This window comes from Coregonus lavaretus, assembly GCF_964263955.1.
Source record: "Coregonus lavaretus genome assembly, chromosome: 21".
Classification (NCBI taxonomy): domain Eukaryota; kingdom Metazoa; phylum Chordata; class Actinopteri; order Salmoniformes; family Salmonidae; genus Coregonus; species Coregonus lavaretus.
The window spans coordinates 38,888,418-38,960,506 of record NC_140008.1 but is presented as its reverse complement, the minus strand read 5'-3'; the positions used below and the strand labels follow the sequence as shown (position 1 = coordinate 38,960,506).

Below are 72,089 nucleotides of genomic sequence, written 5' to 3'. Positions count from 1 at the left end.
TCAGCCTGGCTGGATCCAGCCTACCGGGCCCCGTGCTCAACTACACCACCCGTAAGTAGAAGATTTAGCTCCACAGTCTTGTGGTGTACAGGTTTGAACCCAATCATTCACATAACCACACACTCTGCCCAGAGACCCAGCACAGATAATGTACCTCTGAAATCACACATTTTAAAAACAGCTCACACAAGCCTGATTCAGCTCATTGAATGGGGGATCTTAATGAATACTGAAGGCTGACAGATATTCTTCAAATAGCCCAATAATCAATTCATATTGACAATTATTTAAATACTGAAATAAATATATTCCATGTCTCTCTCTCTCTCTCTCTCTCCTCTCTCTCTCTCTCTCTCTCTCCTCTCTCTCTCTCTCTCTCTCTCTCTCTCTCTCTCTCTCTCTCTCTCTCTCTCTCTCTCTCTCTCTCTCTCTCTCTCTCTCTCTCTCTCTCTCTCTCTCTCTCTCTCTCTCTCTCTCTCTCTCTCTCTCTCTCTCTCTCTCTTTCTTTCTTTCTTTCTTTCTTTCTTTCTCTTTCTTTCTCTTTCTTTCTCTTTCTTACTATCTTCCGCTCTCTCTCTGTCTGTCCCCAGTACCCTGTTGTCCCGAGGATGTGTTAATCTCCCTGGCCTCCACCGACACCCTGGAGATCATGTGGTCAGCGGTGCGAGGGGCGGAGGTGTACGAGACGCGGGCAGTGGAAGGGTCAGAGGTCATCCTGTGTAACGACACGGCACCAGTGTGCGCTCTCTCCGACCTCACCTGTAACAGCCCCTACAGTGTGGTGGTGATCCCCTGTAATGAGATTAGAGGGTGCAACCACACCTGCAGAGCACACACGAAGGAGACAGGTAACACACACACATCTTTTAAAAAATTGCCACATAGAAAAAGTGTCTGATAACTAATCGTGTCATCGATTTATTTGGATGAATGGGAAAACATGATTTGTGTGTCATTACACCCACAGGTAAAAGATCACTGTGACCCTAACCCTCCCCCACCTCCTCTCTCCTTCACGTTCTCTCTCTCAGCTCCCTGTATGCCAGAGATCTTGAGTGTGGCCCAGATCAACACCACCGGTGTCAACGTCAGCTTTAGTGCGCCCAACAGAGCAGGAACCAACTACAAAGTGAGCGTAGTGGCCCAGGATGACACACAAACCTGCACTTCCAGAGGAACTTCCTGTGAGATACTTGACTTGCCCTGTGGCGAGGTCTATGAGGTCAGCGCCATTGCAACCACCACCGTGGGCGACAGTTTACCCAGTTACACTATTCCACTGGAAACAGGTAGGGAACCATGGAAACCATATAGGGAGAGGGAAATGTTTTGGTTAATTCGTTTGGACTACTGGTATCACTTGTTACTGTTGATGTTGTGGTGAAAAAATTATGAACTTTTTCATTCAGCTATGTACAGTTAAAAAATAAAAATGTCAATATTTCTCACAATTGTGCTTTTCATTCGTCCCCTAGCGCCCTGTTGCCCGGCAACCCTTAACGTTGACCAGGTGACTCAGGCCATGACCAATGTCACCTGGTCGATGGCGAGAGGCACACACACCTACGTGACCTCCCTGACCTCACCGAAAGGCAACGCCCGCTGCCACACCCTGGACACCAACTGCCTGATGGGATGCATCACCTGTGGAACAAACTACACCGTCAGCATGGAGGCCATCAGCCGCACTGGACACAAGTCTGAGTGCACCTATCACGGCTTCTCATCCAGTGAGTGACAGATAGATTAATCTATCACAGCTTCTCATCCAATGAGTGAAAGACACAAGCACCTATCATAGCGAAAAAGGGACCACTGAGTCAGTGAGTGAGCAAATGGAAAAAGTACTAGGTGAATTACTGACTCCGGAACATTCACCACAAACACACAAGGAATTTCTATAGCAGTAAGTTACAGAAGAGTGTCCGAGTTTGATCATAGCTAAGTACATTGTAACATCCACATACCATTGCACCCTGCACTGTTGCCACTATAGTGCCTTACTGAACTAGCTTTCCCTCCCAGGTGCCTGTTGTCCATCGGGCGTGAAGCTGTACAGGATGGCCAACAACACACTGCGTGTATACTGGCGTTCCACTGGCGGTCTCCATAACTACACGGCCGAGATGGTTGGTAGCCAGTCCAACTACACCTGCACCCCTCCCATCGGGGGTAACACCTGTAAAGTGCCGGAGATCATGTGTGGGGACGTCTACAATGTAGTGGTGGCCCCTCTCACCCAGGACGGAGCCATGGTCCAGTTCTGCCCCCAGAGGATGTACTCAGGTAGGCTACTCAATACCACAAAACCACTGGAAAGGTCTACATAGATAATCTAAAAGGAAATGACATTTCAGTCAAGTTCATTTTGCTTTGTTAGTATAGCATGGTTTTACAAAGTCATTGGCATATACCAGATTATTAACATCTTCTTGTCGGATTTCAGTTTCCTGCTCGGGAAGCAATGTTGGAATGGGTACGTTTTTGAATACTTTTTCATAAATGATCTGTAGTCTACTATTGGTTTTCATACTCAAGCCTATGGTATTTTGTGGGATATAATGGAGGGGAAATTATGCTTCAGTGCAAAATGTGTTCACTTCTCTAACATGTCTCAAATGTATTCTTTCCCACAGTAATCTATCGAGGAAAGAGAAGTCTGGACTAGCAGATGGTATGTATCATGCAATTTCTCATCAGTTTGAATCAGAGCAACTCAAGTACACAATCCAAACATACACTCATAATACTATACCTACTGCATTTACCATTATGTCCCAAAGTAGCTCCCTGTGTCATCCCAACTGAACACACTCTAGAAATAAATAGCCTTTGAGTGGCGGATCGAACCACAGCAGAGCACAACAGGAAGCATTAAACTGAATTCATGGGTCAATAAAAAACGTCCCCACCCTGTCAGAGTGATTATGGTTTTCAACCATAGACCTTTATATACAGTATATATATGTTTTATTGTCACATACACTGGATAGGTGTGCAGTGAAATGTGTTGTTTTACAGGGTCAGCCAAAGTACAGTTGAAGTAACAGGGAAAATGAAACTTCTATAAAATAGATGGTTGATATAAAACACTATTATGAGAATTACAAAAACTGACTCAGATAGCCACCTCCCTACTATAGTCTACACCTTACAACAGGGGCAGACTGGCCTGTCTAACTTGGGGTTTTAGCATTAAATTATAATTATTTGGCTAATAACAGAGGCCTCAAGGGGAAAAAATGGTCCGAGTGGGGGCCTCAAGGGAAAAATGGGCTGGTATGTTAGAAATGCCATGGCCAATTTCTGGTCCCAGTCCGCTCCTGCCTATGACTACTGTGGGTGTGGAGGATGGGGACCCATCAAATATACTCATACCCTGAGGATGTAGATGTGAGTCTTATGGAATGCATTGCTGTAATGGTTCTCTATGAATTAAGAATAGCAGTCTCCTTCTGCTGGTCACAAATAGACATTGCAAGGATGGCCACATTTTCACATTACATTTGAGTTCACAGTGACATTTTCACTTGAATCTTTAAAAGTCAACTGCCCCTTAGAACAGCTCTGTGAAATCAGCCACATCATGCAAAAAGCTTCTAAATAAAAGTCCTCCCTCTACTTGAACACAAGTTCACAAATCGTAGTATGTTTTCTGCCTGTTTTAAAGGGCTAATCAGCAGCTGCTACATCCATTTTTTGACTTTAATTAATAATTGTATGTATCTATTGATTCTTGAAGAATATAACTTAGAAATGCCTCATGATCTTAGTTCAACTGTCATACCCCATCAGAACCCATTAGAACCCAAAACATAAGCTTTTTTTACTCCAATGTTAGTAAACAAAAAAAATGTCAACAAACACAATGCCTCAAAACATGGTTAAAACTATAATGTTGATATCATTGATGGTCAATCCTTGCATCCATAGCTCTGTCTATGAATTTTAGTGATACCATTTCTCCAGCCCCATCCCTCAGCTTTTTATCGAACCAGGGGTGGGGAGGCCGCTTTGCTATTGTTTCTACTGCTGATTGCTGCTTAAAGATGCGGTATTGAGGTTAATTGTTGAGTTCTAGTGGTTATTTGTAAATAGGTACTCTGCCTAGGTGGGTAAATGAAATAACATGCAATCAGTACATGTTCAAAAACGTAATTAACATTATTTTAATAAGGGGACAACAAAATGTGTATTAAACAACAATGTTAAATATTAATGAGTTGAAAAGGAGTTAATGATTGAAAGTTCAATATTCTTCATTAAATAATATCTGAATAATAGCTTAATTTCCATTCCACTAGATGGCACTGTCCACCATGCTGCTCCCAGTCAGGAGTGCAAGGATTCAGAAACAAAATAGTTTATGCTCTTGAAACACATCTGGGCATTGGTAGATGTGCTGTACATTTGTTATAAACAGTTCGGTTACACTGCTATATACTTATTATTACTGTTACTGAATGTTATATACACATAACATTATGAATTGTTATTACATTGTTGAAACAACAGATCTACACTGTGAAGGTCTTTAGCTTTTTCAAATGAATATTTGTGTGGAAAGTTTACATCAATTGGAAAGACAGCACATATACAGTGGGGAAAAAAAGTATTTAGTCATCCACCAATTGTGCAAGTTCTCCCACTTAAAAAGATGAGATATGCCTGTAATTTTCATCATAGGTACACCTCAACTGTGACAGATAAATTGAGAAATTTTTTCTCCAGAAAATCACATTGTAGGATTTTTAATGAATTTATTTGCAAATTATGGTGGAAAATAAGTATTTGGTCAATAAGACCAAATCCTCCACTTGTTACCTGTATTAATGGCACCTGTTTGAACTTGTTATCAGTATAAAAGACACCTGTCCACAACCTCAAACAGTCACACTCCAAACTCCACTATGGCCAAGACCAAAGAGCTGTCAAAGGACACCAGAAACAAAATTGTAGACCTGCACCAGGCTGGGAAGACTGAATCTGCAATAGGTAAGCAGCTTGGTTTGAAGAAATCAACTGTGGGAGCAATTATTAGGAAATGGAAGACATACAAGACCACTGATAATCTCCCTCGATCTGGGGCTCCACGCAAGATCTTACCCCGTGGGGTCAAAATGATCACAAGAACGGTGAGCAAAAATCCCAGAACCATACGGGGGGACCTAGTGAATGACCTGCAGAGAGCTGGGACCAAAGTAACAAAGCCTACCATCAGTAACACACTACGCCACCAGGGACTCGAATCCTGCAGTGCCAGACGAGTTTTAGGAACTTCATGGCAGACGCGGTGAATTGGTTCCTAGATCTCGTTGGTGTGATAATAAGGACAGTACTCGGACAGTAGGGCGAGTTCAAGTGCTTTGTACAAGACTCTTTAGAGGACAGCCGTTTTAGCAACCCCTGGTGGAGTTTTCTGTCTGTTCTTGTTTCGTCGGATTTGGCTCACTCAGTGGTCAAGCCTCCGATCGATGGGTCTTTGCACACACGCCTACAGTTCATCATTCGTGCCACCACCATAGAGAAAGAATATAGGGAAGGAACCACCATTTACAACCTGGTCTCAGAGCATTTCGTATTATTCTGTACATACATTTGAGATGCTCCATTTAGTATATGTTATGTTTAATATGGTATGTCCATCACTCATTTCGTATGATACTGTATGTTACGAATTTGCAAAATGTGTAATGTTACGAATTAGCAAAACGTAGTATACGTTACGAATTTGCAAAATATATGATATCTTATAAATTCTAGCTAGGTTGCTAATGTTAGCTAGTTGGCTAATGTTAGCTAGGCTAGGGGTTAGGGGTTAGGGTTAAGGTTAAGGTTAAGTTTGGGAGTTATGTTAAAGGGTTAAGGTTAGGGGAAGGGTTATCTAACATGCTAAGTAGTAGAAAAGTTGCTAATTAGCTAAAATACTAAAGTTATCCATGATAAGATTCAAACTCGTAACCTTTTGGTTGCGAGACGTTCGTGTTATACAACCACCCTTCCACCCCGAGCAGCCACCCTACTTTCGTTTTTGCCTTAAGTAACCATCTGTCTTATGTAATCATACCAAACAATTTATGTTTACTATGTTACGTCCAGTCTATGAGACCAGGCTGCCATTTAGGCTACCTACCTATAGGCTGCTATAGCCTACATATTTATTTAGTTTGGCATTCTATTATTTTCATTGCATTTTAGTGGAAATTAGGCCTAAATATAATTTATTTAGAATTTATCCGAATTAATTTTCCAGAAATTATTTTACCATGCAGCTCTGTGTATTCTCAAACTGAAAAAAACTGACGGGTCCCTCATGCTATGGCAGCACTACATCCCTGCTTATGACAGTATGTGATAACAGGCTGTAGTCTACTAGGCTTACTAGTGATTTAATCCACCACTTGCATTAGCCCAGATCCATAGGCCACATTATATCCACATCAATCCACCACTTGCATTCATAGCCGCAGGAAGTAGGGGTGCTGAGGGTAGGGGTGCTGACCCTCAGACCCCCCGGCTAGGAGTGGAGCATTGACATTCAAGATAGGAAATCTCACTCCAAGCTATCTTCAAAAGATGGCAGCCCTGTAATAGATAGTGTGAAAGTTTTTTTTTTTTTTTTTAAACAGCACTGAAGCACACACATCACCACTCGCCAGTGACTTGATAAGTTGATTGTGGCCTGGCTGCTCAATGTGCCTGCTAGCTACTACTTGCTAGCTTCATTGACAAACAGTTGGAACTTAGCTAGCTAGCAAGTGATTTTGGGCACTAATAAAAAGTGTGTAGCTTGTGATTTATTTACGATAGTTTGACAGCTTGCCGATGATGAAGTTGTAGTCATGTTATTGTTCTCATTTTAAAAATAATATAATAATAATATGCCATTTAGCAGACGCTTTTATCCAAAGCGACTTACAGTCATGTGTGCAGACATTTGCATAAATTTTTACGTGTGCATACATTTTTAAGGAACTGGTTATGTTGTTGCTATGGTGACTCAGGAGGGACAAACAGAACCTGCCAGGCTACAATATCGAAACATAACACACCCACATCAAACCACACCCCCAAGACGACTCTCGTTTGGCTTCAGTCATGGCCGCTAATATTACTTAATGATCGATCTTCAAAACTGGGCCAAATTAGGTAGTGCAGACGCCCTTTAATGCATAATTAATTAGATCTTTTGTATGTTATTCTTCTCTGCTTTCACAGTTTCCAGTCCCGTAGATATCAGGAGGAGCAGAGACAAGATTCTCATCCACATTCCCCCAACATGTCTACCTAATCCCCATGAGGAAGTGAACCTCTCTACAAAATATCCCAGCCTAAATTATATTTTTTGGAAGACCTGTTTTTGGGATGTGCAAAACATCTACAGTTACTGATCTGACCAAATATACTGAATTTAAAAACAAATTCATCCTGAATAAGTCGATTATTTTTCATGTAACACTTTTTTGATTAAGTGTTTTCATAATTGTTTTTAATAAGAATGACAAATTCAATACATTAATTTACATATGTGTCAGCAAAATGCAATAAAAAGTACCTACTACTACTGCTACTTAAAAGATAAGTAGTTACCAGACTAAATGTGGATTAAATGTATTAAAGTACAATCATGATATGTAGTGGGAAATAAGGAAGTGAAATGTTCCACATTTAAATCTATATAATGATTGTACAAAGGTTTACTGAAATGTACATCATGCAGAGTAATTGAAATGTTTGTTATTGAAACTGAAACTCAAATGCCAACTATCGATCATTAACTGGAAATTTAAAAAACAAAGATGAACAACAATTAATCATTGAGGTAGAGTAGCCTTTCCTGCAGTCAAATGACCAAATTGCCCTCTAGTGGCCTCATGAGTGGAATGTTATTAATATTTCCAATAAAAAATAGAAGCCGAAAATCCTGTGTTTCTATGTCAAAAGGTTTCGTTATATTTCAGTCTTCTGTCATGTGCATTCGGAAAGTATTCAGACACCTTGACTTTTTCCACATTTTGTTACATTACAGCCTTATTCTAAAATTGATTAAATTAATTTTTCTTCATCAATCTCCACACTATACCCCATAATGACAAAGCGAAAACAGGTTTTTAGAAATGTTTGCAAATGTATTAAAAATAAAAAAGTATTCAGACCCTTTGCTGTGAGACATTTTGCTATTCAGACCCTCAGACCATGAGAAACAAGATTCTCTGGTCTGATGAAACCAAGATTGAACTCTTTGGCCTGAATGCCAAGTGTCACGTCTGGAGGAAACCTGGCACCATCCCTATGGTGAAGCATGGTGGTGGCAGCATCATGCTGTGGGGATGTTTTTCAGTGGCAGGGACTGGGCGACTAGTCAGGATCGAGGGAAAGATGAATGGAGCAAAGTACGGAGAGATCCTTGATGAAAACCTGCTCCAGAGTGCTCAGGACCTCAGACTGGGGCGACTGTTCACCTTCCAACAGGACAACGACCCTTAGCACACAGCCAAGACAACGCAGGAGTGGCTTTGGGACAAGTCTCTGAATGTCCTTGAGTGCCCAGCCAGAGCCCGGACTTGAACCCGATCGAGCATCTCTGGAGAGACCTGAAAATAGCATCCAACCTGACAGAGCTTGAGAGGATCTACGGAGAAGAATGAAAGAAACTCCCCACATATAGGTGTGTCAAGCTTGTAGCGTCATACCCAAGAAGACTCTAGGCTGTAATCGCTGCCAAAGGCGCTTCAACAAAGTACTGACTAAAGGGTCTGAATACTTATGCAAATGTTATATTTCAGTTTATTTATTTTTAAAAATTTGCAAAAATTTATAAAAAGCAGTTTTTTGCTTTGTCATTATGGGGTATTGTGTGTAGCTTGATGAGGGGGAAAAGCAATTTAATCAATTTTAGAATAAGGCTGTAACGTAACAAAATGTGGAAAAAGGCAAGGGGTCTGAATACGTTCCGATTGAAAATGTAATATTGGGATGCAAACTCAAAATTGAATACATTCCAACTCTATATCTGACATGGTACAGGTGTTTTCTTTCTTTCTTTATCCCATAACCATGTGTGTGATGTGCATACTTTTGTTTCAAAGTAGATTTGTTTAAGACGACCAAGGAACACTCTGTGTGATTCTGATTTAGCCCACTGCAGTAAAAGGTTACTCCCAAGTATTCTGCCTCCTGGGTGTGATGGGTGTTCAATTGTGCTAACTAGACAAGAGAAGCAACCCAGCAAACAAACAACCACCACACAATGTTGCCACAACATTGCCTGAACATTGTGTGGTGGTTGTACAGTATTGCATCTTGCACCTGTCTGAATGTAAGCCATCTCTGAGTTCTGTCATTTATTCCCAGGATGAACCTTAAGAATAAAACTGTTTGGAGTATGTATTTGTTTGGTTGTGTAAAACTGTTGCATATTCCTTTCAATAAAACACATTCCTTACATTAATTATTTGTTGATTGGATATCATTTGAGAGATTGATAAAAAGAGGTCAGACTCAAGCTGACTCAAATTACCTTCCAAACACAACCACATCACGCTTCACTTCCAGCACCACACTCCTTGATGGACTTGCAAACAATCCAATCACCACTCATTTCCCTTACACTCCCAATCAACCATGGCTGGACTTGCTCTGACACTTCCTGCAATAAATGGACACATTTCTGAAGGTCCTATGGGTACTCATTTACATTTACATTTACGTCATTTAGCAGACGCTCTTATCCAGAGCAACTTACAAATTGGTGCATTCACCTTATAGCCAGTGGGATAACCACGTTACAATATGTTTATTTTTATTTTTGGGGTGGGGTAAGGGGGGGGGGGGTGTAGAAGGATTACTTTATCCTATCCCAGGTATTCCTTAAAGTGGTGGGGTTTCAAGTGTCTCCGGAAGGTGGTGAGTGACTCCGCTGTCCTGGCGTCGTGAGGGAGCTTGTTCCACCATTGGGGTGCCAGAGCAGCGAACAGTTTTGACTGGGCTGAGCGGGAACTGTGCTTCTGCAGAGGTAGGGGGGCCAGCAGGCCAGAGGTGGATGAACGCATTGCCCTCGTTTGGGTGTAGGGACTGATCAGAGCCTGAAGGTACGGAGGTGCCGTTCCCCTCACAGCTCTGTAGGCAAGCACCATGGTCTTGTAGCAGATGCGAGCTTCAACTGGAAGCCAGTGGAGTGTGCAGAGGAGCGGGGTCACGTGAGAGAACTTGGGAAGGTTGAACACCAGACGGGCTGCGGCATTCTGGATGAGTTGTAGGGGTTTAAGGGCACAGGCAGGGAGCCCAGCCAACAGCGAGTTGCAGTAATCCAAACAGGAGATGACAAGTGCCTGGATTAGGACCTGTGCCACTTCCTGTGTAAGGCAGGGTCGTACTCTCCGAATGTTGTAGACCATGAACCTACAGGATCGGGTCACCGCCTTGATGTTAGTGGAGAACGACAGGGTGTTGTCCAGGGTCACGCCAAGGCTCTTTGCACTCTGGGAGGAGGACACAACGGAGTTGTCAACCGTGATAGCGAGATCATGGAACGGGCAGTCCTTCCCCGGGAGGAAGAGCAGCTCCGTCTTGCCGAGGTTCAGCTTGAGGTGGTGATCCGTCATCCACACTGATATGTCTGCCAGACATGCAGAGATGCGATTCGCCACCTGGTTATCAGAAGGGAGAAAGGAGAAGATTAGTTGTGTGTCGTCTGTGTAGCAATGATAGGAGAGGCCATGTGAGAATATGACAGAGCCAAGTGACTTGGTGTATAGCGAGAATAGGAGAGGGCCTAGAACTAAGCCCTGGGGGACACCAGTGGTGAGAGCACGTGATGCGGAGACAGATTCGCGCAACGCCACTTGGTAGGAGCGACCTGTCCGGTAGGACGCAATCCAAGAGTGAGCCGCGCCGGAGATGCCCAACTCGGAGAGGGTGGAGAGGAGGATCTGATGGTTCACAGTATCAAAGGCAGCAGACAGGTCTAGAAGGACAAGAGCAGAGGAGAGAGAGTTAGCTTTAGCAGTGCGGAGAGCCTCCGTGACACAGAGAAGAGCAGTCTCAGTTGAATGACCAGTCTTGAAACCTGACTGGTTTGGAACAAGAAGATCATTCTGAGAGAGATAGCAAGAGTTGGCTAAAGACGGCACGCTCAAGAGTTTTGGAGAGAAAAGAAAGAAGGGATACTGGTCTGTAGTTGATGACATCGGAGGGATCGAGTGTAGGCTTTTTAAGAAGGGGTGCAACTCTCGCTCTCTTGAAGACGGAAGGGACATAGCCAGCGGTCAAGGATGAGTTGATGAGCGAGGTGAGGTAAGGGAGAAGGTCTCCGGAAATGGTCTGGAGAAGAGAGGAGGGGATAGGGTCAAGCGGGCAGGTTGTTGGGCGGCCGGCCGTCACAAGTCGCAAGATTTCATCTGGAGAGAGAAGGGAGAAAGAAGTCAAAGCATAGGGTAGGGCAGTGTGAGCAGGACCAGCAGTGTCATTTGACTTAACAAACGAGGATCGGATGTCGTCAACCTTCTTTTCAAAATGGTTGACAAAGTCATCCACAGAGAGAGAGGAGGGGGGGAGGGGGAGCAGGATTCAGCAGGGAGGAGAAGGTGGCAAAGAGCTTCCTAGGGTTAGAGGCAGATGCTTGGAATTTAGAGTGGTAGAAAGTGGCTTTAGCAGCAGAAACAGAGGAATAAAATGTAGAGAGGAGGGAGTGAAAAGATGCCAGGTCCGCAGGGAGTCTAGTTTTCCTCCATTACTGCTCGGCTGCCCGGAGCCCTGTTCTGTGAGCTCGCAATGAGTCGTCAAGCCACGGAGCAGGAGGGGAGGACCGAGCAGGCCGGGAGGATAGGGGACATAGAGAGTCAAATGATGCAGAAAGGGAGGAGAGGAGGGTTGAGGAGGCAGAATCAGGAGATTGGAGGGAGAAGGATTGAGCAGAGGGAAGAGATGATAGGATGGAAGAGGAGAGAGTAGCGGGAAAGAGAGAGCGAAGGTTGCGACAGCGCATTAGCATCTGAGTAGAGGCAGAGTGAGTAGTGTTGGAGGAGAGCGAGAGAGAAAAGGATACAAAGTAGTGGTCGGAGACATGGAGGGGAGTTGCAGTGAGATTAGTAGAAGAACAGCATCTAGTAAAGATGAGGTCAAGCGTATTGCCTGCCTTGTGAGTAGGGGGGGACGGTGAGAGGGTGAGGTCAAAAGCGGAGAGGAGTGGAAAGAAGGAGGCAGAGAGAAATGAGTCAAAGGTAGACGTAGGGAGGTTAAAGTCACCCAGAACTGTGAGGGGTGAGCCATCCTCAGGAAAGGAACTTATCAAGGCGTCAAGCTCATTGATGAACTCTCCAAGGGAACCTGGAGGGCGATAAATGATAAGGATGTTAAGCTTGAATGGGCTAGTGACTGTGACAGCATGGAATTCAAATGAGGAGATAGACAGATGGGTCAGGGGAAAAAGAGAGAATGTCAATTTAGGAGAGATGAGGATTCCTGTGCCACCACCCCGCTGACCAGATGCTCTCGGGGTATGCGAGAACACATGGTCAGACGAGGAGAGTAGCAGTGGGAGTACCAGTGTTTTCAGTGGTAATCCATGTTTCCGTCAGCACCAAGAGGTCGAGGGACTGGAGGGTAGCATAGGCTGAGATGAATTCTGCCTTGTTGGCCGCAGAACGGCAGTTCCAGAGGCTGCCGGAGACCTGGAACTCCACGTGGGTCGTGCGTGCAGGGACCACCAGGTTAGAGAGGCAGCAGCCACGCGGTGTGAGGCGTTTGTATAGCCTGTGCGGAGAGGAGAGAACAGGGATAGACAGACGCATAGTTGGCAGGCTACAGAAAATGGCTACAATAATGCAAAGGAGATCGGAACGAAATGAACTAAACATCTGGGAAAGCGAGAGAGCGGGGCCTCACTCACTTACGTTTCACTGAAACACCCAAATATAACTCTCCCAACTTCCACCTCAGAAACTATAATTGTTATAAACTACAGCGGTTCAATGTTTTCTAGGAATAGACTAACTTAGTTTATTCAGCTAGCTAACTTATTCAGCTAGTACAGTATTCTTCCGTGAAAACCGTCCAGGGCTCCTAGTCCTATGACGCCATAGCCAACTAGCATGCCAGCCTCCAACAATACGGTTTAGCACCAATACTCGGCCACAACAAACCACCAGTGTGTCAACACGCCAAGCAGATCATTCGTGTCCGTGTCTAACGTTGTGGGTTAGTCCCGACAGCTTGAGCGAGTCCGTCGTCAACTTATTCAGCCAGTTAGTTAGCTAGAATAGTTAGCATACTAGCTAGCCATTACTTTCAGCCAACGAAAAAAACCCTCCTCCCACGGCACGAACACACAGAGAGAGCCAAGCTAACTTTAACTAGTCACCCATATCCCGAATTCCCTTGAACGACTCTGGTTACCAGTATGTAAAAACAAAACACAAATGTAGGTTATAACTTACCCCTAGCAGCTACTGTTCGCTAGCCAAGTGCAAAGCTAGCCACTGAATCGACTCAGCCAGTTCGCGTCTGTTCGCTAGGTCGTTCCAGCTATTGTTTAGTAGCTATCCAGGTAGCAACAAGCTAGCTACATTTCGAGCACAGTTTTTGAGCACAGTAGCTACTTACTACCTAACGTTAACACTTCAGACAATGAGGTAGCTCCACTTTGAAGCTCTCAAAACCACAACCTGGCTGCAGCCAATTCCAATATGTTCTTGCTGTGTTGTTCTTCACACAGCTTGAAATCTATTGCATTTACATAATCGAATGCCAATGAGCATTTTGTACAAACATTAATGCAATAACTCCTGAGAAAGAGTATTCTGAAGTGACAAAACATTTTAATCAAATGAATAATGTAATGTATTCATCACCTCTAGGGCCAGTAACCGGAGGGTTGCCGGTTCAAATCCCAGGGCTGATGTGGAAATTTGGTGGGAGTGAGCTGGCAACCAGAGTGTTTCTGACACCAGAATCTCAGGTGCCACCTGCTGCCGTTATGCCCTTGAGCAAGGCACTTAACCCCTAAACTGCTGCTCTGCCGCTGATTTTGTGCTACCTCCAGGTCTGTTAAATTATGGTCCTGGAGGGCCGAAAACACTTTTGTTTTTTGTTTCTACCTGGTAGTTAATTGCACTCACCTTGTGTCCCAGGTCTGAATTAGTCCCTTATTAGAAGGAGAGGATGAAAACCAGAAGTGTGTCGGCCATCCAGGACCGACATTGAACAGCCGTATAGCCTCTCGTGTGTGTATGTGTGGTGCCAGGGTGTTGAGAATAGCATACATTTCCAATTCACATTGGACAATGAAGTTGCATTCTAAATCAAACACTGAAGTACGCTGGTCACAGAGGAACAGTCCTTTTGTCTACCATCCTGCATGTGCTACCTATTATCTTTTCAGGGAGTAAGTTTCAATTGGCGGTTCCTGTTATGAAACCCATAACTAGCCCACAGATAGTGTTATACTTGCTTTGTCTAGGGGTCCTAGGCCTAGTGACATGGTCTGTAACCTGAATGAATGTGTGCTTTTATAGTGCCATGAAAAAGTATTTGCCACCTTTCTGATTTTCTCTATTTTTGCATATTTTTGATACTGAATGTTATCAGATCTTCAACCAAAACCTTATATTAGATAAAGGGAACCTACAAATAACAAAAACAAATTATGCTTATTTTATTTCATTAACAAAGTTATGCAACACCCAATTCCCATCTGTGAAAAAGTAATTGCCCCCTTACACTCAATAATTGGTTGTGCCACCTTTAGCTGCAATGACTGCAACCAAATGCTTCCTGTAGTTGTTAATCAGTCTCTCACATCGCTGTGGAGGAATTTTGGCACACTTTTGTATGCAGAACTGCTTTAACCTCTTAACGATCAAACTATTTTTTTCTATTTTCGTCTAAAATGACATACCCAAATCTAACTGCCTTTAGCTCAGGACCTGAAGCAAGGATATGCATATTCTTGATACCATTTCAAAGGAAACACTTTGAAGTTTGTGGAAATTTGAAATTAATGTAGGAGAATATAACACATTAGATCTGGTAAAAGATAATACAAACAAAAAAACATGTGTTTTCTATATATTTTTGAAATGCAAGAGAAAGGCCACAATATAATATTGCAGTTTAGGCGCAATTTAGATTTTGGCCACTAGATGGAAGCAGTGTGTGTGCAAAGTTTCAGATTGATCCAGTGAAGCATTGCAATACTGGAAAATGTTGTATCAAGTCTGCCCAAATGTGCCGAATTGGTCAATTGATACATTTTCAAGTACACAACTATAGAGAACACACAAACATGATATGGTAATACAAAATGTCAATTTACACACTCCCAGGAATATCATACATGATGGATCATTAGCTTATACACTAACTTTCACTCCTCTAGATGGCCTGGCGGGGTGGGTGTGGAGCCAGAGACAACAGGGGTTCAAACTGTAGAACCCAGTTCCTACATTTGAATATTACAATTTATTTTATCAAACAAAACTATGCTAAATTATATCTCTGCGACCCTTAAGATGACAAATCAGAGCAAGATTACTGAATGTAAGTACATTATCATTTACATCATTTACATTCAGAGGTGAATATATCAAACCAGTTGCCGTGATACGTTTTGTTGTTGTTGTGCACTCTCCTCAAACAATAGCATGGTATCTGTTTTCACTGTAATAGCTACTGTAAAATGGACAGTGAAGTTAGATTAACAAGAATTTAAGCTTTCTGCCCATATAAGACATGTCTATGTCCTGGAAAGTTTGCTGTTACTTACAACAGTCATGCTAATCACATTAGCGCACATTAGCTCAACCGTCCCATATACGCGACACCGATCCCTTAGAGGTTAACTCAGTGACATTTTTGTGTTTTCAAGCATGAACTGCTTGTTTCAAGTCCTGCCACAACATCTAAATTGGGATTAGGTCTGGACTTTGACTAGGCCATTCCAAAACTTAAAATGTGATACTTTTTAGCCATTTTCATGTAGACTTGATTATGTGTTTTGGATCATTGTCTTGCTGCAGGCCCAGCTGCGCTTCAGCTTCAGCTCACAGACGGATGGCCTGAAATTCTTCTGTAGAATTCTCTGATACAGAGCAGAATTCATGGTTCCTTCTATTAAGGCAAGTCATCCAGGTCCTGAGGCAGCAAAGCATCCCCAAACCATCACACTACCACCACCATACTTGACCGTTGGTATGAGGTTCATACTGTGGAATGCAGTGTTTGGTTTTCGCCAGACATAATGGCACCCATCTCTTCCAAAAAGTTGCCTGAAGTTTGACAAAAAGCACCTGGATGATAAATCAAGACTCTTGGAAGAAGTTTCTATGGACAGATGAGTCAAAAGTATACGTTTTTGGCGTGTTGATACAAATGTAAATATATTGACATACACAGCCCTGATTGGCAGATAGGATTGTCTAGACTCTACCCTGATAGAGCCTACCCTGCTTACCCCTTCAAAGTAGGAGGAAACATGTGCAAATAAAAGATGACTCGCCATTGGTCAGAATAATCAGATCAGATTGTGATGTCATGCTGTGGGCCCAAAATTCCATTCCACCTGAACAGACTGAAATACCAGGCATTATTTAATATATATTAATAATAAAAAATGTCACAACATGCCTGATGGAAACAGCAAATTTGTCTGTTAACTTTCCAAATGTCTACTTAACAAAATACGCTAGAAAAGGTGGTATTTTTTTGTATCGTTAAAATGTATTATGTGAGAAACGCTTTTATGCACAAATATTGATATAATAACCATCATATTGAAGTAAATTGGAGTCACACTATGATATTGTGTGGTCCTCCCACTACGACTCAGGAAAGCATGCAATTTATTATGGTTACAGATTAAATAAATTATGATAAACTTCACAGGGTGGTGAAAGTGCACGGTGATGAGCTTGATACTCCTTTCAAATAAAAATCAAGAGTCTTATACAGGTGACATGATGATTGATGCTTGGCTGCCGTTTTACTAATAAAACAATCTTGCTCTTTTGTCCAAAATAATCTAATCATGTAGGCTACACCCGCACTGTATCTGCGAGTGCGAGCTGTTGGCTTCATTTCTCCTTTGCAAGTGCCAAGACCAGAGTGACCACATGGGAATTTAACCGCAAAAGTTATTTTTATGTGCACTACGTCATCAAGCACAGGCTTTTATCAATTTGATGGAAACATCTCTGGTGGGAAAATTTGCATATTGTTTTTGTGTAGATTTTTGAATATTCACATGAAAATCTGTCGCCAATTGGATGGAAACCTAGCTATTGTGTGGAAATATAATTTAAAAAAACAGGAAAATAACTTTTTTTTACTGCACTGCTCGATTAAAAAGGAAGAATTTCACCATATTAAAACAAGAGTTCAGTTCGCATAACAGGGTTGACTTTAAAATGAGGGACAGATTTTTTTTCAACATTCAAATGAATCACTAATCACCTGAAATAAATAATAATCTCCAGAAATGACTTTGTCAAATCAACAAAATAACCAGGGCTTACAATGATGGTGAAAACTTGCAGGAATTTGGGGGTATAGTTTACACAAATATTAGCATCTTAGCTATGGGAAAGATGATTTCCCACAGTCAAAGTCCTGCAATAAGTGCTAAGACGCTAATATTTATGTAAACTCTACACAGTTGTGTTCTGTGAGTGTCACTGAGTAGGCTGATACCCCATTTCATAGATGCAACATCCATAGGTTAGGCTGTACAGTGCATATAAGTATTCTAAAGTCTTAACACATCCACAAATATAAACACAAAATGTAAAGTGTTGGTCCCATGTTTCATGAGCTGAAATCAAAGATCCCAGAAATGTTCCATACACACAAAAAGCTTATTTCTCTCTGATGTTGTGCACAAATTTGTTTATATCCCTGTTAGAGAGCATTTCTCCTTTGCCAAGATAATCCAACCACCTGACAGGTGTGGCATATCAAGAAGCTGATTGAACAGCATGATCATTACCTTGTGCTGGGGAAAATAAAAGGCCACACTAAAATGTGCAGTTTTGTCACACAACACAATGCCACAGATGTCTCAAGTTTTGAGGGAGCGTGCAATTTGCATGCTGATTGCAAGAATGTCCACCAGAGCTATTGCCAGAGAATTGAATGTTCATTTCTTTACCATAAGCCACCTCCAACGTTGTTTTAGAGAATTTGGCAGTTGTATGTCCAACCGGCCTCACAACCGCAGACCACATATCTGTATTCTCAATCATGTGAAATCCATAGATTAGGGCGTAATTTATTTATTTCAATTGACTGATTTCCTTATGAACTGTAACTCAGTAAAATCTCTGAAATTGTCTTTTGTAGAATTTATATAACAACATTCCGCATTCCGCTATTTGTATCTGTTTGAATCACTTTCAAATGGGGGACTTTATTTTGAAGGCGAACCACAAATTCCACTATTCTGGCTAATCCTTATTGTGGCTAGCTTCACACAGGTTCCTGTACGACAGTAAAATGTGGCTAGCTCTTACCGTAGCTTGGACTATGCAGTAGCCAGCCAGCTAGTTTTGCAAAAGCCCATTGCATCAGAGAGGAAGAGGAAGAGAGAGGCCCAACTCTGCGGAAATTCTGTCTCCTTCCAGCAGGTGGTGTTTTTTAATTGTTTAACCCACCAAGCAAGGAGTTTTTGTATGGAGGTCAATGAGAGTCGAATTTGGTCAACAAAAAATGAATGGCTTATTTGCTATTTGAGGTTTATTTGATTGAATAGAAGTTTCATAATGCTTAAGTTGTTACGAGTGTACTGATATAATTAGGACACGTGACATCCCGGCAACTTTGAGAAAAAACATTTATATCGGAGGTATCTATAGATAGCTATACATATTCATGAATGAGGCTAGTAGCATAGCGTCTCTCTCCATTGAATACAGGCTGTTGATGTCAACAATCCTCATCGAATATTCAATAAAGGATTACAACAATGAGATGTATCCACCAATCCAAAGAAAGGATAGGCGGGAGCTAGACAACACACCATGCCACTTTGTGGACAAGGACTCCCATTGTTAGGGCGGAGAGATATGTATCTTGTCAGTATATCCATAAATCTTTGATTGCATGCATTGTGAGGTAGCAACGTGACAATTTGCCCAAAGTTTGGTGTTGGTTTTGCTAGCTATGTTTTGTGGAAAAATGTAGGACTGGCATTTGGACGTGAGCTAGCTAACATTAGCTAGCTTCTGGGTCAAGGTCAGCTGTTGTTGTCTACTGGCTCTAGCTAGCTAGCTAATTGCTGAAGTAATTTGTGTAAAAACCTTCCATAACCAAATATAGCTAGCTACCTTTCTTTGCCTGATTGTTAGCTACTGGCTTTCAGCTGACTTGTGTAGCTAGCTAACATTAGCTAGCTAGCTACCTAGCTAATCAAAATATCTGTTTTTCATTTCTTGATTAACCTCAGCTTGAATACCACCATATAGCTAGCTTAGAGCTCTGCTACCCGACCCGAGCCTGACGGGCCCCGACGTTGTACATCAGGTTAGGGCCGTGTAGGGCCTGTTTTTTCATCAATAACTGGGCTACGGGTAGGGCTCGGGTATCACTAAATTGATCACTAACATTTTGAAGCTGAGCCATTTGCTTGTGCTCTGCTGCGCAGTGCTGTCATATCTGACTAAGATCATCATTTGGTGTCAGAAGTGTTTAAACCTTGTCAAATATAAGACAGGAGAGTTTTGTCCGAGTTTTCTCGTATTAACGCACATTGTGTATGTGGCCCATGCTACGTCAATGGGCCGTGTGGTGCATTCTGGGCGATTCTGGGACAAGGAGAGCTCTACTTCAAAGAGTGAATGAGTGTTAATTGGGCGCTAAATCAAAAACCTATCATTAGCATGAATTTCGTCAACAAAGTACAATATGATGTGAGATAATTAACTTGCTATCTGTAATATTGTATAGCTTTGGAATTGTGACATTAAGTACTTTTGAGGAAAATAGGCACGTTTCTTGACTCATACCATGACTTTGAGAAGGGATTGCGTGACGATTAGCTTAGCAACTGCGTAACACAGTGTCGTGGAAATTCACCACCACTAAGGACTTAAACTCAATGTAAATGAATCAATCTTTATTATCACGGCCGGAGAGGTTCACAAACTCAATCCAAGTTTGATGAAAACTCTGAAAAGGGCGTTCCGTCTCAGTCCTTATATATTGCATGATTTACATTATTCATGATTCATTTTTAACTTTGGTTCCTGCATGTGCCTGACGAGGCTTCTTCTCTCAAACCTGGGACCTTGAAACTGAGATACTCCTCTTGGTTTCCAGAGCAATATTCTGGGCGTACTGCCAATTGGTCTGAGGAGGAGGTCACAGTCACCTGCACGAACCAAGATAGAGTAAGAGGAGATGCTGTGGACAATTCAATGCTATCCCTTCAGACAACAAAAATGTCCCTCACAACAGCATGACAACGTGAACGCGATTGGTCGACAATCTGCTTGGTGGGGTATTATACGTTCCTCCATTCATTGCCCAAAGGGATTCCTATCTCCCCCTTTCTCTAATATATCTGCCAGAGCAGCCCAAGCGGAGTCGTTGCTATGGATACACAGACTCAGAGCTGCCATGAGCAGAGTGCATGCAGAGCGAGCTGCCTGCGCGCAATGAGTGATCGAGTGACAGACAGAGAGGAGCAGCTAATGGATTTACTAATGGAGGAAGTTATTTCTAGCAGCAATATCCTTGCCTGTGAAGGCCTTTTTGTGCAAAGCAATGATGACGGCACGTGTTTCCTTGCAGGTAACCATGGTTAACAGAGGAACAACAATGATTTCAAGCACCACCCTCCTTTTAAAGCTTCCAGTCTGTTATTCTAACTCAGTCAGCATGACAGAGTGATCTCCAGCCTTGTCCTTGTCAACACTCTCACCTGTGTTAATGAGAGAATCACTGACATGATGTCAGCTGGTCCTTTTGTGGCAGGGCTGAACTGCAGTGGAAATGTTTTTTTGGGGATTAAGTTCATTTTCATGGCAAAGAGGGACTTTGCAATTAATTGTAATTAATCTGATCACTCTTCATAACATTCTGGAGTATATGCAAATTGCCATCATAAAAACTGAAGCAGCAGACTTTGTGAAAAGTATTATTTGTGTCATTCTCAAAACTTTTGACCATGACTGTACATTTTCACACAACAGGTGGGTTGTTTTCTAGGTTAGGTCAAAGTGCCACTGTGTTTCTATACAGTGGAGATGGAGACTGACTGTGGGTCAGGACACACATCAAGTCTTATGTAAAGATTTGGGAGTGATACTGTACTGTATATTGTCATGAATATTCAAATATGAAGGAGGTTATGACATTGATTTCAATTATATGACCAATGTCGGTCAGAGAGCTGTGATTGACGAACTGTAAAGTGGACCAAATAACTCCCCTTTGTCAGGATGATTGGGTCAAATGGTTTCCTTTGTACATACACAGTTCTACAAAGTGTCTTTTCATTGAGAAATCAATCAAACTCGAAGAGTAAAGAGGGTGATGGTCACAAATAAATGTTATCACAAAAACAATGAAACCATGAATAACTAAGGCACTAAAGAGTTATTAGTCACACTCAAAATGAACAACAACTTACGAAGGCTTTGTAGAGCACGTATGAAGTCTTCATTAGCACTACATACAGGTAACTGACAAAATAAAGGAAACACCAACATAACGTGTCTTAATAGCAGCTTCAATGCGATGTGGAATAGATTCTAGAAGTGTGTGGAACAATGTTCCCTTTCATTTTTTAAATCTCTTGAGCGTTGTGAAAATTCTGTGCAACTTCCGGCGCACTTTTACTGTGAACACTGAGGCTGTACCCGCTTTAAGTTAGTTTTAACAGTGGTCAAGTAGGCTATTGTGGCTATTTGATCATAATGTAGGCCTACCAGAGTGGCCTACCAACAAAAACAATGGAGAAAATGCATCCCATAACATTTTAACATGGAAATAGCTGTTCTATCGTATGTGTTGTGTTCAATGTAGGCCTACATTCGATGAGACTTTCGATAAAAACATACAGGGCTTGACATTAACCTGTTTATCAACTTGCTCCTTTGAGACCCCTCTTTCAAAGTCACTGAGATCTCTTCTTCTAGCCATGGTAGCCAAAATAATGGGCAACTGGGCATTTTTATACATGACCCCTAAGCATGATGGGGTGTTAATTGCTTAATTAACTCAGGAACCACACCTGTGTGGAAGCACCTGCTTTCAATATACAGTATCCCTCATTTACTCAAGTGTTTCCTTTATTTTGGCAGTTACCTGTAGCTGCTTCACAAAATCATTTATAACCAAAGCCATACTACATAAAGGCAGTAGCGATGCGTGGGTAAAATCACTGGGGAAGCCAGAAAAAAAAGCGATATTACAACCTATGTGTTGTGATAATTGCGTTGTTTGCTCTATAACCTGTTCATTCATATGCCTTGTGACTGTGATATATAGGCCTAAAGGCAGAGACAATAAGAATACACATAGAATACCTCCACAAGTCTGGCATACTTCCAAAGTTGTGGCAAAATGGCTTAAGGACAACAAAGTCAAGGTATTGGAGTGGCCATCACAAAGCCCTGACCTCAATCCTATAGAACATTTGTGGGCAGAACTGAAAAAGCATGTGTGAGCAAGGAGGCCTACAAACCTGACTCAATTACACCAGCTCTGTCAGGAGGAATGGGCCAAAATTCACCCAACTTATTGTGGGAAGCTTGTTGAAGGCTACCCGAAGTAGAAAAAACATGTTGACTCAGCCTACTTGTAGAGAAACGCCAACGCCATTCTCTTCTCTTTCATGTTGATGAAACGGTCTATCACTCTGTCATACAATACACGCTTTTATTTTTTGTTGTCCTAGGCAGTGGCAATTTTAGCATGTAAATCTTGGTGGGGCAAAAAAAACATATTCGTGGGATGCATGCCAGCAAAGCCACTACACAACACAACAATAAATAATACATTAATTGCACTATAACGGTGACAAACGGTGCCCACAAACTGTTACGGCCTACATAAAGCTGTCCCAACAGCAGAGTCCCAACAGCAGTCCCAACACCTTACCACTGCTACACCTGGCTATCAGCGGAGCCTTGTCTGGCAGCGAAACAGTTCATTCAGCCTAATTTACTGCCTTTAAAAAAAACATAGCTGATATGACTGACTTGCTTAAACAAATGTGGTTTCTACTGACAATTGAGATGGACAAACTATGGCATAAGGGGACGACGAGTGGATAAGAGGCAATCCGTAATTTCGATTAAGACATTAATGAGCGAGCTAGGACGGACGTAACGTTAGTCAATATAACTATTTGTTCAGCACTTTAGAAATGTACAGCAACATAATTCAGAACATGGACCGTTCTTACAGTGTTCTCCCTGTACACCAAGTCAGAACCGTAGGATAAATAAAGGGGGCATATAAGCAGACAATGAAAGCTCTTACAATATTCGATGATAACATTTCTCTACAACAGGTTATAGGCTACATGTGCACTACCAAGTCAGAACAGTAGGCGAAATTAAAGATGTGAAAATAGACCAAATTAATAGGGTGAGGCACATGGGCTACTAACAGCTTACTACACAACATACACTTAGTATTACTTTCTTAGCTACAGTATACATATCTCCCTGGCATATTACATAATTTATGCAGCAGCAAACAAGATGACCACGTGTTCTCTTGATAAGTGTGTGAATTTGACCATTTTCCTGTCCTGCTAAGCATTCAAAATGTAACGAGTACTTTTGTTTGTCATGGAATACGTATGGAGTAAAAAGTACAATATTTTCTTTAGGAATGTAGTGAAGTAAAAGTAAAAGTAGTCAAAAATACGAATAGTAAAGTAAAGTACAGATACCCCCAAAAACGACTTAAGTATTACTTTAAAACATTTTTACTTAAGTACTTTACACCACTGGATATTGATAGTGGCCAACACTACAGAATGACACTATAGCAAGTCCTCTCACTAGCAGGTGACTACATTTTATACAATATAAGACTTTACACCTCAACGTAATAGCACAAACCCCTTTGATTTGGAGTCGTCAAGGGCCCATGATCATTTCCAGCCCATAAAAGAAAGACCGTAGTATTTTATTTTATTTTATTTTTATTTATGCAGGTGAGTCCCATTGAGACCAAGGTCTCTTTTCCAAAGGAACCCTGCAATGGAGCCCTGCAATGGAGCCCTGCAATGGAGCCCTGCATGACAAGCAATTACCAAGCAATAACAAAATGAACGCAGGAGCATATGAAAAACACAAAGAAAAATACACAAATCATAATCATAAAATATAACAACATTCCTCAGTGAAAAGGTCCTCTACCAACATTCTGAATTGCCTGAAAGGCACAAATGCATCCAACAGTAGGGTATTCTGAAGATTGTTCCATAAGTGAGGTGTGAAGAAACTGAGCAGCTATAGGCTCAACAATGTGATCCATTGTGATAAATGAATGCATCATGATCATGACAACCCATTGTTTTATTTTGAGAAACCTTGATCTATTTTTCAAAGAGAAACACAAACACATCCAACACAACACATACAAATATGCCACATAGTAGCACATAGGCTGCATTTACACAGGAAGCCCAATTCTGATCTTTTGCCCAATTCTTGGCAAAAGATCTGATTGGTCAAAATACAAATGAATGAAAAAAAAATATCAGAATTGGGCTGCCTGTGTAAATGCAGTCATAGTGGCACATGTTTTCCACTAATTGCTCTTTTGACCAATCACATCAGATCTGAAAAAGACTGGTGATAGGACCAATTAGTGGAATAAATATTAGAATTGGGCTGCCAGTGTAAACACAGCCTTTGTGGCATAAAAAAAGTAAATGTGGACGTAATAACAAATCAAATGTAAATACTGTACATAATATACAATAGGTGCGCCAAATTCTGTAAGGGATGCATAGAGTATTACGCAACCAAACTGACATGGATGCAGAGAGAGAAAGGGCAGCCACCTGTACCATTCCAATAGACGAGCCACCCAAAGTCTTTTTTCTCATCTCTCCTTGTTCCCTCCCTGCTCCGCTATCTTCTCATGACAACTCTGTGCCCAGGGCTATCAGGAGGACAGCTGGCCCAATTTGGTTCCCACTCAGTACCCGTACCTGCGCTTTAGCTCAAAATAATCCAGAATACCTTTTGTATTTTACTCCCTTGTATAGTAAACTAATTGTCACGATCGTCATTTGAAGAAATGGGCCAATGCGCATCGTGAAATGCGAACATCTTTTTATTTTAATTCACCACACGAACAAAAACAACAAAACGATACGTGAAGTCCTTGGGTACATACACAAACCAACACGGAACAAGATACCACACCACACAAATGCCAAACGACTACCTAAGTATGGTTCCCAATCAGAGACAACAAGCAACAGCTGATTCACGTTGCCTCTGATTGAGAACCACCCCGGCCAACATAGAAACACATAACATAGACTCTACACACCCTGGCTCAACATAACAGAGTCCCCAGAGCCAGGGCGTGACACTAATTGGGATCCTGCAGTCATTGTGAAAGATGGGATTGTTAGGAGCAATAGGGTTTTCTTTAGTATTGGTATCTCTTACATAGGTAAATACTTTTTATCTTGGAATATACTTGGAATATACTTTTTTGTGTGCAAACTTTTATATTTAAATTATATTGTTTTGTCAAATGAATTCTGGAGTGTAATTCACTCGTTGTTTTTGTTCTTTTCCAGATATCATATTCAAAAGTACAAGGTACATCTCCAGCTATATTATTCGTTTCTGGACTCTGGGAAGATGTGGTTGTCAAGCAGTTAATACTGCATCATCTTTCTTCCTTGAATATGATTCTGTGTTCAAATGTTGAAACTTCAGAAAGGAGTATAACTGAAAGATTGTACACAATTTGGGGAGATGAACTTTAAAACGTATTGTCATGCCCTCAGGCAATGATGCTTGATAGAGTATTGAGATAGGCCTAGATGTCTACTGATTTACTACTCAACAATGAGTTCTAGTAGGCTATTCTCTCCTAGAGCAATTTTTTCTCTATAATTTTACTCAAACTTCTCTCTTTCTCTCACTCTCCCTTTCTCTCTGTTTCTCTCTCTCTCTCAGTATGAAAGATTACATCAATAACATCTCCAGCTGCATCATCGCTTCTGGTGAAATGGAAGCGAGCAACAAATTGGAGCAACAAATTATTTTTTGGACCTTCGGGTAATAAATGCAGTAGATATAGCACCTGTCGTGGTAAAGTTTCCAGCGTCCAGTACGGAGAAAGTGGTCCAGGGTCTGAGACCTGGAACCATGTATAGTGTCACTGTCAAAGTGTTCCAGTTTTACTATGTGATGTGCTTGGATACACAAGTGGCCACCACAGGTAAGTCAGCAAAGTTGTGATAAACATGAGTTCCAACAACACGCAAATTGATTTTTAATGTGGTCTATGTATTTACCAAGGCTAGCCCTACTCTTGGCATGGCATAAAAAACATTTTCAGGCGTTAGATAGTGCCAGGAAAATTACGCAGATTTACGCATGGACTGGTCTACTTAAGCAATAAGGCATGAGGAGGTGTGGTATATGGCCAATATACCATGGCTAAGGGCTGTTCTTATGCACGACGCAACGGTGAGTGCCTGGATACACAATACCCCATAATGTCAAAGTGGAATTATATATTTTGAAATGTCTTGAGACAATAAGTATTCAATCCCTTTGTTATGCAAACCTAAATAAGTTCAGGAGTAAAAATGTGCTTAACAAGTCACATAATAAGTTACAATGACTCACTCTGTGAGCAATAATAGTGTTTAAAATTATTTTTGAATGACTGCCTCATCTCTGTACCCCACACATACAATTATTTGAGCAGTACATTTCAAACACAGATTCAACCACAAAGACCAGGGAGGTTTTTCATTGTCTCGCAAAGAAGGGCACCTATTGGTAGATGGGTACAAATAAAAAAAGCAGACATTGAATATCCCTTTGATCATGGTGAAGTTATTAATAACACTTTGGATGGTGTATCAATACACCCAGTCACTACAAAGATATAGGCGTACTTCCTAACTCAGTTGCCGGAGGGGAAGGAAACCGTTCAGGGATTTCACCATGATGCTTGTAATCGTTAAGGACTGAGGAGTTTTTCCTGAATGTTCCTGAGTGGCCGAGTTACAGTTTTGACTTAAATCTACTTGAAAATCTATGGCAAGACCTAAAAATGGTTGTCTAGCAATGATTAACAACAAATTTGACAGAGCTTGAAGAATTTTGAAAAGAATAATGAGCAAATGTTGCACAATCCAGGTGTGGAAAGCTCTTACAGACTTACCCAGAAAGACTCACAAATGTAATCGCTGCCAAAGGTGCTTCTACAAAGTATTGACTAAGGGGTGTGAACACTTATGTAAATGAGATATTTCTGTATTTCATTTTCAATAAATGTCGCAAAATGTTCTACAAAACATGTTTTTGCTTTGTCATTATGGGGTATTGTGTGTAGCCAGTGACAAAAAACACACAATTTAATCCCTTTTGAATTCAGGCTGTAACAAAACAAAATGTGGAAAAAGTCAAGGAGTATGAATCATTTCTGTCACTGTAAATATGTAATTCTGTCTATACATAACATAAATCAGAGAAAAGGTATGAAGTACAGCAAGCACTGAATGAACCTTAACATGAACATTAACCAAATCCAGTAGTATTATTTGTCATTCATAGCATTAAGTTCTGTGACGTCCATATCAGTGGACTACAGCTGTACCAGTGGCTCAGCCATGGTGTCCTGGTCCCCAGTGTTCGGAGCAGACTCATACAGAGCAGTGGCTACCAGCAGCGACGGGACCACCCTGTCCTGCACCTCTCAAGGGCACGGAGTGCCAGATCACAGGGATGGGCTGCGGAAAGGACTACCTGGTGCAGGTCACCGTTGTGTCCAAGAGCTGTGAGAGCACAGCCAACTACTCCTCACACTTTGTCACAGATAAAGACACAGATCAGGGAGGTATACTTCGGGACAGGTGAGACACCTGGAGAGAGGTGAGGCATTTTACACAGGTAAGACAGACATGTTTGGACCCACAATAAACAGAGGAGGACAGAGTGGAGTGGAGGGCAATGATTCATAAAAAGCTGAACGAACGGCACTCTTACACTTCTGACCCTTTAATCCCTCCAACCTCACACACAGACATGCTTTCCCCTACTGTAGACAAGTGCTTTGCCCGAATTCAATTCTTTAATCTGATTTTACATACAGTCCGCATAAGATGACAATACAACATCTTGTATTATGCAAGCTGTAAATATATATACAGTGCATTCGGAAAGTATTCAGACCCCTTGACGTTTTCCACATTTTGTTACATTACAGCCTTATTCTAAAATGAATTACATTAAAATGTTTCCTCATCAATCTACACACAATACCCCATAATGACAAAACAAAAACAGGTTTTTTGTCGAGGCACAGATCTGGGGAAGGGTACCAAAATAATTATGCAGCATTGAAGGTCCTCAAAAACACAGTGGCCTCCATCATTCTTAAATGTAAGAAATTTGGAACCACCAAGACTCTTCCTAGCGCTGGCCGCCCTGCCAAACTGAGCAATCGGGGGAGAAGGGCCTTGGGCAGGGAGGTGACCAAGAACCCGATGGTCACTCTGACAGAGCTCCAGAGTTCCTCTGTGAAGATGGGAGAACCTTCCAGAAGGACAACCATCTCTGCATCACTCCACCAATCAGGCCTTTATGGTCGAGTGGCCAGACGGAAGCCACTCCTCAGTAAAAGGCACATGACAACCCGCTTGGAGTTTGCACCTAAAGGACTCTCAGACCATGAGAAACAAGATTCTCTGGTCTGATGAAAGCAAGATTGAACTCTTTGGCCTGAATGCCAAGCGTCACGTCTGGAGGAAACCTGGCACCATCCCTACGGTGAAGCATGGTGGTGGCAGCATCATGCTGTGGGGAAGTTTTTCAGCGGCAGGGACTGGGAGACTAGTCAGGGTTGAGGAAAAGATTAATGGAGCAAAGTACAGAGAGATCGTTGATGAAAACCTGCTCCAGAGCGCTCAGGACTTCAGACTAGGGCGAAGGTTCACCTTCCAACAGGACAACGACCCTAAGCACACAGCCAAGACAATGCAGGAGTGGCTTCGGGACAAGTCTCTGAATGTCCTTGAGTGGCCCAGCCAGAGCCCGGACTTGAACCGATCTAACATCTCAGGAGAGACCTGAAAATAGCTGTGTAGCGACGCTCCCCATCCAACCTGACAGAGCTTGAGAGGATCTGCAGAGAAGAATGGGCAAAACTCCCCAAATACAGGTGTGCCAAGCTTGTAGCGTCATACCCAAGAAGAAAGTACAAAGTACTGAGTAAAGGGTCTGAATAGTTATGTAAATGTTACATTTCAGTTTATTTTTCATTAATTATTTTCAAAATTTTCTAAAAAACGGTTTTTGCTTTGTCATTATGGGGCATTGTGTGTAGATTGATGAGGGGGGGAAAAAAACGATTTAATACATTTTAGAATAATGATGTAACGTAACAAAATGTGGAAAAAGTCTAGGGGTCAGAATACTTTCTGAATGCACTGTATATTTTTATAATATCTGAGGTCATATCAGCTGGTCATTAGGGAATAATTGGTTACCTTACTGCTTTTCCATGGGTATCCATGTTTGTTTGTTTCTTATTCAGATAGAGAGACAGACGACACGCACACATTAGTGCATACGCATCATTCTTGATAACTAGGTCCTCTATTGAGCTGGAAAGTCATGTTATCTTGTATTTTGTAGCCTATTTAGAACAGCCTATTTAGATCAAAGCAGTCCCTGTGTAGAACTATACCACAGTGCTGTTATCTTAAACATCAGGGTGTTTTACCTGAGAAAGGCTTGATGTTTGACCCCATTTTCTCCTTTTCTTTTCTCTCACTTCTCCCTTCACTCTCCCTCTCTCTCTCCCTCCCCTCTCTTTCTCCCTTCTTCCTCCGACCGCTCTCTCTTTCTTTCTCCCTCTCTCTCCCTTCCTCCTCTCTCTCTCTCCCTTTCTCCTCTCCCTCCCTCACTCCCTCTCCCTCTCTCAGACCCCTGTCCTCCCAAGGAGCTGGATCTCTACCGTGAGTGTTCCAGCAACGTGATCATGTTCTCCTGGGCTGCCACCAACAACACAGCCCACCACAGGGCCAAAGCCGTGGACTCAGACGGAGAACACATGGACTGTATGACCTCAGACACAACCTGCTTCTTCACCAACACCGTGTGTGGCCGTCGCTACACCTTCACCGTCTACTCCATCAGTGGCGGGTGCAACAGCCAGGCCAGCACACCCGTAACAGTCCGCACGGGTACGACCAACACAGGCTGCATCTGAAATGGCGCCTTATTCCCTATACAGTGAAAATATGGTAAACTACACTGGAAAAGTAAGATCATAATTGGCGCTAGGTGGCAACCTCTAGCGCAGCCATACTCAATCGGCAGACCTCGGGCCGGATCCATTTCTTTTTTATCCTGAAAAACTCCCCAGTCCTTAACAATTTCAAGCATACCCATAACCTGATGCAGCCACCTCTATGCTTGAAAATATGGAGAGTGGTACTCAGTAATGTGTTGTATTGGATTTGCCCCAATCATAACACTTTGTATTCTGGACAAAAAGTGAATTGCTTTGCCATATTCTTTTGCAGTATTACTTTAGTGTGTTGTTGCAAACAGGATTCATGTTTTGGATTATTTTTATTCTGTACAGGCTTCCTTCTTTTCACCCTGTCAGTTAGGTTAGTATTGTGGAGTAACTACAATGTTGATGATCCATCCTCAGTTTTCTCCTATCACAGCTATTAAACTCTCTAACTGTTTGAGTACTTTTTACCCCTTTTTCTCCCCAATTTCGTGATATCCAATTGGTAGTTACAGTCTTGTCCCATCGTTGCAACTCCCCTACGGACTCGGGAGAGGCGAAGGTCGAGAGCCATGCGTCCTCCGAAACACGACCCTGCCAAGCCGCACTGCTTCTTGACACATGCTCGCTTAACCCAGAAGCCAGTCGCACCAATGTGTCGGAGGAAACACCGTACAACTGGCAACCGAAGTCACCGTGCATGCATCCAGACCACCACAAAGAGTCGCTAGAGCGCGATGGGACAAGGACATCCCGGCCGGCTAAACCCTCCCCTAACCAGGACGACGCTGGGCCAATTGTGCGCCGTCTCATGGGTCTGTAGTGACACTTCTAGCACTGCAGTGCCTTAGACTGCTGCGCCACTCGGGAGGCAACTCTGTAACTGTTTTAATGTCACAATTGGCCTTATTGTGAAATCCCTGAGCGGTTTTCTTCTTCTTTGGCAATTGAGTTTTGAAGGACACCTGTATCTTTGTAGTGACTGGGTGTATTGATGCACCATCCAAAGTGTAATTAATAACTTCACCATGCTCAGAGATATTCAATGTCAGCTTTTTTTTCTTTCTTTTTTTACCCATCTACAAATAGGTGCCCTTCTTTGCGAGGCATTGGAAAAAATCCCTGGTCTTTGTGGTTGAATCTGTGTTTGAATTTCACTGCTTGACTGAGGGACCTTACAGATAATTGTATGTGTGGGGTACAGATATGTGGTAGTCGTTCAAAAATCATGTTAAACACTATTACTGCACACAGAGTGAGTCCATGCAACTTATTATGTGACTTGTTAAGCAAATGTTTACTCCTGAACTTATTTAGGCTTGCCATAACAAAGGGGTTGAATACTTATTTCCTCAAGACATTTCAGCTTTTCATTTTTTATTAATTTGTACAAATTTAGAAAAAGATAATCCTACTTTGACATTATGGGGTATTGTGTGTAGGCCAGTGACAAAAAATGTCAATTTAATCAATTTTAAATTCAGGCTGTAACACAACAAAATGTGGAGAAAGTCAATGGGTGTGAATACTTTCAACGAGTGAGCAGATGAAACGTGATAAAGAATGTAGACCTTCACTTGTAGTCAGTGGCGGCTCCTGAAAAAATTCTCAGGGGGGGCAATTTTTCTGATGATTTAGGTGACCTACACACATTTTAAAAAAGATATGTCCAGCAACAACATGAAGACAGGGGCAGCATATAAGTCAATGCCAGAAGCATTTATTGACTGATCTCAAAAGTGTTGGCTTACAAAAGCAAAATAAGTTATCACAGTAAAAATAATCAAGGGTGTTCTTTCACATTCCTCAACACTGCATAAACAATATGCATTTCCATAAACAAATGAAATATCAGCTGAAAATACAGCATCTTGGTATTTGTTCAGATTGCAGGATCAACAAGAGCTTTTACCACATTTTTTGCCTCATGGTTGAATTGGAAATATGTGCACCTGAGCATAATTCACAACAAGCAAGCAGGAGCTTTTGATAGAGGCTACTGAAAACATTGATGCAAGTTATTGGTAATAAGAAATTTTTATAGACTTCCATATTCTGCCCTCTTGTATAGATTTGTGAAAATGAACAGTGATAGACATTTTGCCTGAAAACAGAATTTGAAAATAATTTATAGAAAAGGTAAACACAGCTATCTGTATGGCTTTGTAAAAATGAACAACCATATTCTGGCCAATTGTATAGATTTGTAAATATGAACAACCATATTCTGGCCAATTGTATAGATTTGTAAAAATGAACATGAACAGATTATTTTTTTTTTTTTACTTTTTTTAAAATGAAAAATAACTATTTTAAACAACATCAACTGTGAACTGATTTGGGCGTGTGTGTGTTAAAGAGACAGACAGGGAGGGACAAAGAGAGAGAGAGGCTACATTACTTGTACTGAAACTGTTCTCTTCTCTCTTTCAATGCAGCAAAGCGGTCAATGACTTTCTCATTGAAATCAGGCATGCTGAGGACTAGTTCCCTCTCCATGGAAAGCATGGCCAGTGCATTCAGACGTTCCTGGCCCATTGAATTTCGCAGGAATGTCTTAACTCGTGTCAAAGTTGAGAAACATCTCTCAGCTTCAGCTGTTGTCATGGGAGTAGTTATGAGGATGTTCAACAGAGTCACAGTCTCAGAGAACGTCTCCTGGAGGTTGTAGCTCATGAGAACCTGGTACAGTGCCAGTGCACCACAGTTTGACTTTCACGTCGTCGGCAAAAAGACCGTTCAGTCTCTCCAAAAGCACACTGGCGATTGAGACTGAGGTTGATTCCGAGATGGGAAGGAACTCAAAAAAGCGCTCCTGCACTTTGTGGTTGCTATCTATGTACCTCAGCACAAGCACCAGCTGTGTCTGTGTAGAAACGTCCGTGGTCTCGTCAGCTTGGATAGCTACGAAGTTCGCCGACTTCACCTCCTCCACAATATGTTCCCTCATGACCGCTAGCATACACTCCAGTAGCTCGTTTTGAATGGTCTTTGATGTGAACTTCTTTCAAAGAGACAATCGAGTTGCACTGAACGCTAGCCATGTTGATAGTAGTACGTGAATTGATTGACGCTGCTACCCGCTCTTTTCTTAGTTACGTTCATGGTTATGTTACGTATGACGAAAGCGCGTAAGTGCAAGCCCTCAGAAACCCATAGAGATTGTATTGAAAGCTCTGATATTTGAAAAAAAAAGATTTTACATGATAGTCTATGAGAGACCCCTGGGCGATTTTCAACCTGACTGAAATCGCCCCAAAAGGGGCGGGGCCATTTGAAGCACGACTTTAGCCTGATTGGACATTTAGTGGCAGATCAGACGTCTAGATTAGAACACTGATAACTACTGTTGCCGTGATATAATTGATTAGAAAAAAAATCCCTTCCTTTTCCCGTTTGGCAGTGCGCCGCCCATATCGCCCTAATGAACACACCGCCCCTGCTCTGGAGAGCCCTGCGGTTGCGGACGGTGCAGTTGTTGTACCAGGCAGTGATAGGCAGTGTACAGTGCTATGGTGATTGCGTCATCTGTGGATCTGTTGGGGCGGTATGCAGATTGTAGTGGGTCTCAGGTGTCGGGTAAGGTGGAGGTGATATGGTCCTTAACTAGCCTTTCAAAGCACTTCATGATGACAGAAGTGAGTGCTACGGGGCGATAGTCATTTAGTTCAGTTACCTTCCGAACCTGTGAATGAAGTTAACGAGAACATCTTAAAGAAATAAAGGGAAGACAAATGGAGTACTTGAAGAAAAACACAAACACAAACAATGCCAAGGTTGCGGTCCCATCCCAAGTGGATAGGACTGCTGACAATGGCAAGAACTCCGCCCGCAAAATGAGAGGAACATTTAAAGCCAAAAGGAGGATATGTATATGGGAAAAAGGGCTGGGGCAGCTGTTGTTGTTTTGCTGTAAATAGATCTAAGAGGCAAAGAGAACTCCCTAAAGCTCCAGTCAACTGAATGCTGATTATAATCTGTCTGACATGATTGAAAACTGTCCCCATCTCTTACTCCCCTCCCTTCTGCTCCTCTCTGTCTCTCTCTCCGGCTCTACTATCACTCCCTCCATCCCTCTCCCTCTCTCTCGCTTTCTCTATTTCAATTTCTCCTATCGGTGCATGGTGATCCGGTGAGTAACAGTGTATGAAGTAGCCCGTTGCCATGGCGTCAGATGCCAGCCACATGCTGGAGGCAGCCTTGGAGCAAATGGATGACATTATCGCTGGTAAGCTTCTATTTTATTAAGACCTCCTCAAAGACAACCCGGCTTGCAATTACTGCTCTCTTTAGACTGGTATTTCGTTATGTCTTGAAGGTTTCATTGAGATTTAAATATATTAACTTAGAGTAGGAATGTTACATTTTGTTCAGTTCTTTTTAAGCATAATCAAAATAAATTGTGTACTTTGGATTTTAGTTGAAATGATGAAAGGAAAGTTCCTCTTAGGATCTTGAAGTTTGAGATACTGGGATTAAGCTTGTTCCAACTAGAGCAGATTTACTGTGGGAAACTCAGCAGGTTTTGAATAGATGGTCCTTGTCAGTAGGCTACTGTACATCAACCATTCTGCTAGTCTTTTACGCTGCCTCTCTTCTTCCCCCACGTGGTCTATTCCATGTATACTCTATCATTTATATTACATTTCCACTTTGGTCATTTAGCAGACACTCTTATCCAGAGCAATTTACAGTCAGTGCATTCAACTAAGGTCGATAAAACAACCACATATCAATGTCATAGAATGAAAAAAACTTTCCTCAATAAAGCAGCTAAGAGCAAAATCAGTGCTAGCAAGAAAGACAAATACAACATCCTTGTCTGTAGTTGTCCACCACACTCTATAACTAGCTCTCTTTCCATATTGTTCAGCTCTCCATGTTTTCTTACAGGGGTGATACATTTCAGTCACCACTGTTTGTCATAACCATAGCAGGATATCAGATGACTCTGTTGGGGTTCCTGTAAGGGGCACAAGACAAACGGCTCTAATAATAGAGATAGCATAGTGCTAATGACCCCCAGTACACTGCAAGACAGAGAAAACCGTGACATCACCCATAGAGATGGTCATACAGGCTAACATATTGCTAATAATGCTAACAATTCCTGTAATAGGCCTACAGCTAAGGTGACATGAGATCATGAATATATATCTGTGCAGACTAGTGCAATATTTAAAAGACCATCAGAGCACAGCACTTTGACACACTGCCTTTACTCAGAGAAGCAGTCAATACACCATGCAATGTCCCTACAATATCCCTATAGGGAACACTTGAGTTTTCAAAGCTGACAGCGTTCAGGCACTGTTGAAGCTAGCGTTGTAGTGGGAGGGTGCCCTCCAGTGGTTATGCTAGGTAGCAGTTGGATGTTTTCAATTATTTCACACATTATGTTGATGTATTCAGGTGACTCACATTGGAAATTCAAACTGGCATGATATATTCATCAGCACATAATACTTTCACTCAGCAATCCTAACCGCCTGTTTGTGGAGCAGTCACATACAATATAGTCAACAGCAAACAGTTTATAGTAGTCTGATTTCAGAAAATCAAAACAAGTCAAAATGGATTGTTAGACTCTGGGATAGCTAGTTTTAAGGCTCTGATGGCTGTATCACCCCTATGATCTTTGCCCTAACCATAACTTGAATCTAAATTATTTCATTTTATTGGCAGGAGGGTTCTGCGAGGCCTTCTTGAAGTTTGGGGCCCAGGGTTACCACTCCCAGGGTTCGAACTCTGCCCCCACCTTTGCCCTCACCTCAGCCATTAACCCCAACATCAGGGTGCTGCAGCTGGTAGAGGATCTCAGGGTAGCCCTGGAGGGCCAGGTGGACCAGGAGGAGCATGAGTCCATGAGCAGACAGGTCCCCATGGACACAGCACACACCCTGTTAGATTGGCTGGAGAAGGGAGGGGTGAGTAGCTTCAACACAGCCTAAACTCACTTCACACACTAAACTGGCTAGTGTGGTGTATTTATTCAGGAAACCTTGTTACTGGGTTCTATTGAGCATATGAACCATCTTTCAGAAGGGGGGGGGGGGGGGGGGGGATTATGGGGTGGAATAGAGACAAAAATAACAAAGTGATAGTGTTTGTGTAGGAGACGGAGAGGGATAAAAAGAGAGAGACAGACAGAAAGCAAGAGAGAGAGAGAGAGAGAGAGAGAGAGACAGAGAATAAAAGAGAGAGAGAGAGAGAGAGAGGGGAGGAGAAGAAAGGGAGGGAGAGGAGCCAGCTGGCGTGGTCTGAGTCGTAGTGCTACAGTCTGATATTAGAGACTAGCCACTTCTCAGCCTGCCTCTGTCTGGGCTCCAAACCACACAGCCAGGGTCCGACCTAGACACAGCACACCATAGGGTCCCCACTACAGTCTCTCTGCAGCAAGAGAGAGAGTAGGAGGGGAAGAGGAGGAAGAAGCAGATAGAAGGATTCAAGGGGATTAACAGTGATAAAGTATCTTTCTTTCAGAAGCTCTGTTAAGTTTCTGAGCTCTTCTCTCTCTCTCTCTCTCTCTCTCTCTCTCTCTCTCTCTCTCTCTCTCTCTCTCTCTCTCTCTCTCTCTCTAGGATAAGTTACAGTGTAGAGTTTGAGGAAGAAAATAGTCAAAGCTACAATGGGCCAACAGAATGGAGTATAACATAGATTTCTATAAGCATGTTGCCTGGCTGAAAAAGGTTAGAGACTTTTTGAGGTTTCACTTTCATGCTTTTCCCTGCTTATATATCTGTACTGCATCTGTATAGAGGAATCTGGTTATTGTTATTGTACACAGACAGGGAAATCCCTTGCATACTGGAGATGCACATGGAGAAAGACTTGGAGTTGTTCATTGTAACACAGTTGATTGATAGTACAGACTCATCTGTTTTGACCGTAAACTGGAAAGTTCTGTGTCATAGTAGTCACCTGTTCTATTGTCTGTCATTTCTGCACCTTCACAGAACAAGGCCCTTCAATTAACAGTTGGTATGGGAAAAGCTTGGCAATTGTTGAAGAGCAACAGGTAGCATTCAATAAAACATGGTAACCACCTTTCTGGAAAACACTTTGAACTCTCATATTACATTTACATTTTAGTCAATTAACAGAAGTTCTTATCCAGAGCATACATTTCCATACCTTTTTTATTTTCTTGTTTGTACTGGTCCCCCATGGGAATCCAAACCTGGCATCTACCACCTGAGCCACACAGGACCCAACTCTCCCTGCGTTTCTTTACTGTGCAGGAATAATACTTATACCCGAAACTCTGCAGGCGATTGTGATTGGATGAGCTTCTACATAGCCTTCATACATGGCACGATAACAGGAAAACTTGATTTCCGTATAGTTCAATTAGCAATATGGCTAATCTGTCAATCCATCTGTTGAGGAACTTGTACTGAATTTTAATGAAGAATGTGTGAAGGGGAGCAGGAACGGGCTGGACCGGGCTGGCGACGCGCACCACTGGCTTGGTGCGGGGAGCAGGAACGGGCGGATCGGGCTGGCGACGCGCACCACAGGCTTGGTACGGGGAGCAGGAACGGAGCGGGCTGGCGACGCGCACCACAGGCTTGGGGCGAGGGATAGGAACAGGCCGGACCGGGCTGGCGACGCGCACCACAGGCTTGGTGCGAGGGACAGGAACAGGCCGGACCTTGCTGGCGACGCGCACCACAGGCTTGGTACGGGGAGCAGGAACGGAGCGGGCTGGCGACGCGCACCAAAGGCTTGGTGCGAGGGACAGGAACAGCCCGGACCGGGCTGGCGACGTGCACCACAGGCTTGGTGCGAGGGACAGGAACGGGCCGGATCGGGCTGGCGACGCGCACCACAGGCTTGGTACGGGGAGCAGGAACGGAGCGGGCTGGCGACGCGCACCACAGGCTTGGTGCGAGGGACAGGAACAGGCCGGACCGTGCTGGCGACGCGCACCACAGGCTTGGTACGGGGAGCAGGAATGGGCCGGACCGGGCTGGCGACGCGCACCACAGGCTTGGTGTGAGGGACAGGAACAGGCCGGGCTGGACTGTGGAGACGGACTAGAGGTCTGGAGCGGAGAGCTGACACAACCCGTCCTGGCTGAATGCCTATCTCCACACCCTGTGTGTGAGGCATCAGCACAGGACGTACAGGGCTGTGCACTCGTACTGGCGCTACAGCACGTGGCACTGGCGCAGGATATCCGGGACCGAGGAGGGGTACTGGAGGCCACGAGCGTTGAGCCGGCACACTCCGTCCTGGCTACATGCCCACCTTAGCACGACACGTGCGTGGTGCTCGCACAGGACGTACAGGACTGTGCCGGAACACTCGCGGCACAGTACGTGGCTCCGCATAACCCGGAGCCTGCCCAGTCTCACGCTGCCTAGCCTGAGTACGGGGAGTTGGCTCTGCTCTACCTCTAGGCTCCGCCAACCATCCTTCCAGCCCCCCAAACCTGGTGGCCTCCTCTCCTAGATCGCCGATGCGCCCTCTAGCTGCCTCCAGCAGCCCCGTCATCCACGCCGTGTGCCCCCCCAAAAAAATTACTTGGGGTTGCCTCTCGCGTGTCCGTCGTCGGCACGGTTGGCGCCGTTTCTCCTCTCCTGCCTGGGCATTTATTTTTGCCCATGGCCCTCTGCCCGCGAATATGTCCTCCCAAGAACACCATTCGCCCACCTGGGACATCGCCAACTTCTCCTGTTTGGCACGCTGCTTGGTCCTCTCTTGGTGGGATCTTCTGTCTCGATCGTTATGAGAAGCGGACCAAGGCGCAGCGTGATAGGCGTACATACTTTATTAAGTGTACACAACAAGAACAAAAACAACAAAACGATACGTGAAGTCCTAGGTAATACAACAAACCATACGGAACAAGATCCCACAATGAACTAGTGAACACAGGCTGCCTAAGTATGGTCCCCAATCAGAGACAACGAGCTACAGCTGTCTCTGATTGGGAACCACCCTGGCCAACATAGAAATAAACGATGTAGAACAAAACCCATAGAAAACTAAACATAACAAGTCCACACCCTGGCTCAACATTTAAGAGTCCCCAGAGCCAGGGCGTGACAACTCATTACATTTTGAGTGCTTAGCAGGACAGGAAAACGGTCCAATTCACTCACTTACAGTATCTAGAGAACATCCTTAGTCATTCCTACAGCCTCTGATCTGGCAGACTCACTAAACATACATGCTTTGTTTGTAAATTATATCTGTGTTGGAGTGTGCACCTGGCTATCCGTAAATAAAATACAAAACTAGAAAATGGTCTGGTTTGCTTAAATGATTTATACTTTTACTTTTAATACTTAAGTATATTTTAGCAATTACATTTACTTTTGGTACTTAAGTATATTTAAACCAAATACTTTTATAATTTTACTCAAGTAGTATTTTACTGTGTAACTTTCACTTTTACTTGAGTCATTTTCTATTAAGGTATCTTTACTTTTACTCAAGTATGACAACGGGGTACTTCTTTCACCACTGGTCATCAGCCTATACATTCTCTCCCTACATATGGGACACTTTAGAAGATGAGGCGTGACACCATTTAGATGATGGTGATGATGCAACGTTCACTATAAGCAGGGCAATTTCCCATTTCTATGAAGCCTACAGGATGCTTTGGAAATAGAATTAGGAATTAGAATACTAGAAGGGATATGAACCTTCTTATGATGGTCTAAAGCATCAGCCATTTTGGTCAGGGACTTGGTCAAACATGGTTTGCAGTGCTGTGATAAGATATTGTGTAAAACAATGAATTTGGAGATTATCTGCATTGTATGTTTGCTAGCTATAGCCAGCCAGTTTTAGAGGCATGATTCCATACATTTTTCAAATTGTGCCAATATGCCAATATTCCATTTAAACAATGCAGTCAATCCACAGCATACACTAGCTGAAATCAGTTGATGATAGGATTTAGACAAGTTTTAAATGCAACAAGTACTGATATTGTATAATATAATAACACTCACAGCTTTCTAAGAAAATACAAATGTTGACATTTACGGTCTGTTTACATATATTTTAGAGGCTATTTAGACCGAAAATGTGTATAAACCTGTAGAAACTGTATTTATAATTATACGTCAATATTTTGGGGTTACAATATTTCTATTACACAACTTCTGATATTTATCATACCTTTCTTTTATTTTCTTGCAGAAGTAAAAACAGGAAATGCATCACCGATGCCTCTACTGCCATTCGTTCCAATTAGACTGGTTTTGGATTTCTCCTGACGAAAATAGCTGCCTTTATCACCACCTTCTATAACTGTGAGGGATTATGACATAGACCCTTTTGTAATTTAATAGGATCTCTATGGAGTCGACCACCAGACGACATGGACAGATAAACTGTCTTTCTGTGTGTGTGTTTGTGTGTGTGTGTGTGTATGTGTATGTGTGTGTGTGCTATATGTCATATGGAGAGAGCACCACTTTCTTCCTCACACAACATCAATAAATTAGAGTACCAGCCACACAGTGATGATATCTTTGTTATCTCATCCCAGCTAGGGAGGCCAATGTAAATGTAATTTTCTTCCATGCTTTTTTCTGTATCGTTATATCAATGCTAAGCAGGGCATTGACATGGACCATCATAAAGAGAGAGTGTAAATAACCCATACCACTAGTGCTCTCAACAGACATATACTGTTGCTACTGCACTATAGAAAAAGCCTCTGCTCCCCATTACATTCAGCTAGCTGCAGTCTGTTTATTTTCTGTTGTCTATGATCCCTCTTTTCTCCTCTGTCTAGCATATAGCATCACTTAGGCCGTTGGTTAGAGTTGCTGTGATGTAGATAAGGCCTCTCATCCCTGACTGATATAAACCAGGCCGTTAGCTAGCTGCGCTGCTGTTGGATGTTGCGCGCTACAGATGAATAATTCAGTTGACATTAGTATGCGCAGTGTCACAGGTCTCTCTGAGCGCCTTTATGACAGCCAGCCTGCCGTCGCCTCTTGTCTGGTTAACAACCACGACCCATGGTCCTGCCGTCGCCTCTTGTCTGGTTAACAACCATGACCCATGGTCCTATAGTCGCCTCTCGTCTGGTTAACAAACACGACCCATGGTCCTGCCGTCGCCTCTTGTCTGGTTAACAACCACGACCCATGGTCCTGCAGTCGCCTCTCGTCTGGTTAACAACCATGACCCATGGTCCTGCAGTCGCCTCTCGTCTGGTTAACAACCACGACCCATGGTCCTGCAGTCGCCTCTCGTCTGGTTAACACCTACGACCCATGGTCCTGCAGTCGCCTCTCATCTGGTTAACACCTACGACCCATGGTCCCGCAGTCCACCTACACCAACCATTACTGTATGACAATAAGAGTGTGTGAGTGTGACGTGTGTGCCTGTGTGTGTGTGTGTGTGTGTGTGTGTGTGTGTGTGTGTGTGTGTGAGTGAGTGCATGTGGTGTGTGTTTGTGTTTGTGCGTGTGTGCGTGCGTGCATACCTGCAAACCTATCATTAGTGGTCTGAGTGAAGTGGATAAGCTACTGTGATCCATCCAGGTACCTACAGAGGTGTTAGCCTATCACGTTGTGTGAGCTTTTATCACTAATTGCCTCAGTGGATGACACAGAGTAATTATCAGGCTGACATGTAGCTCTTCAAATCTGACACTAACAGGCGCTGAGCCAGGGAGGCTTCCTATCTCTTATGCTACATGTGGCGGCGATCTGCTTTTAATAGTGCAGACATAGAGGAGGTGTGAATATAGATGTGTTGCCATGACTCTTGCCCACTGGCCTGCATGTATTCACTGAGTAGACTCTTGGACTACAACAAGTATGTATTCTGATTGCCAACAGTAGTAATATGTTGAGTTTGGGCAAATCAAGTCTGACATTTTAAAATGGAAATTACAAACTTTAGAAGCCTTTTGTAATACAATACAAGTTTGCATTTCTTGCTCTGCAGTACAAATCTCAGCAACAAAAGAGTGATCAAATTAAGATCCTACATCTGTACAGACAGACAGACATACAGACATATAGGCAGACTAGGTCTATAGTAATAGGCTGCTCCAGTGTTCTGGGTGGATATGTGGATGAGTAAATAACTTGATGATGTCACAATGCCACTTTACCAGGGATGGAGCACTAGGGAACATTATGAGGTAACATGTTGCCACGGAAACACACTTCTAACATAATCCCAGACCACATTAAAATTGTTAGACAAGCTCAGGTAGAGCGTGTTAGCTACATCTCTCAACCTATAACTGATTTGATTGATTACAACAGTACACTACCCTAGCGTGTTATGGGTCAGACACTTAGTGACCCTGTCACTCTGGTCTCTCCTTGGGAGCAACGAAAGGAGACCCATAAACATAAAAAGAAACCCAAGGAGAAGAGCATCCCTCCAGCCCTGACCTTTCTTCAGCTGTGTACACTGCTGAGCTGCGTCAGGATGAAGAAGACACCATTTGATCCCTCCCAGAGTGGTGAGGGGAGAAAGGCAACAACGATACACGATACGAACAACAATAGTGACTCTGATACTGGTGAGTGTGAGGAGGTGTATATTGACTAGTGCTGCTACATAGTACAATTATTTAGGCTTCACTTGGAAAAAAACCATAATGTGTCTTGGAAATGTTTCACTTACAGGCTCTGACTATTCTGCAGGTGATGTGAAAAGGATCAAGGACAAGAGTAAAGGAAAGGTTCGGAGAGAGAAAGTTTGGATTGAAGTTCAGAAATCTCCTGAGTGGCGCAGTGGTCTAAGGCACTGCATCGCAGTGCTAACTGTGCCACTAGAGATCCTGGTTCGAATCCAGGCTCTGTCGCAGCCGGCCGCGACCGGGAGACTCATGGGCGGCGCACAATTGGCCCAGCGTCGTCCAGGGTAGGGGAGGGAATGGCCGGCAGGGATGTAGCTCAGTTGATAGAGCATGGCGTTTGCAACGCCAGGGTTGTGGGTTCGATTCCCACGTGGGGCCAGTATAATTTTTTAAATAATATATGTATTCACTAACTGTAAGTCGCTCTGGATAAGAGCGTCTGCTAAATGACTAAAATGTAAATCTCAGGACCACAAACGCAGAACGACACTGGAAACAGAAAAAGACAATAAACAAAGATCTAACTCGGTAAGACATCCAAACCTGCTTATCAATGAGGATTTGCCAATGCATTTGATAATTGATAATGACCACAATAAGGAAAACACAGTATATTGTGTTGAATTTGATACTGCTTGACAAATGTGATAATGTCACAATGCCCCTTCGGATGGGGTAGGCCCTACTAGTTAAAAAGTCTTAACGGAATCCATGGAACGTCCCAACTCTGACCTTACCCCCATTGAAGTTGAAATTGAAATGGTTAGGGTAAGGGTAGAGGTAAGGTTAGGGTTTAGGGTAGGGATGTCTCAAGGATCTCGGATAGCACTAACCCTAGTTATTATTGGGTAACATTTTGCCATGGAAACACACTAGAGCTCATTGGCTATTGATATTGTAGTTTGAAATATCAGTAGATTTCTAACTGATGTGCTGATTGTGACCCTGAGGTCTCCCCTGTGGAGAAAGCAAAGGAGACCAAGCAGAAAGAGAAGAAGCAGAGCATCTATCCAGCTGTGGCGGCCCTGCAGCTGTTCACTCTCTTCTGCTGTGGAGGGAAAGTCAAGCTGAAGAAAACTCGTGCCTCTCAGTACAGACAGAGTAAAAAGGACCAGGACGAAGATACTGCATCTGATACTGGTGAGTATTATGGGTTGTCTGTTGATTAGATATAGAATGATATTGCTCCACTTGGAAAGATGTGTCTTCAAAATCAAAATGTCTAAACAGGCTCAGACTGGTCTGGAGGAGATGTTACAACCAAAAAGGTCAAGGACAAGAGTAATGGAAAGGTAGGGAGGGAGAAAGACTGGACTGAAGTCCAGTTATTGAAATCATCTCAAGACCACGAACACAGAAGTACAACACCAGAAACAGACAAGGGAACTCATTTGGGACAAAGACCGAACTCTGTGAGACAAGCAAACATGCTGTATCATATTTTATCGTGAGCAAAAGATCTTTCCCATAATGTTTTATCATTGGGTATTGCAATTGTCTTATGCAGGCAAATCAAAGGACACCCCGGCAAGTGAAGACCTATGTGGAGGAAATATACATAAGACCTGACTCTCCGACTCTACCACGTGCCCACGTAAGTTACTGAAACCTGACTTACTATACGGACAGACAGAGATTCACACATCCAGGCAGTTTCCCCTCTGACCTCAACCTAACCCCCCTCTTCCTCCGGGTAGAGCTCCCTCTCCCAGTTCTCCCTGGCTAGGAACCTGGCCATCCTCCCGCTGGAGTGGCAGCTACCTGGAGTCCCTCTGACCACCTCGTCTATGGCAACTAGGACAGAGAGAAAGCCATCCACTACCAACACTTCGACACAGGCGCAGACAGAAACACAGACAACAGATATGAACACAGACACACAGACCACTGCCACCTCTCAGATACAGATCTCCATGGTGACCACCCAGTCATCAGAGACCATGACAGAGGTTCACACATCAGACTCAAGCACCCAGAACTCCACTCCTGACATGGTACTGACCCCTGAGAGCACTAAGGACATGATCGCTACTGATGAGGATGTGAAGGATGACTCTGCTGAAGATTTGATCTCCACCCTAACAGACACCTCTATGGAGAAATCCGTCCAGTAGGCCTAATGAACATTTTAATATAGCAAAAGCTATACTATGATCAATTAATAAAAACAGTTAATATTTCTGCAGCAAATGTTCACTACTGTTGATATGTGAAGCAGCATGCTTAGGTTAGGCATATGTGTTTGAATTCACCAAAAATAATAAATAAACCAAAAATATATCAAACCACTACAGGTAGGGGAGAGTGAATACATCAGCATTGAGTTCATTTGGTCAATAATGATCTATGGGCATATTACATTCTGTAATATATGAAATAACAATCACCCACAGTGAATACAAAGCAGACATGTTCTATTTTCTCCCTCCGTCCTTCCCTCCCATGTCCTGATGAGGTTTAGATTGTCTTGTTATCCACCCATTCAACTGTTTAGCATTTTAATAACGCCTCGCAATCTCAGGGCCTAATTATTTTTGATTCACATGCTTAAAATAGAGCCCACATATCACCACATATCTGAGCTGCCTGAAGGTGCTGTGTTACTGGTGGGTTTCCAACAGATTACAGGGAGATTGGTGAAATAAGTCAACCTAAATAGGGACGATAGGAACATTATGTTTTCACACATCATGATGTAGTCCTTGTAAGATAACTCTGGAGCGTGATCTTGTCGTTTTATCACCTTGAAGGGTGACAGAATAGTGAGCTTTATCCATGACTTTGAGAATTTCTGTCAAACTGCACTTTTCTGTCTCTGTCATGCCTGCGGTCACCAAATGTACAGCCTCCCCAGAGCTGCATATTCCAGTGGCCTACATGCATGGATAATGAGCTGAGAGAAGTAGTTGCAGCACATCGTTTTAGGCTACAGCCAAGCTCTATCTTTAACCTGAGAAACATCTTAGTCCTACATGAGTGCACTCTCCACAACAAAGACCAGCCTGACATCAACATACAGTACAGAGACTGATCATATACTCCCGAGTGGCGCAGTGGTCTAAGGCACTGCATCGCAGTGCTAGCTGTGCCACTAGAGGTCCAGGCTCTGTCGCAGCCGGCCGCGACCGGGAGACCCATGGGCGGCGCACAATTGGTCCAGTATCGTCCAAGGTAGGGGAGGGTTTGGCCGGCAGCGATGTGGGTTCGTTTCCCACGGGGGGCCAGTATGAAAAAAACACAAAAAAACATGTATGCATTCACTAACTGTAAGTCTCTCTGGATAAGAGCGTCTGCTAAATGACTAAAATGTAAATGATGGCAGCTGGTTCTTTTGTGGCAGGGCTGAAATGCAGTGTAAATGTTTTTTGGGGATTAAGTTCATTTTCATGGCAAAGAGGGACTTTGCAATTAATTGCAATTCATCTGATCGCTCTTCATGACATTCTGGAGTATATGCAAATGTCCATCATCAAAACTGAGGCAGCAGACTTTGTGAAAATTAGTATTTGTGTCATTCTCAAAACTTTTGACCACGACTTTATGTACTGACATGTATGTGTAACTGATATATGCACACACACACGACATGTTCATGTTTCTAAATGTATGTCAATTGTATTTTGTCTGTAATGTCTTGTTCGTTATGTGTCGGACCCCAGTAAGACTAGCTGTCACCATTGATGTCAGCTAATGGGGATCCTAATAAATCAAATCAAATCAAGAGGGGATAGGCTGTGCTCAGTAAACTGACTACAGTGTGCAAGCCCACCTCCTGTCCTGACTGAGCAATTGATTTCTCCAGTCTCTGAAAACTGCATTAGCCAAAACACATTGGTCGAGAGAAGGTCAGTGCCATCATGATGATGGAACGACAAGTTCACTAAACCCAGCACTCAATCACACAGGCATATGCATGCACGTACACACACGCACAAACGCAGGCAGATAGGCAGGAATGCATGCACGCACATACACATATATTTGTGTATTGATTCTGATATTACAACACCTTGCACAATTCACTGAGATAACACCACTAGACCAGAGTCCCAAGGTACAGTATATGATTCCCTGTCCTACCTAGTTCTGCTTGGTTTAATGTTTGAAGTTAAAATGTTTACCTGTAAATGTATAATTGACTTCATGCCGGCTGTGACCACAGTGGTGGAGGTCATAACACAGAGACATGGCTGCCTTTATTTGTTTAGCTACTGGCCCTCACTAAAAGGAATCCAATAAGCCATCAGGATGCACCCTGTGGCCATACAAGTGTTTAGGGGTCTGAAAGGAAGACTAGGTAGAGTGCGTAAACACACTGACAGACACACATAGAAGAAAACACACATCGTCCCTCTATAGAACACTTACTACCAACACACCCACCTGTACATTAACCCTCTGAAACACATACACACACCCTGCATTTATCTGGCCAGTTGTCTTACATCAGATGACCATACTGTTACTCAACCCTGTTTTCATTCACTATAGATAACGCACCATGCACTACATGTTACAGTAGCACCAGTCTCACAGTTATGTCTCCCTCTCACCTCCACCCCTGTCTCTCCCTCTACAGCCCCCTGTCTACCAGGCAACATAGCAGCAGCCCTGGACTGCAGTGCCAACACGTTCGCAGTGAAGTGGTCAGAGAGTGAGGGGAACCCCGACTCCTACACGGCCTTGGCCATCGGCAATGACGGCTCTCACCTCACATGTAACACCAGCTCCACAGCCTGCACCATCAGCAGCCTGACCTGTGGCATCACATACAGCATCGATGTCACCACCGCCAACATCAACTGTGCCACCATCACCACTACCAGATCCAGTCAGGTAAGGCTCTGGTTTAAAAATCAGACCACCCATTTTACACATCAACTATCGGTGTGGATTATAGTAAACAAAAACTGAACCTAAAATAAAAACAACAATTAGAAAAACTATTTAGTAAACTGAAATAAAATAATTAAGAAAAACGTTTGAAAAACAAACTATACTGAAACTATTATCGTTGACTGCAAAACAAACTAAAATTAAATAAAAACCTTTTTAAATTATGGGCAAAAATCTAATGGGGTTTTCGTGCTTCTGAATCTGGCAGGTAAATGCTGCCAGTAGATGGCGATGTTTCAAATAGGCTTAGCTTGTGTATCACTATCACTAGCTATCAGTAGCTAACAGGGAAGAAATCCGAGCTAGAACGTGGCGCGTGAGCATGAACCATAGGCGTGAACATCTGCGGCAGCAAAAGGTAGAATTGCTGGAAAGGACAAAAGCAAATGTATTGTAGTTTCAGAAGATGGCAATGTGTGTGGAATAGAGATAAAAGGGAAAACCCAACCAACCTCAAAGTTAATATGAACAGCACCCACAAAGAATCATACAAACAACTTCAGGATAAAGACAAGGTGAGACAGTCAACAGCTATTAGTAGCTGCAGGTCAACGACAACCAGTAGCTGCACGTCAGGACAACCAACTTTAGCAGTTTGCAAGAAAAGAGCATAAACATGGCAACTTAATTCAAATGAGTTTGAAAAAGAGAAGTGGTTAATTTATTCATCCAGTCTGGCAAGTCCATGAGACTGTGCAATGATCTGGAAGCCACGCCCCTACTGAGCCACGCCTCCAGCATCAATAACCCAGCATCAACAATCCACCCTTTCTCTTTTTAAGGAAAACAAGCCAACTAAGTGTCCAAATGCCTGCAACCCAGCAGTTGGGTCATCCAAACAACCCAGCATTTTTTCTAATGTAGAAGACATGGATATTGTAAGGGTTATCCAGAACTCCCTGGAAAACAGTGACAATTGTTGATTATTGGATCGATTGATTGATCTCGATGAATTGATAGGTCACAGCACCTGAAAATAACCTATGGATTACATTAAAAAAGACCCAGCTGCTGGGTCAACGCAGCATAAAAGTAAATAGAAACCCAATTGGTGGATAAATTAACCCATGTTTGGGTAATCAGGTAACCCAACTGGCTGGGTAAAAATAGCCCACCATGTGTTCTGTCCAATATTTACCCAGCGCTGGGTTACCAAATAACCCAAATTGGGTTGTTTTTAACCAATACTTTTGTTGTATTGGTTCCCTCCCCTAAACTCCCTGTAAGCCAGAGAACCCTGCGGTGAGCCTAGAGTGCAATACTAACATAGCCGAGGTGACGTGGGACAACGCAGGACCAGATCCACATGGTGTCAGGGGTGGACTGGCAGGGAGTGATGAGGTCCTGTAACAGCACCGGCTCTTACTGCACCTTCAGCTCTCTGAGCTGTGGCCAGGCCTACACACTCAACGTACAGGGCCTCACTGACACCTGCATGAGCGAACTCAGCACCAGCATGAACCTGCTCACAGGTGAGACACAGACAGATATGGTAGAGATAAACTTTACTGTGGAACGCTGTTCATTGGGTCCTACCATGTCTATAAATAAATGTGTCAAATACATAAAAAATGCTTTATTTTGTATAGCATATTGTGTGTAGGCTAATTAACTTTCCTTGGATATCACAGTGTAATCTTACTAGGGCATGGAGCCATTTCTGGTTCCCAATCATTTGTCACACCTCTTTAATCCTCTTAACCCTGGACTCAATGGCCACACAATGGAAATGTGCCCATAGAAATATAATTTCTAGAACAGGTTTCTCTATTCAAGTCAATAGGTCTGTGATGGGTGGAATAGGTGGATGTGTAGAATTATATTTCTATCTCACTGTAACATTATTAAAACCCAACACACAACTTGATCCAATACATCCCTTCCAGCCCCCTGTGTCCCCACCCACATGACAGCCGATGTAGACTGCGAGACCTACGTGACCTGGGACTCAGCCCGCGGTGCCACCGGCTACACCGTGCATGCAGAGTGCAGCGGTGGGCACAATGCCACCTGTACCAGCTCAGACACCAACTGTGCCGTCCTTGATCTGACGTGTGGACAGGACTACACTATGGTGGTGCTGGCTAACCACGACATCTGTGTCAGCCTGGCCAGCGAACACATCCCCTTGTGGAAAAATGTGGAAAAAGTCAAGGAGTATGAATAATTTCTGTCATTGTAAATATGTAATTCTGTCTATACATAACATAAATCAGAGAAAAGGTATGAAGTACAGCAAGCACTGAATGAACCTTAACCAAATTATTATTTGTCATTTTTAGCATTAAGTTCTGTGACGTCCATATCAGTGGACTACAGCTGTACCAGTGGCTCAGCCATGGTGTCCTGGTCCCCAGTGTTCGGAGCAGACTCATACAGAGCAGTGGCTCCCAGCAGCGACGGACCACCCTGTCCTGCACCTCTCAGGGCACGGAGTGCCAGATCACAGGGATGGGCTGCGGAAAGGACTACCTGGTGCAGGTCACCGCTGTGTCCAAGAGCTGTGAGAGCACAGCCAACTACTCCTCACACTTTGTCACAGATAAGGACACAGATCAGGGAGGTATACTTCGGGACAGGTGAGACACCTGGAGAGAGGTGAGGCATTTTACACAGGTAAGACAGACATGTTTGGACCCACAATAAACAGAGGAGGACAGAGTGGAGTGGAGGGCAATGATTCATAAAAGGCTGAACGAACGGCACTCTTACACTTCTGACCCTTTAATCCCTCCAACCACACACACAGACATGCTCTCCCCTACTGTAGACAAATGCTTTGCCCGAATTCAATTCTTTAATCTGATTTTACATACAGTCCGCATAAGATGACAATACAACATCTTGTATTATGCAAGCTGTAAATGTATATACAGTGCATTCGGAAAGTATTCAGACCCCTTGACGTTTTGTTACGTTACAGCCTTATTCTAAAATGAATTACATTAAAATGTTTCCTCATCAATCTACACACAATACCCCATAATGACAAAACGAAAACAGGTTTTTTGTCGAGGCACAGATCTGGGGAAGGGTACCAAAATAATTCTGCAGCATTGAAGGTCCTCAAAAACACAGTGGCCTCCATCATTCTTAAATGTAAGAAGTTTGGAACCACCAAGACTCTTCCTAGCGCTGGCCGCCCTGCCAAACTGAGCAATCAGGGGAGAAGGGCCTTGGGCAGGGAGGTGACCAAGAACCCGATGGTCACTCTGACAGAGCTCCAGAGTTCCTCTGTGAAGATGGGAGAACCTTCCAGAAGGACAACCATCTCTGCAGCACTCCACCAATCAGGCCTTTATGGTCGAATGGCCAGACGGAAGCCACTCCTCAGTAAAAGGCACATGACAACCCGCTTGGAGTTTGCACCTAAAGGACTCTCAGACCATGAGAAACAAGATTCTCTGGTCTGATGAAAGCAAGATTGAACTCTTTGGCCTGAATGCCAAGCGTCACGTCTGGAGGAAACCTGGCACCATCCCTACGGTGAAGCATGGTGGTGGCGGCATCATGCTGTGGGGATGTTTTTCAGCGGTAGGGACTGGGAGACTAGTCAGGATTGAGGAAAAGATTAATGGAGCAAAGTACAGAGAGATCGTTGATGAAAACCTGCTCCAGAGCGCTCAGGACTTCAGACTGGGGCGAAGGTTCACCTTCCAACAGGACAACGACCCTAAGCACACAGCCAAGACAATGCAGCAGTGGCTTCGGGACAAGTCTCTGAATGTCCTTGAGTGGCCAAGCCAGAGCCCGGACTTGAACCGATGTAACATCTCAGGAGAGACCTGAAAATAGCTATGCAGCGACGCTCCCCATCCAACCTGACAGAGCGGAGGATCTGCAGAGAAGAATGGGCAAAACTCCCCAAATACAGGTGTGCCAAGCTTGTAGCGTCAAACCCAAGAAGAAAGTACAAAGTACTGAGTAAAGGGTCTGAATAGTTTTGTCATTATGGGGCATTGTGTGTAGATTGATGAGGGGGGGGAAAAAAAACTATTTAATACATTTTAGAATAATGCTGTAACGTCACAAAATGTGGAAAAAGTCTAGGGGTCAGAATACTTTCTGAATGCACTGTATATTTTTGGAATATCTGAGGTCATATCAGCTGGTCATTAGGGAATAATTGGTTACCTTACTGCTTTTCCATGGGTATCCATGTTTGTTTGTTTCTTATTCAGATAGAGAGACAGACCACACGCACACATTAGTGCATATGCATCATTCTTGATAACTAGGTCCTCTATTGAGCTGGAAAGTCATGTTATATTGTATTTTGTAGCCTATTTAGAACAGCCTATTTAGATCAAAGCAGTCCCTGTGTAGAACTATACCACAGTGCTGTTATCTTAAACATCAGGGTGTTTTACCTGAGAAAGGCTTGATGTTTGACCCCATTTTCTCCTTTTCTTTTCTCTCACTTCTCCCTTCCCTCTCCCTCTCTCTCTCCCTCCCCTCTCTTTCTCCCTTCTTCCTCCGATCGCTCTCTCTTTATTTCTCCCTCTCCCTCCCTTCCTCCTCTCTCTCTCTCCCTCTCTCCTCTCCCTCCCTCACTCCCTCTCCCTCTCTCAGACCCCTGTCCTCCCAAGGAGCTGGATCTCTACCGTGAGTGTTCCAGCAACGTGATCATGTTCTCCTGGGCTGCCACCAACAACACAGCCCACCACAGGGCCAAAGCCGTGGACTCAGACGGAGAACACATGGACTGTATGACCTCAGACACAACCTGCTTCTTCACCAACACCGTGTGTGGCCGTCGCTACACCTTCACCGTCTACTCCATCAGTGGCGGGTGCAACAGCCAGGCCAGCACACCCGTAACAGTCCGCACGGGTACGACCAACACAGGCTGCATCTGAAATGGCGCCTTATTCCCTATACAGTGAAAATATGGTAAACTACACTGGAAAAGTAAGATCATAATTGGCGCTAGGTGGCAACCTCTAGCGCAGCCATACTCAATCGGCAGACCTCGGGCCGGATCCATTTCTTTTTTATCCTGAAAAACTCCCCAGTCCTTAACGATTTCAAGCATACCCATAACCTGATGCAGCCACCTCTATGCTTGAAAATATGGAGAGTGGTACTAAGTTATGTGTTGTATTGGATTTGCCCCAATCATAACACTTTGTATTCTGGACAAAAAGTGAATTGCTTTGCCATATTTTTTTGCAGTATTACTTTAGTGTGTTGTTGCAAACAGGATTCATGTTTTGGATTATTTTTATTCTGTACAGGCTTCCTTCTTTTCACCCTGTCAATTAGGTTAGTATTGTGGAGTAACTACAATGTTGATGATCCATCCTCAGTTTTCTCCTATCACAGCTATTAAACTCTCTAACTGTTTGTGTACTTTTTACCCCTTTTTCTCCCCAATTTCGTGATATCCAATTGGTAGTTACAGTCTTGTCCCATCGTTGCAACTCCCCTACGGACTCGGGAGAGGCGAAGGTCGAGAGCCATGCGTCCTCCGAAACACGACCCTGCCAAGCCGCACTGCTTCTTGACACATGCTCGCTTAACCCAGAAGCCAGTCGCACCAATGTGTCGGAGGAAACACCGTACAACTGGCAACCGAAGTCACCGTGCATGCATCCAGACCACCACAAAGAGTCGCTAGAGCGCGATGGGACAAGGACATCCCGGCCGGCTAAACCCTCCCCTAACCAGGACGACGCTGGGCCAATTGTGCGCCGTCTCATGGGTCTGTAGTGACACTTCTAGCACTGCAGTGCCTTAGACTGCTGCGCCACTCGGGAGGCAACTCTGTAACTGTTTTAATGTCACAATTGGCCTTATTGTGAAATCCCTGAGCGGTTTTCTTCTTCTTTGGCAATTGAGTTTTGAAGGACACCTGTATCTTTGTAGTGACTGGGTGTATTGATGCACCATCCAAAGTGTAATTAATAACTTCACCATGCTCAGAGATATTCAATGTCAGCTTTTTTTTCTTTCTTTTTTTACCCATCTACAAATAGGTGCCCTTCTTTGCGAGGCATTGGAAAAAATCCCTGGTCTTTGTGGTTGAATCTGTGTTTGAATTTCACTGCTTGACTGAGGGACCTTACAGATAATTGTATGTGTGGGGTACAGAGATGTGGTAGTCGTTCAAAAATCATGTTAAACACTATTACTGCACACAGAGTGAGTCCATGCAACTTATTATGTGACTTGTTAAGCAGATGTTTACTCCTGAACTTATTTAGGCTTGCCATAACAAAGGGGTTGAATACTTATTTCCTCAAGACATTTCAGCTTATCATTTTTTATTAATTTGTACAAATTTAGAAAAAGATAATCCTACTTTGACATTATGGGGTATTGTGTGTATGCCAGTGACAAAAAATGTCAATTTAATCAATTTTAAATTCAGGCTGTAACACAACAAAATGTGGAGAAAGTCAATGGGTGTGAATACTTTCAACGAGTGAGCAGATGACACGTGATAAAGAATGTAGACCTTCACTTGTAGTCAGTGGCGGCTCCTGAAAAAATTCTCAGGGGGGGCAATTTTTCTGATGATTTAGGTGACCTACACACATTTTAAAAAATATATGTCCAGCAACAACATGAAGACAGGGGCAGCATATAAGTCAATGCCAGAAGCATTTATTGACTGATCTCAAAAGTGTTGGCTTACAAAAGCAAAATAAGTTATCACAGTAAAAATAATCAAGGGTGTTCTTTCACATTCCTCAACACTGCATAAACAATATGCATTTCCATAAACAAATGAAATATCAGCTGAAAATACAGCATCTTGGTATTTGTTCAGATTGCAGGATCAACAAGAGCTTTTACCACATTTTTTGCCTCATGGTTGAATTGGAAATATGTGCACCTGAGTATAATTCACAACAAGCAAGCAGGAGCTTTTGATAGAGGCTACTGAAAACATTGATGCAAGTTATTGGTAATAAGAAATTTTTATAGACTTCCATATTCTGCCCTCTTGTATAGATTTGTGAAAATGAACAGTGATAGACATTTTGCCTGAAAACAGAATTTGAAAATAATTTATAGAAAAGGTAAACACAGCTATCTGTATGGCTTTGTAAAAATGAACAACCATATTCTGGCCAATTGTATAGATTTGTAAATATGAACAACCATATTCTGGCCAATTGTATAGATTTGTAAAAATGAACATGAACAGATTTTTTTTTTTTTTTTACTTTTTTTAAAATGAAAAATAACTATTTTAAACAACATCAACTGTGAACTGATTTGGGCGTGTGTGTGTTAAAGAGACAGACAGGGAGGGACAAAGAGAGAGAGAGGCTACATTACTTGTACTGAAACTGTTCTCTTCTCTCTTTCAATGCAGCAAAGCGGTCAATGACTTTCTCATTGAAATCAGGCATGCTGAGGACTAGTTCCCTCTCCATGGAAAGCATGGCCAGTGCATTCAGACGTTCCTGGCCCATTGAATTTCGCAGGAATGTCTTAACTCGTGTCAAAGTTGAGAAACGTCTCTCAGCTTCAGCTGTTGTCATGGGAGTAGTTATGAGGATGTTCAACAGAGTCACAGTCTCAGAGAACGTCTCCTGGAGGTTGTAGCTCATGAGAACCTGGTACAGTGCCAGTGCACCACAGTTTGACTTTCACGTCGTCGGCAAAAAGACCGTTCAGTCTCTCCAAAAGCACACTGGCGATTGAGACTGAGGTTGATTCCGAGATGGGAAGGAACTCAAAAAAGCGCTCCTGCACTTTGTGGTTGCTATCTATGTACCTCAGCACAAGCACCAGCTGTGTCTGTGTAGAAACGTCCGTGGTCTCATCAGCTTGGATAGCTACGAAATTCGCCGACTTCACCTCCTCCACAATATGTTCCCTCATGACCGCTAGCATACACTCCAGTAGCTCGTTTTGAATGGTCTTTGATGTGAACTTCTTTCAAAGAGACAATCGAGTTGCACTGAACGCTAGCCATGTTGATAGTAGTACGTGCTGCTACCCGCTCTTTTCTTAGTTACGTTCATGGTTATGTTACGTATGACGAAAGCGCGTAAGTGCAAGCCCTCAGAAACCCATAGAGATTGTATTGAAAGCTCTGATATTTGAAAAAAAAAGATTTTACATGATAGTCTATGAGAGACCCCTGGGCGATTTTCAACCTGACTGAAATCGCCCCAAAAGGGGCGGGGCCATTTGAAGCACGACTTTAGCCTGATTGGACATTTAGTGGCAGATCAGACGTCTAGATTAGAACACTGATAACTACTGTTGCCGTGATATAATTGATTAGAAAAAAAATCCCTTCCTTTTCCCGTTTGGCAGTGCGTCGCCCATATCGCCCTAATGAATACACCGCCCCTGCTCTGGAGAGCCCTGCGGTTGCGGACGGTGCAGTTGTTGTACCAGGCAGTGATAGGCAGTGTACAGTGCTATGGTGATTGCATCATCTGTGGATCTGTTGGGGCGGTATGCAGATTGTAGTGGGTCTCAGGTGTCGGGTAAGGTGGAGGTGATATGGTCCTTAACTAGCCTTTCAAAGCACTTCATGATGACAGAAGTGAGTGCTACGGGGCGATAGTCATTTAGTTCAGTTACCTTCCGAACCTGTGAATGAAGTTAACGAGAACATCTTAAAGAAATAAAGGGAAGACAAATGGAGTACTTGAAGAAAAACACAAACAATGCCAAGGTTGCGCTCCCATCCCAAGTGGATAGGACTGCTGACAATGGCAAGAACTCCGCCCGCAAAATGAGAGGAACATTTAAAGCCAAAAGGAGGATATGTATATGGGAAAAAGGGCTGGGGCAGCTGTTGTTGTTTTGCTGTAAATAGATCTAAGAGGCAAAGAGAACTCCCTGAAGCTCCAGTCAACTGAATGCTGATTATAATCTGTCTGACATGATTGAAAACTGTCCCCATCTCTTACTCCCCTCCCTTCTGCTCCTCTCTGTCTCTCTCTCCGGCTCTACTATCACTCCCTCCATCCCTCTCCCTCTCTCTCGCTTTCTCTATTTCAATTTCTCCTATCGGTGCATGGTGATCCGGTGAGTAACAGTGTATGAAGTAGCCCGTTGCCATGGCGTCAGATGCCAGCCACATGCTGGAGGCAGCCTTGGAGCAAATGGATGACATTATCGCTGGTAAGCTTCTATTTTATTAAGACCTCCTCAAAGACAACCCGGCTTGCAATTACTGCTCTCTTTAGACTGGTATTTGGTAATGTCTTGAAGGTTTCATTGAGATTTAAATATATTAACTTAGAGTAGGAATGTTACATTTTGTTCAGTTCTTTCTAAGCATAATCAAAATAAATTGTGTACTTTGGATTTTAGTTGAAATGATGAAAGGAAAGTTCCTCTTAGGATCTTGAAGTTTGAGATACTGGGATTAAGCTTGTTCCAACTAGAGCAGATTTACTGGGGGAAACTCAGCAGGTTTTGAATAGATGGTCCTTGTCAGTAGGCTACTGTACATCAACCATTCTGCTAGTCTTTTACGCTGCCTCTGTTCTTCCCCCACCTGGTCTATTCCATGTATACTCTATCATTTATATTACATTTCCATTTTGGTCATTTAGCAGACACTCTTATCCAGAGCAATTTACAGTCAGTGCATTCAACTAAGGTCGATAAAACAACCACATATCAATGTCATAGAATGAAAAAAACGTTCCTCAATAAAGCAGCTATCAGCAAAATCAGTGCTAGCAAGAAAGACAAATACAACATCCTTGTCTGTAGTTGTCCACCACACTCTATAACTAGCTCTCTTTCCATATTGTTCAGCTCTCCATGTTTTCTTACAGGGGTGATACATTTCAGTCACCACTGTTTGTCATAACCATAGCAGGATATCAGATGACTCTGTTGGGGTTCCTGTAAGGGGCACAAGACAAACGGCTCTAATAATAGAGATAGCATAGTGCTAATGACCCCCAGTACACTGCAAGACAGAGAAAACCGTGACATCACCCATAGAGATGGTCATACAGGCTAACATATTGCTAATAATGCTAACAATTCCTGTAATAGGCCTACAGCTAAGGTGACATGAGATCATGAATATATATCTGTGCAGACTAGTGCAATATTTAAAAGACCATCAGAGCACAGCACTTTGACACACTGCCTTTACTCAGAGAAGCAGTCAATACCAGTGGCGGCTCCTGAAAAAATTCTCAGGAGGGGCAATTTTTCTGATGATTTAGGTGACCTACACACATTTTAAAAAAGATATGTCCAGCAACAACATGAAGACAGGGGCAGCATATAAGTCAATACCAGAAGCATTTATTGACTGATCTGGGGAGATGGATTCCAGTTTCTGTGACAGATTATAAATAATCTCTGATGCCTTTGTTATATTAGCTTTTGGTTGAATGTACTGTCGTAGTAAATATATAATGTTATAGCTTGGTCTGACTAAAATCTTGTGCATGACCCATTTTGTGTTGGGCGTTTGTTTTCAATCAATGCTGTTCCTATCCTATAACAATGGACAAAAGAGTCCTATCTTGTCAGCCTTGTCAGCAGGTGGCCAAGGACAACACCCACGCCATAGGTCTCTCAGTTCTTCCAACTCACGAGTTCTTGCTCTGAGGACACACACACACACACACACACACACACACACACACACATCATCACTGATAACACACACACACACACACATCATCACTGTTAAACACACACACACACACACACAAAAATCCCCTCTCTTTAGGCTGAACATTTGAAGACAGAGAACCCGACTCAGAGCCAATGCAACAGTGGAGGGGACCTCGCCCAACTCATCAGGACCAATCAGAAGATCAGAACTACTAGATTCAAGTTACATCATTTATTGTATAAAATGTCTGCACACAATGTTTTCGGGGCTCTCTTCAGATAGCTCCCTAAGAGTTTGACGAACGAGTCCGTGCACGCGATTCCAGATATCTTTACCTCTGAATAAACTGCCTTTATTATACCATATCCACCCTGTCCAAAGTCTCTACTTGGTCTCAGTTCTCCAGTAAACTTGTGATTATCAACAGTACACAACGGTAACAAACAATTGGGGGAACTCACGGGGCAGATAGTAAGGTCGCAGTGACACAGAAAGCAGTTCAATGTCGGGGGTACAGAGTCGCTCTCTTACCAGGATCGATTTTCCCTGTGACTGTCAGATCGCGGTCCGCTCTGACCAGGGTGAAGCCGGCCGGCTCCACTTCTCTGTCCGGGACACTGTCATCCAGCCAAGTCTCCCAGCTGTATTGGATTCCGCTGCCAGCAGCGTTTTCATTATTTAGTCCGTTCGTAGCGGGTATGTACACGATCAACAAGATCAGTCCAAAACCCACCACTGGAAATCCATGGTTGGCAGAATGTTTGTAAACTAAGTGTACAAATTAAAAACATAAAATAACGCCACTAAGTGTACAAATTAAAAACATAAGATAACGCCACACTGCAGGTCGCAACAGAGACGCTGCTAGCCGCTATTTTCTTAGTTACGTTCATGGTTACGTCACGTATGACGAAAGCGCGTAAGTGCAAGCCCACAGACACCCATAGAGATTGTATTGAAAGCTTTGAAATTTGAAAAAAATTGATTTTACATGACAGGCTATGAGAGACTTCTGGGCGATTTTCAACCTGACTGAAATCGCCCCAAAAACGGGCGGGGCCATTTGAAGCACGACTTTAGCCTGATTTGACATTTAGTGGCAGTCAGATCAGATTAGAACACTGATAACTACTGTTGCCGTGATATAATTGATTAGAAAAAAAATCCCTTCCTTTTCCTGTTTGGCAGTGCGTCGCCCATATCGCCCTATTGAACAGGCCGTCCCTGGTCAATACACCATGCAATGTCCCTACAATATCCCTATAGGGAACACTTGAGTTTTCAAAGCTGACAGCGTTCAGGCACAGTTGAAGCTAGCGTTGTAGTGGGAGGGTGCCCTCCAGTGCTTATGCTAGGTAGCAGTTGGATGTTTTCAATTATTTCACACATTATGTTGATGTATTCAGTGACTCACATTGGAAATTCAAACTGGCATGATATATTCATCAGCACATAATACTTTCACTCAGCAATCCTAACCGCCTGTTTGTGGAGCAGTCACATACAATATAGTCAACAGCAAACAGTTTATAGTAATCTGATTTCAGAAAATCAAAACAAGTCAAAATGGATTGTTAGACTCTGGGATAGCTAGTTTTAAGGCTCTGATGGCTGTATCACCCCTATGATCTTTGCCCTAACCATAACTTGAATCTAAATTATTTCATTTTATTGGCAGGAGGGTTCTGCGAGGCCTTCTTGAAGTTTGGGGCCCAGGGTTACCACTCCCAGGGTTCGAACTCTGCCCCCACCTTTGCCCTCACCTCAGCCATTAACCCCAACATCAGGGTGCTGCAGCTGGTAGAGGATCTCAGGGTAGCCCTGGAGGGCCAGGTGGACCAGGAGGAGCATGAGTCCATGAGCAGACAGGTCCCCATGGACACAGCACACACCCTGTTAGATTGGCTGGAGAAGGGAGGGGTGAGTAGCTTCAACACAGCCTAAACTCACTTCACACACTAAACTGGCTAGTGTGGTGTATTTATTCAGGAAACCTTGTTACTGGGTTCTATTGAGCATATGAACCATCTTTCAGAAGGGGGGGGGGGGGGGGGGGATTATGGGGTGGAATAGAGACAAAAATAACAAAGTGATAGTGTTTGTGTAGGAGACGGAGAGGGATAAAAAGAGAGAGACAGACAGAAAGCAAGAGAGAGAGAGAGAGAGAGAGAGAGAGAGAGAGAGAGAGACAGAGAATAAAAGAGAGAGAGAGAGAGAGAGAGGGGGGAGGAGAAGAAAGGGAGGGAGAGGAGCCAGCTGGCGTGGTCTGAGTCGTAGTGCTGCAGTCTGATATTAGAGACTAGCCACTTCTCAGCCTGCCTCTGTCTGGGCTCCAAACCACACAGCCAGGGTCCGACCTAGACACAGCACACCATAGGGTCCCCACTACAGTCTCTCTGCAGCAAGAGAGAGAGTAGGAGGGGAAGAGGAGGAAGAAGCAGATAGAAGGATTCAAGGGGATTAACAGTGATAAAGTATCTTTCTTTCAGAAGCTCTGTTAAGTTTCTGAGCTCTTCTCTCTCTCTCTCTCTCTCTCTCTCTCTCTCTCTCTCTCTCTCTCTCTCTCTCTCTCTCTCTCTCTCTCTCTCTCTCTCTCTCTCTCTCTCTCTCTCTCTCTCTCTCTCTCTCTCTCTCTCTCTCTCTCTCTCTCTCTCTCTCTCTCTCTCTCTCTCTCTCTCTCTATAGGATAAGTTACAGTGTAGAGTTTGAGGAAGAAAATAGTCAAAGCTACAATGGGCCAACAGAATGGAGTATAACATAGATTTCTATAAGCATGTTGCCTGGCTGAAAAAGGTTAGAGACTTTTTGAGGTTTCACTTTCATGCTTTTCCCTGCTTATATATCTGTACTGCATCTGTATAGAGGAATCTGGTTATTGTTATTGTACACAGACAGGGAAATCCCTTGTATACTGGAGATGCACATGGAGAAAGACTTGTGTTGTGGAGTTGTTCATTGTAACACAGTTGATTGATAGTACAGACTCATCTGTTTTGACCGTAAACTGGAAAGTTCTGTGTCATAGTAGTCACCTGTTCTATTGTCTGTCATTTCTGCACCTTCACAGAACAAGGCCCTTCAATTAACAGTTGGTATGGGAAAAGCTTGGCAATTGTTGAAGAGCAACAGGTAGCATTCAATAAAACATGGTAACCACCTTTCTGGAAAACACTTTGAACTCTCATATTACATTTACATTTTAGTCAATTAACAGAAGTTCTTATCCAGAGCATACATTTCCATACCTTTTTTATTTTCTTGTTTGTACTGGTCCCCCATGGGAATCCAACCCTGGCATCTACCACCTGAGCCACACAGGACCCAACTCTCCCTGCGTTTCTTTACTGTGCAGGAATAATACTTATACCCGAAACTCTGCAGGCGATTGTGATTGGATGAGCTTCTACATAGCCTTCATACATGGCACGATAACAGGAAAACTTGATTTCCGTATAGTTCAATTAGCAATATGGCTAATCTGTCAATCCATCTGTTGAGGAACTTGTACTGAATTTTAATGAAGAATGTGTGAAGGGGAGCAGGAACGGGCTGGACCGGGCTGGCGACGCGCACCACTGGCTTGGTGCGGGGAGCAGGAACGGGCGGATCGGGCTGGCGACGCGCACCACAGGCTTGGTACGGGGAGCAGGAACGGAGCGGGCTGGCGACGCGCACCACAGGCTTGGGGCGAGGGATAGGAACAGGCCGGACCGGGCTGGCGACGCGCACCACAGGCTTGGTGCGAGGGACAGGAACAGGCCGGACCTTGCTGGCGACGCGCACCACAGGCTTGGTACGGGGAGCAGGAACGGAGCGGGCTGGCCACGCGCACCAAAGGGTTGGTGCGAGGGACAGGAACAGCCCGGACCGGGCTGGCGACGTGCACCACAGGCTTGGTGCGAGGGACAGGAACGGGCCGGATCGGGCTGGCGACGCGCACCACAGGCTTGGTACGGGGAGCAGGAACGGAGCGGGCTGGCGACGCGCACCACAGGCTTGGTGCGAGGGACAGGAACAGGCCGGACCGTGCTGGCGACGCGCACCACAGGCTTGGTACGGGGAGCAGGAATGGGCCGGACCGGGCTGGCGACGCGCACCACAGGCTTGGTGTGAGGGACAGGAACAGGCCGGGCTGGACTGTGGAGACGGACTAGAGGTCTGGAGCGGAGAGCTGACACAACCCGTCCTGGCTGAATGCCTATCTCCACACCCTGTGTGTGAGGCATCAGCACAGGACGTACAGGGCTGTGCACTCGTACTGGCGCTACAGCACGTGGCACTGGCGCAGGATATCCGGGACCGAGGAGGGGTACTGGAGGCCACGAGCGTTGAGCCGGCACACTCCGTCCTGGCTACATGCCCACCTTAGCACGACACGTGCGTGGTGCTCGCACAGGACGTACAGGACTGTGCCGGAACACTCGCGGCACAGTACGTGGCTCCGCATAACCCGGAGCCTGCCCAGTCTCACGCTGCCTAGCCTGAGTACGGGGAGTTGGCTCTGCTCTACCTCTAGGCTCCGCCAACCATCCTTCCAGCCCCCCAAACCTGGTGGCCTCCTCTCCTAGATCGCCGATGCGCCCTCTAGCTGCCTCCAGCAGCCCCGTCATCCACGCCGTGTGCCCCCCCAAAAAAATTACTTGGGGTTGCCTCTCGCGTGTCCGTCGTCGGCACGGTTGGCGCCGTTTCTCCTCTCCTGCCTGGGCATTTATTTTTGCCCATGGCCCTCTGCCCGCGAATATGTCCTCCCAAGAACACCATTCGCCCACCTGGGACATCGCCAACTTCTCCTGTTTGGCACGCTGCTTGGTCCTCTCTTGGTGGGATCTTCTGTCTCGATCGTTATGAGAAGCGGACCAAGGCGCAGCGTGATAGGCGTACATACTTTATTAAGTGTACACAACAAGAACAAAAACAACAAAACGATACGTGAAGTCCTAGGTAATACAACAAACCATACGGAACAAGATCCCACAATGAACTAGTGAACACAGGCTGCCTAAGTATGGTCCCCAATCAGAGACAACGAGCTACAGCTGTCTCTGATTGGGAACCACCCTGGCCAACATAGAAATAAACGATGTAGAACAAAACCCATAGAAAACTAAACATAACAAGTCCACACCCTGGCTCAACATTTAAGAGTCCCCAGAGCCAGGGCGTGACAACTCATTACATTTTGAGTGCTTAGCAGGACAGGAAAACGGTCCAATTCACTCACTTACAGTATCTAGAGAACATCCTTAGTCATTCCTACAGCCTCTGATCTGGCAGACTCACTAAACATACATGCTTTGTTTGTAAATTATATCTGTGTTGGAGTGTGCACCTGGCTATCCGTAAATAAAATACAAAACTAGAAAATGGTCTGGTTTGCTTAAATGATTTATACTTTTACTTTTAATACTTAAGTATATTTTAGCAATTACATTTACTTTTGGTACTTAAGTATATTTAAACCAAATACTTTTATAATTTTACTCAAGTAGTATTTTACTGTGTAACTTTCACTTTTACTTGAGTCATTTTCTATTAAGGTATCTTTACTTTTACTCAAGTATGACAACGGGGTACTTCTTTCACCACTGGTCATCAGCCTATACATTCTCTCCCTACATATGGGACACTTTAGAAGATGAGGCGTGACACCATTTAGATGATGGTGATGATGCAACGTTCACTATAAGCAGGGCAATTTCCCATTTCTATGAAGCCTACAGGATGCTTTGGAAATAGAATTAGGAATTAGAATACTAGAAGGGATATGAACCTTCTTATGATGGTCTAAAGCATCAGCCATTTTGGTCAGGGACTTGGTCAAACATGGTTTGCAGTGCTGTGATAAGATATTGTGTAAAACAATGAATTTGGAGATTATCTGCATTGTATGTTTGCTAGCTATAGCCAGCCAGTTTTAGAGGCATGATTCCATACATTTTTCAAATTGTGCCAATATGCCAATATTCCATTTAAACAATGCAGTCAATCCACAGCATACACTAGCTGAAATCAGTTGATGATAGGATTTAGACAAGTTTTAAATGCAACAAGTACTGATATTGTATAATATAATAACACTCACAGCTTTCTAAGAAAATACAAATGTTGACATTTACGGTCTGTTTACATATATTTTAGAGGCTATTTAGACCGAAAATGTGTATAAACCTGTATAAACTGTATTTATAATTATACGTCAATATTTTGGGGTTACAATATTTCTATTACACAACTTCTGATATTTATCATACCTTTCTTTTATTTTCTTGCAGAAGTAAAAACAGGAAATGCATCACCGATGCCTCTACTGCCATTCGTTCCAATTAGACTGGTTTTGGATTTCTCCTGACGAAAATAGCTGCCTTTATCACCACCTTCTATAACTGTGAGGGATTATGACATAGACCCTTTTGTAATTTAATAGGATCTCTATGGAGTCGACCACCAGACGACATGGACAGATAAACTGTCTTTCTGTGTGTGTGTTTGTGTGTGTGTGTGTGTATGTGTATGTGTGTGTGTGCTATATGTCATATGGAGAGAGCACCACTTTCTTCCTCACACAACATCAATAAATTAGAGTACCAGCCACACAGTGATGATATCTTTGTTATCTCATCCCAGCTAGGGAGGCCAATGTAAATGTAATTTTCTTCCATGCTTTTTTCTGTATCGTTATATCAATGCTAAGCAGGGCATTGACATGGACCATCATAAAGAGAGAGTGTAAATAACCCATACCACTAGTGCTCTCAACAGACATATACTGTTGCTACTGCACTATAGAAAAAGCCTCTGCTCCCCATTACATTCAGCTAGCTGCAGTCTGTTTATTTTCTGTTGTCTATGATCCCTCTTTTCTCCTCTGTCTAGCATATAGCATCACTTAGGCCGTTGGTTAGAGTTGCTGTGATGTAGATAAGGCCTCTCATCCCTGACTGATATAAACCAGGCCGTTAGCTAGCTGCGCTGCTGTTGGATGTTGCGCGCTACAGATGAATAATTCAGTTGACATTAGTATGCGCAGTGTCACAGGTCTCTCTGAGCGCCTTTATGACAGCCAGCCTGCCGTCGCCTCTTGTCTGGTTAACAACCACGACCCATGGTCCTGCCGTCGCCTCTTGTCTGGTTAACAACCATGACCCATGGTCCTATAGTCGCCTCTCGTCTGGTTAACAACCACGACCCATGGTCCTGCCGTCGCCTCTTGTCTGGTTAACAACCACGACCCATGGTCCTGCAGTCGCCTCTCGTCTGGTTAACAACCATGACCCATGGTCCTGCAGTCGCCTCTCGTCTGGTTAACAACCACGACCCATGGTCCTGCAGTCGCCTCTCGTCTGGTTAACACCTACGACCCATGGTCCTGCAGTCGCCTCTCATCTGGTTAACACCTACGACCCATGGTCCCGCAGTCCACCTACACCAACCATTACTGTATGACAATAAGAGTGTGTGAGTGTGACGTGTGTGCCTGTGTGTGTGTGTGTGTGTGTGTGTGTGTGTGTGTGTGTGAGTGAGTGCATGTGGTGTGTGTTTGTGTTTGTGCGTGTGTGCGTGCGTGCATACCTGCAAACCTATCATTAGTGGTCTGAGTGAAGTGGATAAGCTACTGTGATCCATCCAGGTACCTACAGAGGTGTTAGCCTATCACGTTGTGTGAGCTTTTATCACTAATTGCCTCAGTGGATGACACAGAGTAATTATCAGGCTGACATGTAGCTCTTCAAATCTGACACTAACAGGCGCTGAGCCAGGGAGGCTTCCTATCTCTTATGCTACATGTGGCGGCGATCTGCTTTTAATAGTGCAGACATAGAGGAGGTGTGAATATAGATGTGTTGCCATGACTCTTGCCCACTGGCCTGCATGTATTCACTGAGTAGACTCTTGGACTACAACAAGTATGTATTCTGATTGCCAACAGTAGTAATATGTTGAGTGTGGCACTTGATAATCAACTGTATAATCATTCTCAATGTGGAGTGATTGACCTGTGCTCAGCCACCCTCTCCTTGCAACATGATGCAGGCAGGCAATAGATGAGAAAACAAAGTGCTGCAATAGGGTGAAGGCAGAGGTTGAATATGAGTACAGGCAGAGAGAGAGATGGAGAGAGAAGGAAAGAGAGAGAGACAGACATACAGATGTAGGATCTTAATTTGAGCCAGTTTGCTACAGCAGGAAAATAATTCTGCAGCAACAGGAAATGTGAATTATGATGTGGATTATAATGAATGGACATTTTTTGTAGGGGTTGATACATTTTCTGTTTGGGCAAATCAAGTCTGACATTTTAAAATGGAAATTACAAACTTTAGAAGCCTTTTGTAATACAATACAAGTTTGCATTTCTTGCTCTGCAGTACAAATCTCAGCAACAAAAGAGTGATCAAATTAAGATCCTACATCTGTACAGACAGACAGACATACAGACATATAGGCAGACTAGGTCTATAGTAATAGGCTGCTCCAGTGTTCTGGGTGGATATGTGGATGAGTAAATAACTTGATGATGTCACAATGCCACTTTACCAGGGATGGAGCACTAGGGAACATTATGAGGTAACATGTTGCCACGGAAACACACTTCTAACATAATCCCAGACCACATTAAAATTGTTAGACAAGCTCAGGTAGAGCGTGTTAGCTACATCTCTCAACCTATAACTGATTTGATTGATTACAACAGTACACTACCCTAGCGTGTTATGGGTCAGACACTTAGTGACCCTGTCACTCTGGTCTCTCCTTGGGAGCAACGAAAGGAGACCCATAAACATAAAAAGAAACCCAAGGAGAAGAGCATCCCTCCAGCCCTGACCTTTCTTCAGCTGTGTACACTGCTGAGCTGCGTCAGGATGAAGAAGACACCATTTGATCCCTCCCAGAGTGGTGAGGGGAGAAAGGCAACAACGATACACGATACGAACAACAATAGTGACTCTGATACTGGTGAGTGTGAGGAGGTGTATATTGACTAGTGCTGCTACATAGTACAATTATTTAGGCTTCACTTGGAAAAAAACCATAATGTGTCTTGGAAATGTTTCACTTACAGGCTCTGACTATTCTGCAGGTGATGTGAAAAGGATCAAGGACAAGAGTAAAGGAAAGGTTCGGAGAGAGAAAGTTTGGATTGAAGTTCAGAAATCTCCTGAGTGGCGCAGTGGTCTAAGGCACTGCATCGCAGTGCTAACTGTGCCACTAGAGATCCTGGTTCGAATCCAGGCTCTGTCGCAGCCGGCCGCGACCGGGAGACTCATGGGCGGCGCACAATTGGCCCAGCGTCGTCCAGGGTAGGGGAGGGAATGGCCGGCAGGGATGTAGCTCAGTTGATAGAGCATGGCGTTTGCAACGCCAGGGTTGTGGGTTCGATTCCCACGTGGGGCCAGTATAATTTTTTAAATAATATATGTATTCACTAACTGTAAGTCGCTCTGGATAAGAGCGTCTGCTAAATGACTAAAATGTAAATCTCAGGACCACAAACGCAGAACGACACTGGAAACAGAAAAAGACAATAAACAAAGATCTAACTCGGTAAGACATCCAAACCTGCTTATCAATGAGGATTTGCCAATGCATTTGATAATTGATAATGACCACAATAAGGAAAACACAGTATATTGTGTTGAATTTGATACTGCTTGACAAATGTGATAATGTCACAATGCCCCTTCGGATGGGGTAGGCCCTACTAGTTAAAAAGTCTTAACGGAATCCATGGAACGTCCCAACTCTGACCTTACCCCCATTGAAGTTGAAATTGAAATGGTTAGGGTAAGGGTAGAGGTAAGGTTAGGGTTTAGGGTAGGGATGTCTCAAGGATCTCGGATAGCACTAACCCTAGTTATTATTGGGTAACATTTTGCCATGGAAACACACTAGAGCTCATTGGCTATTGATATTGTAGTTTGAAATATCAGTAGATTTCTAACTGATGTGCTGATTGTGACCCTGAGGTCTCCCCTGTGGAGAAAGCAAAGGAGACCAAGCAGAAAGAGAAGAAGCAGAGCATCTATCCAGCTGTGGCGGCCCTGCAGCTGTTCACTCTCTTCTGCTGTGGAGGGAAAGTCAAGCTGAAGAAAACTCGTGCCTCTCAGTACAGACAGAGTAAAAAGGACCAGGACGAAGATACTGCATCTGATACTGGTGAGTATTATGGGTTGTCTGTTGATTAGATATAGAATGATATTGCTCCACTTGGAAAGATGTGTCTTCAAAATCAAAATGTCTAAACAGGCTCAGACTGGTCTGGAGGAGATGTTACAACCAAAAAGGTCAAGGACAAGAGTAATGGAAAGGTAGGGAGGGAGAAAGACTGGACTGAAGTCCAGTTATTGAAATCATCTCAAGACCACGAACACAGAAGTACAACACCAGAAACAGACAAGGGAACTCATTTGGGACAAAGACCGAACTCTGTGAGACAAGCAAACATGCTGTATCATATTTTATCGTGAGCAAAATATCTTTCCCATAATGTTTTATCATTGGGTATTGCAATTGTCTTATGCAGGCAAATCAAAGGACACCCCGGCAAGTGAAGACCTATGTGGAGGAAATATACATAAGACCTGACTCTCCGACTCTACCACGTGCCCACGTAAGTTACTGAAACCTGACTTACTATACGGACAGACAGAGATTCACACATCCAGGCAGTTTCCCCTCTGACCTCAACCTAACCCCCCTCTTCCTCCGGGTAGAGCTCCCTCTCCCAGTTCTCCCTGGCTAGGAACCTGGCCATCCTCCCGCTGGAGTGGCAGCTACCTGGAGTCCCTCTGACCACCTCGTCTATGGCAACTAGGACAGAGAGAAAGCCATCCACTACCAACACTTCGACACAGGCGCAGACAGAAACACAGACAACAGATATGAACACAGACACACAGACCACTGCCACCTCTCAGATACAGATCTCCATGGTGACCACCCAGTCATCAGAGACCATGACAGAGGTTCACACATCAGACTCAAGCACCCAGAACTCCACTCCTGACATGGTACTGACCCCTGAGAGCACTAAGGACATGATCGCTACTGATGAGGATGTGAAGGATGACTCTGCTGAAGATTTGATCTCCACCCTAACAGACACCTCTATGGAGAAATCCGTCCAGTAGGCCTAATGAACATTTCAATATAGCAAAAGCTATACTATGATCAATTAATAAAAACAGTTAATATTTCTGCAGCAAATGTTCACTACTGTTGATATGTGAAGCAGCATGCTTAGGTTAGGCATATGTGTTTGAATTCACCAAAAATAATAAATAAACCAAAAATATATCAAACCACTACAGGTAGGGGAGAGTGAATACATCAGCATTGAGTTCATTTGGTCAATAATGATCTATGGGCATATTACATTCTGTAATATATGAAATAACAATCACCCACAGTGAATACAAAGCAGACATGTTCTATTTTCTCCCTCCGTCCTTCCCTCCCATGTCCTGATGAGGTTTAGATTGTCTTGTTATCCACCCATTCAACTGTTTAGCATTTTAATAACGCCTCGCAATCTCAGGGCCTAATTATTTTTGATTCACATGCTTAAAATAGAGCCCACATATCACCACATATCTGAGCTGCCTGAAGGTGCTGTGTTACTGGTGGGTTTCCAACAGATTACAGGGAGATTGGTGAAATAAGTCAACCTAAATAGGGACGATAGGAACATTATGTTTTCACACATCATGATGTAGTCCTTGTAAGATAACTCTGGAGCGTGATCTTGTCGTTTTATCACCTTGAAGGGTGACAGAATAGTGAGCTTTATCCATGACTTTGAGAATTTCTGTCAAACTGCACTTTTCTGTCTCTGTCATGCCTGCGGTCACCAAATGTACAGCCTCCCCAGAGCTGCATATTCCAGTGGCCTACATGCATGGATAATGAGCTGAGAGAAGTAGTTGCAGCACATCGTTTTAGGCTACAGCCAAGCTCTATCTTTAACCTGAGAAACATCTTAGTCCTACATGAGTGCACTCTCCACAACAAAGACCAGCCTGACATCAACATACAGTACAGAGACTGATCATATACTCCCGAGTGGCGCAGTGGTCTAAGGCACTGCATCGCAGTGCTAGCTGTGCCACTAGAGGTCCAGGCTCTGTCGCAGCCGGCCGCGACCGGGAGACCCATGGGCGGCGCACAATTGGTCCAGTATCGTCCAAGGTAGGGGAGGGTTTGGCCGGCAGCGATGTGGGTTCGTTTCCCACGGGGGGCCAGTATGAAAAAAACACAAAAAAACATGTATGCATTCACTAACTGTAAGTCGCTCTGGATAAGAGCGTCTGCTAAATGACTAAAATGTAAATGATGGCAGCTGGTTCTTTTGTGGCAGGGCTGAAATGCAGTGTAAATGTTTTTTGGGGATTAAGTTCATTTTCATGGCAAAGAGGGACTTTGCAATTAATTGCAATTCATCTGATCGCTCTTCATGACATTCTGGAGTATATGCAAATTGCCATCATCAAAACTGAGGCAGCAGACTTTGTGAAAATTAGTATTTGTGTCATTCTCAAAACTTTTGACCACGACTGTATGTACTGACATGTATGTGTAACTGATATATGCACACACACACGACATGTTCATGTTTCTAAATGTATGTCGATTGTATTTTGTCTGTAATGTCTTGTTCGTTATGTGTCGGACCCCAGTAAGACTAGCTGTCACCATTGATGTCAGCTAATGGGGATCCTAATAAATCAAATCAAATCAAGAGGGGATAGGCTGTGCTCAGTAAACTGACTACAGTGTGCAAGCCCACCTCCTGTCCTGACTGAGCAATTGATTTCTCCAGTCTCTGAAAACTGCATTAGCCAAAACACATTGGTCGAGAGAAGGTCAGTGCCATCATGATGATGGAACGACAAGTTCACTAAACCCAGCATTCAATCACACAGGCATATGCATGCACGTACACACACGCACAAACGCAGGCAGATAGGCAGGAATGCATGCACGCACATACACATATATTTGTGTATTGATTCTGATATTACAACACCTTGCACTATTCACTGAGATAACACCACTAGACCAGAGTCCCAAGGTACAGTATATGATTCCCCGTCCTACCTAGTTCTGCTTGGTTTAATGTTTGAAGTTAAAATGTTTATCCTGTAAATGTATAATTGACTTCATGCCGGCTGTGACCACAGTGGTGGAGGTCATAACACAGAGACATGGCTGCCTTTATTTGTTTAGCTACTGGCCCTCACTAAAAGGAATCCAATAAGCCATCAGGATGCACCCTGTGGCCATACAAGTGTTTAGGGGTCTGAAAGGAAGACTAGGTAGAGTGCGTAAACACACTGACAGACACACATAGAAGAAAACACACATCGTCCCTCTATAGAACACTTACTACCAACACACCCACCTGTACATTAACCCTCTGAAACACATACACACACCCTGCATTTATCTGGCCACCAGTGGCGGCTCCTGAAAAAATTCTCAGGGGGGGCAATTTTTCTGATGATTTAGGTGACCTACACACATTTTAAAAAAGATATGTCCAGCAACAACATGAAGACAGGGGCAGCATATAAGTCAATGCCAGAAGCA

General features: G+C 43.6%; 3 protein-coding genes across 5 annotated transcripts in view; all 3 read left to right on the top strand.

The window, feature by feature from the left end:
• Positions 1 to 2,668, top strand: part of LOC311148841 (fibronectin type III domain-containing protein 7-like) — a gene marked incomplete at both ends in the record, with an annotated part of 6,349 nt that extends 3,681 nt beyond the window's left edge. The window contains 7 exons of the mRNA XM_084185838.1: positions 1 to 51; positions 591 to 848; positions 1,032 to 1,289; positions 1,476 to 1,730; positions 2,026 to 2,286; positions 2,447 to 2,476; positions 2,637 to 2,668. The exon at positions 1 to 51 is cut by the window's left edge and continues 204 nt beyond it. Coding sequence (XP_084041964.1) covers positions 1 to 51; positions 591 to 848; positions 1,032 to 1,289; positions 1,476 to 1,730; positions 2,026 to 2,286; positions 2,447 to 2,476; positions 2,637 to 2,668 — 1,145 coding nt within the window. The remainder of the gene's footprint in view (positions 52 to 590; positions 849 to 1,031; positions 1,290 to 1,475; positions 1,731 to 2,025; positions 2,287 to 2,446; positions 2,477 to 2,636) is intronic.
• A 31,698-nt stretch (positions 2,669 to 34,366) lies between these two features.
• LOC311149044 (liprin-beta-2-like) lies at positions 34,367 to 37,555 on the top strand. Of its 2 annotated transcripts, XR_014614993.1 has the most exons (4): positions 34,367 to 34,687; positions 36,145 to 36,386; positions 37,041 to 37,148; positions 37,416 to 37,555. XR_014614993.1 is itself a non-coding variant. In XM_084186145.1 (3 exons), exons 1-3 carry the CDS (start codon positions 34,624 to 34,626, stop codon positions 37,062 to 37,064), a joined length of 330 nt encoding a protein of 109 aa, XP_084042271.1. In that variant the 5' UTR covers positions 34,367 to 34,623; the 3' UTR covers positions 37,065 to 37,216. The 2 variants fall into 2 exon arrangements, 1 of the variants encoding a protein (XP_084042271.1); XM_084186145.1 differs by lacking the exon at positions 37,416 to 37,555 and having other exon boundaries at positions 37,041 to 37,216.
• A 19,251-nt stretch (positions 37,556 to 56,806) lies between these two features.
• LOC311148839 (liprin-beta-2-like) lies at positions 56,807 to 61,710 on the top strand. 2 transcript variants are annotated; one of them, XR_014614955.1, is made up of 4 exons: positions 56,807 to 57,034; positions 60,181 to 60,422; positions 61,188 to 61,295; positions 61,570 to 61,710. XR_014614955.1 is itself a non-coding variant. In XM_084185835.1 (3 exons), exons 1-3 carry the CDS (start codon positions 56,971 to 56,973, stop codon positions 61,209 to 61,211), a joined length of 330 nt encoding a protein of 109 aa, XP_084041961.1. In that variant the 5' UTR covers positions 56,807 to 56,970; the 3' UTR covers positions 61,212 to 61,363. The 2 variants fall into 2 exon arrangements, 1 of the variants encoding a protein (XP_084041961.1); XM_084185835.1 differs by lacking the exon at positions 61,570 to 61,710 and having other exon boundaries at positions 61,188 to 61,363.
• Positions 61,711 to 72,089: the final 10,379 nt, after the last annotated feature.

What these genes read in the sequence shown, in the direction of transcription:
- LOC311149044 (XM_084186145.1), top strand. Translation starts at nt 34,624, where the DNA reads ATGGCGTCAGATGCCAGCCACATGCTGGAGGCAGCCTTGGAGCAAATG. An exon ending in AATGGATGACATTATCGCTG is followed by an intron (nt 34,688 to 36,144) that starts GTAAGCTTCTAT and finishes TTTTATTGGCAG; the next exon opens with GAGGGTTCTGCGAGGCCTTC. An exon ending in ATTGGCTGGAGAAGGGAGGG is followed by an intron (nt 36,387 to 37,040) that starts GTGAGTAGCTTC and finishes CTCTCTCTCTAG; the next exon opens with GATAAGTTACAGTGTAGAGT.
- LOC311148839 (XM_084185835.1), top strand. Translation starts at nt 56,971, where the DNA reads ATGGCGTCAGATGCCAGCCACATGCTGGAGGCAGCCTTGGAGCAAATG. An exon ending in AATGGATGACATTATCGCTG is followed by an intron (nt 57,035 to 60,180) that starts GTAAGCTTCTAT and finishes TTTTATTGGCAG; the next exon opens with GAGGGTTCTGCGAGGCCTTC. An exon ending in ATTGGCTGGAGAAGGGAGGG is followed by an intron (nt 60,423 to 61,187) that starts GTGAGTAGCTTC and finishes CTCTCTCTATAG; the next exon opens with GATAAGTTACAGTGTAGAGT.